Below are 72,089 nucleotides of genomic sequence, written 5' to 3'. Positions count from 1 at the left end.
GGTTTCCATGGAAAATAAATGGACATTTTTAAAACCTCAAAATTTAAATTAATTTTAAACTGCTTCCCTTTGGTCCTCTCCAAGATTCTCGGCAATGTTCCATCACCCCTGGTTGTTGAGCCCTCTTGTCTAATTATAAACTAAATTCTGGCTTGTTAGCAGAAAAGATTTTCTCAGGCTCTGTTCTATAAACAATACCAGAGAAATCACAGATGCTTTGAAAACTGGGAGAGCCCTCCCAGTCTGCACTTTTTTTCATCTTAAAGACCCCACAAATGACTCTGGCTTTAAAAGTTGTATATTTGCTATCAACAAGCACAGCACCTTATGCTTTCCTCATTGACGACATGAATCACATTGTCTTATAGTTTATTTCCATGTCTGCCTCACCCATAGGAAACTTCTTGAGGGCTGGCAGTATTTCTCATTCCCATTCATCCCACTTCCTAGCCCAGTGGCAGGCATATAGTAGGTGTTCAATAAATATTTGCTGAATCAATGAATGAACTAACCAATTAATGAAAAGCTACGTGAGGCCAAGGACCATATCTAATGTATTGTGTTTTCTTCCCATAGCACCTATCATAGTGAATGAATGAATGAATATTTAGCTGAGCTCACTTGAGCTACAAAGAATTTTTAAATAATAATAATTTAAATATAATTTTTTTAGCTTAAGCCACAAAATAATAACTTTTTTAAACCCCAGAGTCAATTTTTGGAGAACTTTCAAAGCCATGACCAGCATTTAAGTTTGGATTTCTTTGTGACTATTTCCATCAAAATTCTCAAACAAACCTTGTGAAGTTCTCACAGTGTTCTAATGTGGAGTCTTGGGTTGCACTATTTCTCTTAGTGATAGGGGAAGCTTGGACAGAGAGGGGTGAATGGACTCCCCCAAAATCAGACTGAGTTTAACAAGGCCTGCAGGTGGAGTCTGATTGTGTTCTTCCTAGACCTTCATGTCTAGAAGACATGAAAGAGGCCTGCCAAGGGTTCAATCACTATGAACACCCAGGAGACTCTTGAGAAATAACCTTTCCAAAATTGGGTTCAAGGACACCAAGCCCATGGAAAGGTGTGTGTGGGGGGTGGGTGATGCTAAGTACTTCCTTTCATGAACTGTTCACTGTCTCAAGTGGTCTCTTTGTCATGCACAATATCAACTTGCACATGAAACTCAGCCCCTTCCTGGATTCCCACTCACACAAAAAACCCAACCTCACAGAGCCTTTCTTTGAGTGGTGACCTAATAAAAGTTTGGGGAGTCTAGATTTCTTTGTCAAGTAACTTGGTACCCCTCCCTTTCGCTTCTTCCCAATATCTTCATTTACCCATGCAGAGAAATACCCAAACCCCTCTTATTCTACCTTCTCTTCCTAGTCTTTGCCCTGATGCTTATTTTCACACTCAAATGACTCACAAAGATACTTCCCTAAACAAGGCACTTCCCTCCATAAGAAGACTCTTGTACCAGCTGTTAAAGAATGATTTTCACCACTTGGGCAGAGTTGCCTAATTGTTTCCCAATATCTAATCTCCTTTTATATGCTTAAAATTAGAACTCCTGAATTTTAGCTGGGTACATGGACATCCAGAATAAAGACTTTCTCAGCCTCCCTTGCTGCCAGGTGTAGTCATGGAATAGGAGCAGAACTAACATGAGCAACCTCCTAGTACATCCTTACAAGGAAGGAGCATGTCCTCCACTTCCTTTGTACCTGCTTCCTATTGGCTGAAATGCGGACATGAGGGGGAACGCTGGAGCAGCCATCTTGGACCATGAGAAAAGACTGTGTGTTGAGAATGACGAAGCAACAGGATTGAAGGTTATCTGGGTCCCTGCCACCACACAGCAGCTATTTCAGTCCTGAACCACTTACACGCAGACTATTATGTGAGGAACAAATAGACTTTTCCCTTGTTTAAGCTACTTTTATTTTGGTTCTTTGTGACAGCCATTAAAACTATATCCTGCCCAATACACCTATTTACACAGATATTGGCAGACATAAGCGGCATCAGTAAATACTGTGACGGGCATTCTAATCAGATTATCCATTAGAGTAAGCCCTGTTCATTTCCTTTCTGTGGCTTTTTTTGTTTTCCTTTTTCATGTAGAATCATTCTGCCAACTCTTATCAAGTCGACAGATCTCTATTGTTTTGGGTTATAAATAAAAAGTTTAGCATTTTATATGCAATGGGATTTTTTTTCAAACATTTCCAATTAACATAGCATGCTTCTGAATTTAGCTTTAGTTTACATTTAAGTTAAATTTAAATTTTCTATTTAAATTTCTATTAAATTTTCTATTTAAATTTCAGTAAGCTTAAAATTTTTCTTTCAGATTTTTTTCTTCTATAAATGTTTTAGTATGAAACCTTCAACTATATAGAGAAATAACATATCTTTTTAAAAACCCCAAGAAATCACTAACAAATCTTAAGGTTTTTTCATACTTGGTCCATTTAAAGTTTATGGATAGTATTCTACAACTTGCTTTTTCATTCAACATTAGGCTCTAGTTCATTCATTTTCATTCTCTTTTATAATTATTCTGCAGTGTTTCCATTCTGCCATTGATGGACATTAAGGTTGTTTTCAATTTTTCACTATTCCAATCAATGCTGAAATGAACATTCTCACATCTAACTCTGGGGGCACAGGTTCAAATGTTTTCTAGGATATGTCCCTGGAACTGAAATGGTAGCATTGTAGTGTATGCACACTTTCAACTTTAATAGATTTTACTGAATTACTCTCCAAACTTGTTCTACCAATTATAATCAGAGAAAGACATGTATCATATGACCTCACTGATATGAGGAATTCTTAATCTCGAGAAACAAACTGAGGGTTGCTGGAGTGGTGGGGGGTGGGATGGATGGGGTGGCTGGGTGATAGACATTGGGGAGGGTATGTGCTATGGTGAGCGCTGTGAATTGTATAAGACTGTTGAATCACAGACCTGTACCTCTGAAACAAATAATACATTATATGTTAAAAAAAAAAAGAAGAAGAAGAAGAAGAAGATAACAGGAGGGGAAGAATGAAGGAGGGGAAATTGGAGGGGGAGATGAACCATGAGAGACTATGGACTCTGAAAAACAAACTGAGGGTTCTAGAGGGGAGGGGGGTGGGAGGATGGGTTAGCCTGGTGATGGGTATTAAAGAGGGCACGTACTGCATGGAGCACTGGGTGTTATATGCAAATAATGAATCATGGAACACTACATCAAAAACTATGATGTAATGTATGGCGATTAACATAACATAATAATAAAAAAAAAAGATGATGCTGAACCCACTAATTCTGAATAACGTAAACAATTCATTATAATTTGTGCTAAATAAAGTATTTTAAAATATAAAAAAAATTATAATCTCTTTTCTCTACATCTTCATTAACATATCTTGTCAGCTTTCTTACTTTTTGCCAATATCATGAGATTGAACTCGTATCTCATTTTAATTTGCATTTCCTTGATTACTGTTTAGGCTTATTTGCCATTCAGTTTTCCTATTCTGTGAGATGCCTCTTTATATTCTTTGCCCATTTTACTATTGGGTTGTTTGGATTTTTCATTGATTCATAGCTAAATCTTTACATATTTGGAATCTTAAATTTTTCTAGTTATATGCATTACAAATATGTTCTCTCTCTCTCTCTATGGGCTTTTTAACTTTCATGCACAAAATTTGAACACTGTAATGTCAGTTTTTTTCTCTACAAATTGTGCTTTTGTCTTAAGAAACCCTTTCCTACCTGAAACCATAAAAATATTCTTCAATTTTTTATTCCAATAATTTTAAAGTTTTTCTTTTCAAATAGAGGTCTTTAATCCATGGAGAAATAAATCTAAATTCAAACTTAAATTTTTTAAAATCTGGGAATACCAAATTATAGCTTTTATGACAATTGAAGGACCAGTGAAAGAAAAAAAAATTGTGAAAAAGTAGAAAATACACCCAAAAGAGTCCAGAAAAAAGATCAGAGATAGCTGAAAGAAGTCTGTTGTATGTATTTTTTTCTTTTTTATGTCACTTTTAAAGTATTCTTCAGATTCTTTCATCCATTTCTCATGCAACATATGATATTCAGCTTATGTATCAAGCTCAATTTATGCCCCACTCCAGATCTGCTCATCTTCACAGACCCTGCAGTGCTGGCCACTTGCCTTTCTTCCCAGGCTGGAGCAATCCCAGAGATGGCTCACATCCCAGCTGCTGCCACCATCACCTCATATCCTAACATCTCCAATTTTCTCAGCCTCCCCAGGGATGAGGGCTGGGCTTAGCCACGGATTCCTCTCTGCGCCAGCTGTGTGGGAACTGCAGCAGGTCCAGGGTGCAGCCCCAACCTGATTTTCCCAGCCAGTGGTTGCCCAAAAGGGCAACATTAGGCAAGTGAGGGAAACTCGGTGTCCTGTAGGGCAGGCTTTTCCCAATGAAGCAGAAGATGGAAATAGGCTTGCAGATAATGTCATGCCTTTATTCTTCTTCCACAGTCGACTGTTCTAAGAAGCAGTGAATCCATGTGGCCACCCAAGAGATGTTCCGCATTAGCTAGCAGCATTTTCTTGAGAAGGTGTGTCTAAGTGGGGCAACATACCAACTTGTATTGCTTTCCCTCCTTCTCTGTCTTATTCCCATTTTTCCCTCCCTCTTGCATTCTTAAGATTGCATCCTCTTCTCCAGTAAGCATTGCATGGAAAATTTGCTTCATACTCTCTTTTCCAGGGATCCTACAATAAGACAGTTTGCTTAAATTTTTCAAACATGTGTTATCCATCAGTTACTAAAATTTATTTTTTATCAAAACTGGTAAGCAGTTTTGAATTTGCATATATGACACATTTTTAAGGCCAGGGAAGTCTACTGGGGAACTTCTAGGAGGGATCTTTCTCCCTGATAAAACAGAGAGCAGCATGAGAAGAAAGCTGTCTTCTGCCTTCAAAACCCTCTTCCTTCCCACTCTAAATGTGTTATGTGGGAACCTGAGGTTTGGTACTTCAGCTGCCATCTTGAAACTCTGAGATGGCCTTGCAAATGGCAGAGCTGAAAGGTGGAAAGAGCCTTGGTACCCGATGACCCCTCTGAACCCCTGAACCAACCCTGGAACAGACTATCTCCAGACTTCTTGTTCCGTGAGATGACACTTAAAGATCATCCTTGTTAGGCCATTATTGGGTATTCTGATGTCTGCAGCCAAAGTCTCCCTAAATAATGCAGGTATCATCTGCACACCCGTGTTAATTGGAGCCATAGGACTGGATGAGACCAGCAGAGAAGGCCTTGGACAGGACTCTGAAAAATGCCAATGTTAAAAGGACAGACAGGAGGGAAAGGAATCTATCAAGGGGTGTTAGAAGGACCATCTCAGACATTAACACTCTCAAATAACAAAAGCAACAGTACTCATAATCTAGCAGCACCACAAGGAAGAAATGTAACTGAAAACTGTCAATTTAGCTCTTTAATTGCAAATCTGTTCAAATATTTGACCAAGATAAGGAGGAAAACAGGAGCCACAGGTTTTTATCTAAATAAACATTGTGGTGGTTGTTTTTTTTTTAATTCTGGTAACTGTATTCTTTTTGTTTCACCCCATTATCCCAATCAAGAATTAGTGTGGAGTAATTCATTGATAGATAAAGTGAGTATCTTCAAATTCCTTGCTTAAGAGTTTCCTATGGCGTTGGGTCATGAAATTCACTTGGCCCTGGAGAAATCATCATTGCTTGTCAGCATGAAGCCAAGCTGATGAACAATCCTGACAACATCACACACCAAATTAGCGAGCTGGCCAACTTCAGATTTCTCGACTAGCTACTGTTTTTGCCAAGTTTTTAATTGTGAATGGACATGATAAGGTTATCCCTCTCCCTTCACTTAGAATAAATATTTGTACACTCACTGACATTCCGTTGTCCATATAATGCATTTACTCAGTCACTGTGTGATTGGTGGTTTAAGGGGAATACTCTGCTAGACCATAGCATAAAAGATGAGGTCGGGGAATACTTTGTGGGAGATAATAGTGCAATTTTAGAAATGTTTAAGGTAAACTAATTTAGCTCTAGAAAGAAGAAAGGGCCTGGGAAAGAGCTCCGAAGTCAGAGTTGCTGTTAAATTTCAACCCGTCACTTAGAAACTGTGAGAAATGAAGCAAGTTGCTTAGACTCTCTGAATCTGTTTTTGCTCTGCCAGATAGAGATAATAATATCAACTCCCTAGGGTTGTTCTGAGGACTAAATCATGTCTGAAAGAGCTAGCACAGTGCCTGGCTTATAGTCCATTTTAATAACTAATAATCCTAAATCAAAACATTTACAGATTGTTTTTAGTATTGGAAAAGATTATTGAGGCTATCTATTAACTACATTGCAAAATCATTCTCCCATGCATCCTTAAGTTTCTTAACTTTGTATATAGTGTTTTTCTTTGGGCAAAAAATATCCACTTTTATGTAGTCCTGTCTGTCCACTTTTTTCTCTTCATGGCTTCTATGTTTAGGTCTTGCTTAGGAAAGCCATTCTCATTTTTAAGATTTAAATATGTTGCCCCTTATTTTGTCCTAATATTTTTTTAGTTACACATATGTAATAATCTGAGACTTTGTGTTAGATTATGATCTAACTTTATTTTTTTTCCAAATCAATATCCAGTAATCTCTCTTTTCTATTGAAATGACAACTTTACCACAGATTAAATTCTGTAAATGTATGCCTCTGTTTCTAAACTTTGTCTTCTGTTTCATTGATTAATTTATCTATTTCCACATAAGTACTGCATTGCTTTCATTAATATTACCTTATAGTATGTTTTAATATTGGTAAGGCAAGATCCTCATTATTCTTTTTCCTCAAAATATTTTTTATTCTAACCCATTTTTTTTCAATCAGATGAAATTTGGAATCAGTTTATTAGCTTTCTTTCAAAAAAAATCCAGCTGTAAACATTACTGAGATTGGATTGAATTGATATGTTTATGAAATTCAGTCTTCCCATCCAAATCTATTCAAAATGTCTTTTGTGTTCTCTAAAAGAACTTTCTGAACATTTCTTGTTAGGTTTATTCATATATGTATATATTATAGTTTTTAAATTATAAGTACAATTCTTGTTAGGATTTTGATGCCCATTTTATAGTTTTATCACTAAGATAAACAGGAGTTTTATTTGATACTTTTAACTGGTCCTCACTACTATCCATGGGAAGGCTATGGTTTCTAGCTTCTTGTGTGATCATGTGTGATCTTCTGAATCTTCATATTAGTCTGCCTAGTTTTTCCATTGGGTTTCTTGAATCTTTAAAAATAGAACATCAGATTTTTACAAAAAGTGACAATTTTATCTCTTCCAATCAATATTTATACTTTCTTCTTTTTCTCATTATATTGTATGTTTTAAGCCCTCCAGCATAATGTTGAATAGTAGCAGAGATAATGGGTTTCCTTGTCTTGTTTCTGACAGTAGCAGGAATTATTCTGATTTTCACCATTAGGTATAATGATTTTTCCAGTCCTCCTTTTGCTAAGTGATTTGATGAGGTACACGCACTGAGTTTCATCAAATGTCTTTTCAGTATCTACTTCCACCTGTTAGTGAGTAGCTTTTCAAATGTTAAGGCATCCTTGTATTCCTGGGATAAACCTTACTTTTTTTGTGAAATATTATTTCTTTCCACATTGCTGGATTTAATAGGCTGATGTTTTATTGAAGAATTTTTCCTCCATTTATCAATGGGTGGGCATAAATTTTCCTTTGTGTGTGTGCTCTCTGTGATAGTTGTTATTGTCGCTCAGGTCCAAGCCCACCCTTCTATACTTTGATTCGTGATGCTAGAACTCTGCAAACCACATGTCTGCTCTGCCAGTTGGCTTTTTATTAGGCTCTGACTAACAAAGAAGACTGCAAGGCTGGAAGAGGAAGAGGGGATTTACTCCTTCCTGACAGCGTGCTATGATCTTCCTGTTTGCCCCTCTTCCTGTTTGTGGTATTCGGGCAAAGCTTCTTCACCCAGGCAGCAGCAGCTCCTTCCCATAGCAACAGTTGACTCCAGTTGGCGGGTTTTTTGGGTGACATGCATATATATATATATATATACATATATATATATGTTCATTTCATCATTGTTTACAACTGCAAATATATGGAACAACCTAAATGCCCATATACAGGGGACTGGTTGGATAAACTATGATACACCCACACCACAGAGTATAATGCCACTATAAATAAGAATTAGAAGATTTCTATGAGCGATAGGGAGCAATCTCCAGGATATTGCCAACTGAAAAAAAAAAAATAAGCCAAGTACAAAGAGTATATATGGTTGGTATCCTTCCTGTAAGAAAGAAAAGTACATAAGAAAATATATGTTTCTGCTCATCTGTGCAAAAGAAATGCAAGAAGGATTAACCAGAAATTAATGAGATTATTACCTGTGAGGAGTGGGTGAGAATGATATGGAAAGAATGGGGGAAGGGGAACGGGGTGGTAGGGATAGCCTTGACTCTTAGAATCATGGTCATGTTTCATAGACCAAAAGAGAAAAAATCAGTTAACGTCAATCAAGATGAGTGTATGCAGAGTGTAGGGGACCAGGAGGACCCAAAATGGGATGCAAACAGTACAAGTGAAACCTAACTGTATTACACGTGAATAATAGAGCCACACTTGCTGCACCTCTGCAAAGTCAAATCAGAGTCCAAACCATACAGCAAGGACCCACTGAACAAGCCTGAGACTGCCTCATAGCCAGAGACCTAACTTTGTTATGCTTTTCCATGCCTGCACTTATGGAACCCTCTAACTGTTTCATTGGATTTCAGTTATTTGTCATCATCCTTAGCAACAACCGTAGCTAGCATCTGAAGAAGCCATAGGTTTAGGAAAATGTTCATTATTTTTAGATTCGGCTCTTAGTTTAAGAAATATCTGCTATTGGGATCAGGAGCATGCCCTGCCAAATAGGGGGCAGAGAATGAAAGAGATTGATTGGCATAGTGTTGATGGAAAAGGAAATTCTTCTTTTGTGAAATAAAGGGCATGATGTTGGATGAAAAGATTTCATAATCATCAGTTTCTATATGGCTTTAGAATGTTCTTCATGCTCATTAACAAAGATTAATTATAGTTAGCCTTTTCAGTTTAATCAAAATTGGAAGAGAAGTGGGCACAGGTTTTAAAAGCCTGGTGAGACACTGAGTAGGTGAGTGCTTAAATGAATCACGGTTGGGGATCTTAACTCTCAGGTTATCATGATGTGTTAGGTATAATGCTGAGAAATAATCAATAATCAAGAAGTCATTTTTTTTACCCTTAAAAATATTGACCTGCTGATTTCACACTCAACAATTTCTCACTAAGAAGTGATCAGAGACATGAACAAGTGTTTACATACAAAGATTGCAGCATTATTTTTCATAGCACAATAATGGAAGGTACCTAGATATCCAACAATAGAGAAATGGCTAAGGACATTATGTTATAGTTATACTGTGGTATATTACCCATGTACTTAAAATGTTTTCCAAAAAATAAAGTGTTTTCCAAAACCATCCAATGACATGGGGAAATACTCAGAATATTAGAAAATAACACTATAGGGAAGTTTGCCTGCATGATACTGCCTGAGAGCAGAAAAATGTTGGGTATCAATAGCTCAGAGGTATTTTCATTATTTTTTTTAAAGCAGATAAAATGTGTGTGTGTGTGTGTGTGTGTGTGTGTGTACTGGTTTATATATGTATTTATATATTTTTGTAAATATGTATGCATGCACACACAGGAAAAAGCCTAGAACAGTTAACAAGGAAGGAAAAAATGACTACATGGAAACACCAAAATGTTAACAATGTTTATCTTTAGGTAATAGGAACTTTGGGTAATTATTGTTTTCTTATTCATATTTTAGATGTTTTCCAGATATTCTGCATTAAACGTGAGTTACTTTTGATAATTTTGTTTTTCCTGTTGCTCATGCCAATAATCTTGGAGCTATTTCAAACTTTTTTTCTGTAAGATCCCATATCCAATGCATCAGCAAACCTGTCAACTCTACCTTCAAAAGAGTTCTGAATCTATTCGCTTACTTACTGCTTCCCCTTATGATGATCCAAATCACTGTCATCTGCCACCTGAATTTCTGCCATAGCCTTCTTTCCAGTCTTTTGGTTTCCACACTTGCTCTCCACTTCCACCCCCATCTCTAGAAGGACCAGAGGGAGGGTTTTCAGATAAAATTATGGGGAGTAAAATGGGGTCCCATTTACAGAACAACAAGCCAAAGTCTAAAGAGGAGCATTTCTAATGGGGGAATTGCAGGAAAGCTGATACATTTCAAGGAATACTAGACTCTAACATTGCATATGAAGTTATGTTCCTACACTGTGCTTAAATTACACACCCCATCTCCCATTATCCACTCAAAACACACAGTGAAAATCTCTTATCCATAGTAAACTTGAGTTAGTGATGCTTTGGGTTGCTTGTGATAAATCCATTCAGATCTAGCACAGAGAAAGTAGGAGACAAAATGACACACGAAGAGCAGGAAAGAGACTGGAGTAAGAAGTGACTGCCAAGAATCTTCAGAAAGCACTGAAGTAGGCACTGAATTTCCCACAGTGCATGTGATGGAGGTTTAAGCCATTTTATTCCCACATGAAGAGAAAAGGGACCTCAAAAGTCTGGAGAACATGGGGCACCTGGGTGATGTAGTTGGTTAAAGGTCTGACTCTTGGTTTGGACTCAGGTCGTGATCTCAGGGCTGTGAAATCAAGCCCCATGTCAGGCTCTGTGCTCAGTGAGGAGTCTGTCTGATATTCTCTCTCCCTCTCCCTTTGCCCCTCCCACTCTTGCTCTAACTAAGATAAATAAATCTTTTAAAAAAAAAAGTCTGGAGAACTTAAGTACATCTACTCAGGCAATTATGTTACATTAACACAATATCAGGGGGAAAAAGGTTGGACAGATGCCATTTCCACGTTGCTTTCTAATTGGCTTCATGCAAATATCTCATGAGCAGAGGCTGTGCCTCATTAATCTTCACATGTCTGACACCTGCCACAGGACCTGCCAAAAAACAGGTGTCAGAAAACTGTCGTAGAATGAGTGGATTAGTGAATTAGGAAGGAAGAAGGAAGGGAGGGAGGGAGGAAAGAAGGGAGGAAAGGAAGGAGAGAAAGAGGGTAGAGAGGGAGGGAAAGGAGGAAAGAAGAATGAATGAATGAATTTACAGATAACAATAAGAATGGCTAGTGCTTCTGGAGGATTTACTATACCAGGTGCTATTCTAAGCACTTTCACTTATTAACTCATTGACTCAAGATTAGAATTCAATTCCCCTTGGCTTTATGTACCTCGTATATTTTCATTATCAGCTTCACCAATGATCAGATCCATGGTGAAAAGAACTCTCTAATGAGACTGATTTTAAAAAGCAGATGTCCTTAATTAAAAAGAAGATGCTCATCAAATCTGTTCTTATGTAAGTTGTCCAGGTGCTGTTGGCTTATGAAAATGTGTATGAACACCAGAGGCTAGAAATGCTGAGGGGATGTCCTCATTATTCCATTATATGAGCAACTAGAATTGACAGGCTAAGTCAAAGCAAAGTAATTATACTGTTAATTCAGGCCTCCCCAAAAGCTGCTGGTCTCAGCAGTTGTCTTAGTTCACTAATAACAAACCTAACATAGATTTGTAAATTTTTCCCAAAGGTCTTTGAGCACATTCTCTTTCATTTAGTCACTCAACAAGTAGTTATTGAGCACCTACTATGCACAAGGCACCACTCTAAGTGCCTGGGCACAGTAGTAATCCAAACACTGTCACGGCTCCATGGAGTTCACATGACCTCACAACTGAGACAGCAGGACAGTAATCCCCACTTCACAGATAAAGAAGTTGAGGCTCAGATTGCTTAAAAGACTCCGATCATGATCAGAGATAATGGCACTAGATTCTAAGTCTTGGTACTTAGAATTTAAAACACGGTAACTTGTATAAAGAGATCTCCTTATATAGAGATGAAATAGTTTACAGTGTTTTGGTTTCCCCTCAGACTGTAGAATATTTTGCCACGTGTCACACACACAGTGTGCAGGTTGAACCCTCCATTCCCTTGTGGCAGTGTTGCTTAGAGGATTCAATAGGGAGACTCCTGGTGGGAAAGCTGTAGGCAACTTCGAGTCCACTCTTTCTCTCAATCATAAGATTTGCCCTCAGCAAATCTTACCCAGAACCCAGTTACCTCCCTCTACCTCCATTGCTACACTCTGGCCTAAGCCCTGTTCATCTCTTGTCTAGGTGTCCACCGTCTTTCTTCCTCTTCACTTCCCTCACCACAATGGCCAGAAGGATCCTTTTAACATGTAAGTTGGATCTTGTCACTTCTCTGTCCAAAACCCTACAAAGACTCCCCCATTTCACTGAGAGTAAAAGCCAGCCAGCATCCTTGTGGTGGCTGACAAGACCCTGCACAATCTGGCCCCCACTTCACCTGAAAACATTTCCTTCATTCTCCTCTTTGACTCACACTGACCTCACTCTTTCTCAAACCCACAGGGCATGTTTCTACCCCAGGGACTTTGAACCAGCTCTTCTCCCTGCCTCAAAGTTTCACCCCAGATATCTGCATCTTCATGTCTTCGCTCAAGTATTATCTTCTTAGAGGCTGCCCTGAGCACTCTATTTGAACTTGCCGCACTCTCAGATAATTCGGGTACCCCTTACCATGCTCTATTTATTTTCCATGTCACACTTACCACCTTCCAAAAAACTATATAAACTATTTCTATATTATCTTCATGGTCTTTCTTCTTCCACAAAGTCAGGAATCTCTCTTCCTTTTATTTTCTTATGTATTCCCAGAAACTAGAATAATACCTGGCATATTATAGGCACGCAGCATGCATAATCATTATAATAATAATTATTATTGCTATTATTGTGAATGTCAAGGGGCAGGAACTATGAGCCTTTTAGAAAAAGATTTTCTCACTTGGAGACACTAAACTTCAGAGAAGGAGATGAAAACTTTTCATAGTCAAAGATAATTAGATGTGAATCCTAGCTCTGCCATTTACTTTACTAATACTTACCTCACAAGGTTACAGTATGGATGAAGTGATGTGATATGTACCAAGTGTCTGGTGGAGCAATCCAAGCATAATTAATATTGACTCTCTCAAACTAATACTCAAGTAGCAGTTTTGTTTTACTTTGGCCAGATTCTTACTTAACAGCATGGCTTTGAACACATTTCTTCCCCTTTAGAGCCTTGGTCCACAGAGCTATGTTCTCTCAGTAGGAGCCCATGACCATGGCTTGGAGAGTTCCAAGGGGACTGGTGGGAACCTGGGGCCTCACAAGACATTGCTTCATCCTTTCCAGTGGATTAGCTAATCTGCCTCTTTTCGTTACCCAGCCCTTTAAAAGTCAACAGATAATAACAGGAGATAAATAAAACCTTTGTCACTTACTGCTGCCTCAGTTTTATGCAAGTGATGCAAAAGGAGTTGCAACAGGAACCTTTGAACAGGAGACCAGTCAAATGGCACAGGCTATTAAACTTGTTTAGAATGCAGCTTTTTTTCCCCACTGGAATTTCTCAAAATTAACCAACTGCACTAATCAAGACCCTTCCAGACAGCTGTTTAGAGTAGTTATTTCCAAACTTCTTACCACTAGACATCCCCCCTTTTCTTCCCACAACCTCCCCCACATAAACCCAGGTCTCCAAAGTTCTTTCTACCAAATAAATTGATGTATCAAGTGATAATTCCTGTATTTTACATTAGTCAAACTAGTGAGTATAGTCAAAGACTTACACTCATTGGAACTTCCAATCAGCATGAGGTAGACATACTTTCACACTGCATGGTTATCCTTTGAGCCACAAACAAAGAAATGTGAGGTTTTACACAGCCTGAGCGGCCTAACTGGAATTATATTCATTCATTCAACATAGACTTGATGAACACCTATTATCTGCCAGACACTATTCTAGGTGCTGCAATAAAGCAGTGAACAAAATGCACAAAAATTCCTATCCCCGTGGAGTTCACATTCTAATGAAGATACAATAAAGAAGAAAAATAAATAAAATATATAGATAGCATAAGTTCTAAGAGAAACTAAAGCAGGAAGGAAAACGGGATGTTCAAAACATGGTAGGGGTACAGGGTTGCTCTTTTTAATGGTGAGGTTAGAAAAGTTCTGAGTGAGAAAATGACAATTGAGCAAAGATCTGGAGGAGGTGACAGAGTGATCTCTTGAGACATCTGAGAGAAGAGGAATAGGCACTGAGGAGGAAGCATGCCCAGTATCTATGGGGAGCAACTAAGGCCAGGACAGCTAAGACAAGGACATAAGCAGGAGACACAGGAGAATAGATCAAAGAAAGTCTTGGAATTGGTGCTTAGGATCAGTTTTTACTATTAGTGAGAAAGGAACAATTGAAAGGTTTTGAGAAAAGCAATGACTTGATCTTCCATTTTAATGGCATCATTCTAACAGTTGTGTGAGGCAGTGGGATGTTTCCAGTAGTACCTTGAAATATTAAAAAAGGCACAGGAGGGATGCCTGGCTGGCTCAGTCAGTGGAGCATATGACTTTTCATCTCAGGGTTGTGAGTTCAAGCCCCACTTTGGGAGTAGAGGCTACTTAAATATAAAATCTTTAAATAAGAATTTCCAAAATTGCTTTGTTAAAAAAATTAAAATATAAAGGGCTCATGAAAGTAGTAAAGGCTATCTCAAAGATGCAGAGCTGAAGCATTACTAATAATAGCCAAAAAGTGGAAACAACCCAAATGTCCATAAATTGATGAACAGATAAACAAAATGTGGTATATCTATATAATGAAATATTATTCAGCCATAAAAAGGAATGAAGTACTGAAACATGCTACCACATGGTTGAACCTTGAAAGCATTATGCTAAATGAAAGAAGCCAGTCACGTAAGGCCATATATGATCCCATGTATATGAAATGTCCACAATAGGCAAATCTGCAGAGACAGAAAGTAGATTAATGGTTGCCAAGAGATGGGGAAAGGGGGAATGAGAAGCAACTGCTAATGGGTACAGGGTTCTTTTGGGGTGACAAAAGATGTTCTGGATTAGATAATGATGTTGGTTGCATAACTTTGTGAATATACTAAAAGTTACCGAATTTTACATTTTAAAAGAGTAAATTTTATGGTATGTGAATTAATCTCAATTTTTTTAATAAAAGATTTTGGCTTTTGGAAAGCACAGCCAAGAAAATTACTTCTCTCTGCTCTCTGCCCAGTCACCCTCCTCCCCTCAGGAAACACGCAGCACTAAATAAAGTCAATTCTGTGAAACTAGTCAGTGGTCAGCCAGAATAATTTAATCCAGGAGAGTGGATTGTGATTGTGACTTGTTTCTTTCTTCCAAATGCCTCTCACATCTACCCTTGACTATATGTCCCTATCACCATGACCCTTATCTACTTCACATGGATAAATGCATCAGCCTTGCTGGGGTACCTACCTCTTTTCCTTCCTTTCTTTAATATCCAATCTGTTCTAACAGAACAATCACAAGACACCACTTTCATCACTCCTGTGCCCCACTTAAGAATCTGAAGTTGCTTACTCAATGCATTTCCCATGTCAGAGAATGTATTTTCTAAAGAAAACAAAGAGAGATTTGTCATCTATGATTTTTGTATTGCTTCCACCTTAGAAGTGAGTTTGGATGCTAAAATGTTAAAAGAAGTTTTGTTGGTTTACATGGAAAATGGAATACAGTATTCAAATCAGAGCTAGCTTAGAAAATTTAGGAAGAAAGGTTGATGTACCAACTGTTTATTGAATCAAGTTTACCAGACTATTCCTGGCTTTTTTAATTCTACAACAGTCCTTTTCCTTTATTCCTTGCTCGTCTTATGTCTGCTCTGATAGGGAGGCCTTCTTCCTCCCTCCACTGTTCTAAATCTTGCCTTCTTTTTAAGACCCAGCCCTGGTTCCTGCTCCTCTGTGAAGTTTTCAGGCTAGCCCAGTAGTCTTTCACTTTGGCTGTTCTTCGGAATCTGCTGACATTACCAGTTATCCAGAGTGTAGTCTGGGCATTACTCCACACCCTTTGGGTAGATTTCAAGTGTCACCAAGGTTGAAACCCATTACGCTAGGCATATTTTTTATCCTGGTATATGTAGGAATAAACAAGACAGACAAAGCCTTAACTCCCATAGAACTCATTCTGCAGTGGGAAAATAAGCATATTTTTTCAGAGAGTGATTTTAAAAATAGATTAAAGCAAATAGGTAATGAAATAAAGAGGAGCTAAGAGAGTTGGAAGAGATAACTTTAGACAGAGTAACTTCAAGTATTATGAGAATTCTCACATGTGAAATCTAGAACCGTCAAACTCATAGAAGCAAAGAGTAGAATGGTGGTTATCAGGGGCTGAGAGTGGGGGCAGGGAAAATAAGCAGGTGTTGGTCGAAGGGTACAAAGTTCCAGTTATGCAACATGAATGAGTTCTGGAGATTACTATACAGCTTAGTGCCTATAGCTAGCAATACTATACTGTATACTTAAAATTTGCTAAGTGTAGATTTTATGTTAAGTGTTCCACACACTAATAATATAATAATAGGGGATATGAGGAAATTTTTGGAGATGGACATGTCTTTGGTCTTATGGAGGTGATGGTTTCATGGATGTATACCTATCCCCAAACTCATAGAGTTGTACATATTAAATATGTACAGCTTTTTACATACCTCAATAAAGTGGTTTTAAGAAGAAAAAAAGATTTTCAGTGACAGTGAAATCATTTTCAGTGATTAACTGAGACCTGAATGATGAGAGGAGTCAAGATATGAGGGAGGAGAAATTCAGGCAGAGAGAACAAGGTGAGTGACAGAAAAGAGGGCAATGAACAAAGGGAAACATGGAACAATACAAGATTGTTAAGGAAGGCAGATGATGTAGCAACTTGTAGGTCATGGCGAAATTTTGGTTTTTATTCTAAATGTGATGAGAAGCTGTGGTAGATTGTTTGCAAAGATGACCACTATAATCCTTGCATCTCTATGTGGATGCCCCTTTGCAAAATGATTTTGAGACTCCTTTCATCAAGAGGCAAAGTCTACTTTCCCTCTCCTTGAACTGAGGAGATTGGCCCTGGAACCACGGGAATGTGGCAGAAGTGACATTGTGGGACATCAGAGACTTGGCCTCAAGAGGCCCTGCAGCTTCCATACTCTCCTCCTTATAATACTGCCCTGAGTCCATGAAGAAGAAGCCACCAGCCAACTGGAAGATGAGAACATCCAAACACCATCAAACACAAGATGGCTGAAGTCACATGAATGACCCCAGGGGAGACCAGCAGAAGAACCACCTGCCTGAGCCCAACCCAAATTGCTGACCCATAGAAGTGTGGGCCATTACATAGTTTTGTTTCAAAAACATAAAAATTTAGTGGTGGCTTGTTCTGCAGTGATAGACAAGCACTACAGAAATCTTTGGAGTTTTAAATAAGGAGCAAAATCAAATTTTTATCATTTAAAAAACCAATTTCATCCCAAATACACTGATGAATCCATCTGTAAAAACCATGGTTTTTGGGGCACCTGGGTGGCCCAGTCGGTTAAGCATCCAACTCTTGATTTTGGCTCAGGTCATGATCTCAGGGTCGTGGGAGTGAGACCCACATCAAGCCCCACATGGGCTCCATGCTGGGCATGGAGCCTGCTTGAGATTCTCTCTCTCCCTCTCCCTCTGTCCCTACTCCCTTGCTTGCACATGCATATGCTCTCTCTCCCTCTCTCTCAAAAAGTAAATAAATAAAAATAAAAAAAATAAAACATGGTCTTCAATCTTTCTTAAAAAGATAAAAATATTATGGCCTTCATTAGAGAGAGTGCTGCTTACAGGTCTATGTTGGACCACAGGGGTCTTAAAGCCTTCTCTTCAAAATGAAATCTTATCCTCAAGCATATTAAAACCATGTGAAACCACAAATACTAGACAAAAAAAGGTGCCAAAACTCATTTGACTCTTTACCCCATTTCAGCTAAGAATAGTATGAGAAAAATTCTGATGAAAACCAGGATAGCGTTTTAGACCAGAATTCATTATGGAATATGTTTCTAAAGAAGACTAAAAAGGAAGTATCTGTGAACCCTAAACTGTGGAGTTTCAATTCCATGTTATGCTGAAATAATCAAGGAAGCATTACATACATCATTCTTAAAAATGTGAAAGATTAAAAGATGATCTTTGAACGCACAATCTCAGAAACAACTTTAAAACAACCAGCACTCTTAAAATACAAAAAGCTGTTTTGTGGAAAAATTCTGTAATTAGTAAAAGCCAAGATGTTTGCTCTTGCTGTGCATAATTATTTGATCTGCAGAGAAATAGGATTCACTTTTGTTATATAAATAGCATGATTTTGTAAATGGTTCTTTAAGTGATAATATTTAACCAAGCTTTATGGCTATTTATTCACAGTACCTCATAGTATTTTCCATTAATTTCTCAAGGATGTTAACATTATCTTCCTGGGGTGTTCATCATCATGTTTGATCACATATTATGGTCAAATGGTATATGGCTTGAAAGAAAACTATGCATAGTACTTTCAAAATGAGTTTACCTATTTAAGCCCAATGTCTTATAATCATATCTTATAAGAATATTCGGAAAGGATGGGAGAGAAATAAATTAGAGAAGTTCTCACCTACCTGATCGCCCCACCACTTGAAGCCAAGCTCCCCCACTCAGTCTATGACAGTAGAGAAAGAAGAAGAAAAGGAGTATAGAAACAGACAAAAATGAAGAAAGGAGAGTCCAAGTGAAGGAAGGAACTAGGGGGAAAATAATAGAGAATAAACAAAGGAAGTTAGATGAGGAAAAGAGAAAGGGAGATGAGGCCAGATGCTTGAGTGAGAGAATTAGGCTTTCACAAACGGCGTGTCAGTTACAGCCATCGTGTAACTATTAGGTTGCCTTCCACTGAGCACCTGGAGCTCATTCTGGGCAAACCTTAGCCTCTTTTGGATCATGGACAACTTTGAGAATATGATGGGAGCTATAAAATATAGATAGATCATCTTTCTGGGCAGAAGTGAACATAGATGCTTACCATTTCCTTCATATTTTCTGAGGGTGTTCTATGAAATTTGGTGTTCTATCCCAAATTGAGAACTTTCAAGGTCTCAAATCAAGGCACTTGCTTTGAGGTAGCTTCTCCCACACCAACATTATCCGAAACCACTGTGGCTTTACTTGGCTTCAGGATCTAACTATAATTGCTCCTCTTTCCCTTGTGATACTCCCTTCACATGAAATGTGTGGCTCACCTTGCGGGAAAAGCTCAGCCTCCTCCCTTAGTTTGGGTAAAGGCGGTTACATCTGTTCTGCCACAGGCCATGGCTGAAAGAGTTGAAAGACTCTTAAGTTGGTGGTATGTCTTAGTTATTTGACTGAACTCAAACTTTATTTCAGAATCCAGACATTATGAGTGGAAGTGTGTATGTGGAATAATAAAGTTAATTCATATATCAGGACCCACAAAATGAGGGCAGCCCTAGTGGCCTGGCCCACACCACAAATCTAAACCCAAGCCAGCCTGCACATACAGAAAAAACACTTGTCAGGGAAACCTAACACACACCAATCACAATCCTGCAACTCAGCATTAGCCAGCTTACCTGACCCTAGAAAACAGGACCTGCTCGCCTTGTAGGAAAATCCCCAACCTCCTAGCCAGTCATGCCCTATTTCCATGTTGCCTCTTCTAATGTACCCTAAAACTCATGCTTGTCCCAAACCCTCAGGAACAGTGTCCCAATTGTTGTGCGGCACTGTACTCCCCTAATCTCAGGGCTGCTTTCCCTGGGATAAAGGACACCAAACTCATTACCGAACTGTTTTAGTTTTTAGAAAATTTAAAATAAAAGTAAATAAATTGCTTAGTTTTATCATTTGACAGGAGAGAGACAAAGGGGGAAGAGAGAGTAGGGGCAGAGAGGGGAAGGGAAGGGAGAGATAAGAGAAAAACACTATTACTCCGTGCTATTCCTGTGTTTGAAGTACTTTCAGGCCCTGGAATTTTAGTTAGCTAGTCTCTTCAAATATAACTATTAAAGAAATAAAAATAAATAAATAATAAATAAAAAAGCAAAAATATAAATACCATAGAATTAAAATAATCTTTAGGCATGCCTTAAAAACAAATCTTATATGTGTGTGCATCCAAAACAAATAAATGTTCTTTAACAACTGTAAAAAAAAAAATGTATTTCAAAGCCACCTTGAAATTGTTTTTCAGACAGCCACATTTTTGAGTCATCTGTTCTGTTGTTGCTGCTAATAAGTTTAACTGGTTACTTATTGAATGATAAGTAGAAATGGAAAGTCAGGTTAATTTTCCCTGGAAAATATCTCTTACAGATGAAGTCAAGGATTTATAAGCAAGAACTATTATTTAAATAGTGAAAATTTAGAAATTGCCTAAAACGTCTAACTGGTCTAGGCACAGAAGATGAAATAATACTAATCAACCATTTTAAAAACTCGTGTTTTCAGGGTGCCTGGGTGGCTCAATCGCTTAAGCGTCTGCCTTCGGCTCAGGTCATGATCTCAGGGTCCTGGGATCAAATCCCATGTGGGGCTCCGTGCTCAGTGGAGAGCCTGCTTCTCCCTCTCCCTCTGCCTGCCACTCCCCCTTCTTGTGCTCTCTCTCCCTGTCAAATAAATAAAATCTTTAAAAAAATAAATAAATAAAAATAATTTAAAAATCGTGTTTTCATCTGCAAGGATATGGAGCAATGGGAACTTACATATAATGATGGGAAAGTAAAATGAAATAGCCACTGTGGAAAAGTATTTGGTAGCTTCTTACAAAGTTATACACCTACCGTATGACCCAGCAGTCCCACTTCTAGAGAAATAAAAACATGTGTCTACAAAAGGACAAGAATGTTTATAGCAGCTTTATTCACAGTAGCCCCCTCCCCCACAATTTGGAAAAAATCCAAATGGCCATCAATAGGAGAATGGATAAACAAATTTTGTTATATCCATACAATGTAGTATTATACACCGACTTAAAAAAAGGAACTACTGATAAACACAGTAACATATATTAATTCTTAAAATATTATACTAAGGGAAAGAAGTAGGATTCAAAAGCGTTGATTCTATATGATTCCATTTATACAAAGCTCAAAAACAGGTAAAATTAACCCACAATAATAGAAATCAGAATAGTGATTACCGGTAGGGGTAGTATGCAGGTATATGTATACATAAGTAAGAATCTGTTGATGTGCAAACCTAAGATTTGTGCATTTTACTCTATGTAAATTGTTTCTCAGTGATTATTTTAAAATCATGTTCTCAAAGAATATTTAAAGACACAGGAATTTATTGTATAAGGTTAAGTGCAAAAAGCGGGACATAAAACTGTGTATTGCAGTATGATCCCAGATTGTTCAAAAATACATACGTGTACAGGAAGACTGGGGGCACATGTGCTGAATGGTAAGAATAATTAAATCTGCTATAATATTAGGGTAACTTTATTCCCTTCAATATATTTTTCTATATTTTGAAATTTTTCTACAAGGAGCATATATTATATTTTTTAGGGAAAAGAAGTTGTTTAAGTGTCCTGTAACTACCCTCTCCTCCCCATCTCCATTGCTCCAATCCTGGCTCTGCTCTCATTTCTAAATTATTATAGTAGACTCCTAACTGATGTCCCAAACTCAAGAGTTTATCTAGCCCAATCTGCTTCTCTGGATATTTCTTTCTTTTTAAAAAATAGAATTCTATTTTTGTGTCATGCATGCAATATTTTTTCTTCCCCTTTAGATTAGGATTTATTCTAATCCCTGCATAGACAATAAAAAGCCCACCCTTTATTTAACCCATCCATCCAGGATTTTGTCATTACCACAACACTGAAACTGCTCTAGTCAAGGTCACCAACAATCTTCATGTTGCTAAATTCAATCATCCATTCTCAGTCCTCATCTTCCTTGACCCTCCTTTGACACAACTGATCATGTCCTTACCCCATGTCCCCGTCTGAGCCATGCTTTCTTTCTTCATTTGGCTGCAAGCTTCCTCAGCCCACCTCCAAACTCCCCTCTATCCCCCATTTTCCCATCTCTTCTGCTGATTCCTTTTCATCTTCCTGATCTCTCTATGTAGGAGCATTCCCTGGGCTCAGTCATGTTCAAATCTTGATGATCTCATCTGGTCTCATGGCTTTAACTACCACTGTGAGATGTTATGATGACTCACAAGTACACAGCTTCAGGTCTGACCTCTGCCCTTAACCCCAGACTGTTTCCACTGTCCACCTCATATTGCCACATAGATATCAATAGGCAAGTAAAATTCCAAAATCAAATATGTCCAACTTCCTGATCCCTTCCTCACCAATCCTGATCCTCTCCAGTCTTCTGCCTCCTAGTAAATGTCCCATCTTCCTTCAAAATGTGTCCAGAACTTCAAGGAACTGGTGTTCTTTGAATATGACAAGCGTGTCCCCCCTTGAGGGTCTTTGTACTTGCTTTTTCCTATTCCTGAAACTCTTTGCCCAAATATGCTTCTGTCTTACTCCCTCACTGCCTTCCTTTCTCTGCTCAAAGTTCATTTTATCCCTGAACACTCAAAATAACCCAACAGCCCCCACACTCCCTATCCCCCTTACCCTGTTTTATGTTTGTTTTTAGCATTTATCACCCTCTGATATACTATGTACTTGAGTTACTCATCAACCTGCTTATTTTTTGTGTCTGCCCCCTAGAATGCAAGCTCCATAAGAACAGATACTTATTTTGTTTACTTATTTTCTATCCCTAGTTTCTGGACCATTGTAGGCACTCAATTATTGAGGTGCTCATTATCAGTGCTAAATAATTGTAGGATGAATGAATGAATAATGGAATTTCTATTCCCATGGCAGGACTCAGTGGTTGGCCTCCACTGAGAGTGATTGGGCGGTTATTTTGATGCGGGAAACAAACTCCCAAATGTCAATGGCTGTAGCCTTTCTATTAGGGAGTTCCCACCCCTCACCCTGGGATTCCTCCAATCTCCTGCCTAGGGGATATAAACCTGACCACCAGCTTTATGGAAGTTCAGCTCACAAAGGCAGCTGAAAGCTTTCAGTGTTCAGTATGCAAACTGTTAATTTCCCTGTGTTTAGTAAGGTTCATTCATTCATTCCTTAGACAAATCTTTACCAAGTGACTATTAAAGCCAGGCCTGTGCCAGGTACTTGAGATATATCAGTGATCACAACAGACTAAAATCTCTACCTTTTGGAGCTTATATTGAGCTATGACAGGTGTTCTTGAGTCCAGAGATTCCCCGTCCAGAAGATAAACCCCCTGTTTCCCACTAGGTACAGGGAGAAGCAGTTCCTCGGTTGAGCTGGTCAGGGACTTTCAGCAGGGTTGGGAAATCTGGCAACTCTCACTTTCAACCAGTCCTTGTGTTTTCAGCCCCCTTCCTCTGATCTCACTCTATCCCCGCCCCTCCCCGTCCTCCAGAGGTACCTTGTGCTGGTGCCTTCCATTATTCAGCTTCCATGGGCGCAGTAACTCAAAACAGCTGCCTTCTTTTTTCCCTCGGCTCTGCTAAGGTCAGTTAAGGCTGATGTATCCCCATTCAACTTCCTAAATACAATTTTCACTATTTCTTTTGTGTTTGTGTTTCCATACCTGGGGTGCCTGGCCTGGGAAAAATTCAGTCCCCTGGAACCTGCCCCCACCCCACTCCCCAAGACACAGACGCCCAGTAAGCACTGGGTTCAAACTTTGCATGTTACTGTTTGTGTAGCCAGGGAAATAGGGAAAAGACAAGGGCCTCTAGTTCTTAATCTCACTTTAGTCGGCAGTTGGTGAGAAGAGGGATCTCACCTGTTCATCTGCTGTTTCACCTGTCCCTGTGCGTGGGTCTAGACTAAAGTACCAGGGCTCATTCCATCAGCTGGCTCATGCCTCGCTGAAATAACTGGGACACTCTCCTGACTTTGAGAATCACTGTTGTCTGGAATTACTGCAGCCAGGAGAAGCAGTGGAGAACAGATTAAAAATTAAGAATTAAGATTAAAATATGGCCACTAGAGTCTTGCATTTAAGTTCTGCTCTGAAACACCATTTATTAATAAATGTTTGGAAATAGTTGAACTTTCCTCATGGGGTTGCCATGAAAACAAAATGATCATGTATGGAAAGGCCTTAGCATAAGGTCTGGGACATAGTAATACATGAAATCTAAAGAAAGGCTTAGTTTTCCTTGTCCTTCAGATAGGTCCATGAGGCTATTAACTCAGGTTTGAGTCAGGCCAGAATCTATTCTGCTTTAATGAATTGGTATTTTTGTGGTCTCTCGTGGAGGGGGCTCCAAGTTCCCTCGCATACCAAATTTGCTCCCTACAACCTAGTTCAGATCTTCCAGAATGCCACATAGCAGAATCACATCATTTATGGCACTTGGAGTTAGGGGACTAATTCAACATGCCAAGTGAGAGTTCAAAAGACCCTGAACCTAGGCTGGAGCTGAGTAGAGATGCAATTAGTGTTCACTCTAGGGATCCACAGGCTCTCCTTTATTCCCCAGCCACCTCTGAAATTAGGTTGGGACTATATGGCTAGTGTAGGTCGATGGATTAGAAGCAGAAACGACAGTGTCATTTCCAAGTGAGGCAGTGAAATGCTAGTGTGCCTCCTTCCTCTTGGCATGGTGATATCAGGGGTCATAGGTTCCAAATGGTGAACTATAAGATGTGAGTGGAGAAAAAAACAAATCCTAGATAGATGAGTGACCGTCTGAAACAAGCTTCCACTCCACCCAACTCAACCCACACTCGATTAGTAACATAAGAGAGAAATCAACACTTGCTGTATTAAGCCACTGAGATTGGAGGTTTATTACCACACTGTCTCTAAGGAGATAAATCTGTTCAAGAGAACTTGTGAAAATAGAATTAAAAGGGACTTCAGCATCCATTAATGACAGGCTACATAATTCAGGTGAACCTTCACACTAGAAAAGCTGAACAAAAAAAAAAAAAAAATTTTTTTTTAATGTCTATTCAACAGCATTGGAGAGTCAGCATGGAAGTGAAAAGTTACCTGGCTACCATCTGGCCATCCGGGTGAAGATAAAAATCCAGAGAAGTGAGCCTGACATTTGAGGACTTTTCTCCTGGGAGCATCTGTTAATGATAACAAAGCCAGTGTTTGACAGCTGAGCAGTCTGATGGCTGGCTGTAGAGACAAAAGTTGGGTGCCCGTAAAGCACAGTAGTATGGGTTGGGACCCTGGAGTGCTGTACTCCAGGAATAAAGTTGAATTGAAAGTAAAAGAGCCTTCATGCTGCCTGTAGCCCAGCTTTGAGTCATCTGGGTGGCCCAGAAGATCTCAGACTTTGCAACTGGAAAGTGTTTGGGCTCTTGGAAAGAACGAACAAAAATCCTTTCTAGAGAGAGAGAAAAAAAAGGAATCATTTTAAACCTAAAATCATTTCGACAATTTTTCTTTTTTTTTAAGATTTATTTATTTATTTTAGAGAGAGAGAGCGAGAGAGCAAGAACAAGCGTGAGCAGGGAGAAGGGCAGAGGGAGAGGGAGAAGGAGAGGGAGAGAGAAAATCTCAAGCAGACTCCCCACTGAGTGTGGATCCCAACCACACAAGGCGATCCCATGACCCTGAGATCATGACCTGAGCCGAAACCAAGAGTCGGACGCTTAAACACACTGAGCCACCCCTCTACAAACAATTTTTCAAATATAATTTTGGATACAGAGAAAACCAAGTACAGACAGAGATAAGATAATGTGAAAAAGAATCAGCAAAACCCACAGAAAATAGAAACAAAATTACATGGTCTCCAGATATTGGCACTGATCAGACTTTAAAATAATTAGCTTACTGTGTTCCAGGAAATAAAATACAGGATTGAAAACGTCAGTAGAGAACTAGAAATATTTTTTAAAAGACATAGCAGAATTTTAAAAGAATCAATAAAAGTTCTCAAACTGAAAATACAATAACTGAAATTAACAACACAATGGATGGATTTTTTTTTCTCCAGATTAGACTTTGCTGAAGAGAGAAGTAAAGAACTTTAAAAAAATCAGAAATAAAGAACTGAAAAAAAAATCAGATATCAAGAATGACACAGAAAGAGGAAAAAGCCTGGAAAATATAGAAAATGTAGAAAAGATATGGAAGAGACTGTCCTACACCCTGTCTAGCATTCATGTAACTGGACTCTTAAAAATTGCTCAGAAGTGAAGCAAAAGCAGTATCAGAAGAGGTAATAGCTGAAATTTTTCCAAAACCAATGTAAACATTGATCCACAGACTGAAAATAAAATTCAATAGATCTGGCAGGGAAGAGAGAGAGAAAGGATTACATTTTTAAAAGTCACAGATGACTCCAAGATTTCTAGCTCCAGCAATAGAGTGATGTGATTCGCTTAGATAAGAAACAGAGAGGGAAGAACAGGTGTGTTGGGGTCAGGAGGAGGCAGTGTGAAAGAGAAACAGTACGTTCCAGTTTTTGCCTGTTGAACTTAACATCCACACAGGGATACCAATGTGCCATGATTTCTTGAATAAATTTTTTTTTTTTTTGGTCATATTTAGGAGTCTCCAAGACTTGCATTCTTTAAAAAGAGCCAGTCAAACCTTTCTTGTCTCAAGAATCCAACACGCTCAGGCTTTCCGTTCCCTTCTGCTGAATCTATGGTTTGCCTCCAAGGGTTGACCTCCAAATGGATATTTGCAGCAAAATATACATGGACTTGAAAACTGCATCTGCCTGGTGTTCAGATGTAATTATCTGTGCAATGCAACCTTTGCAAAACCCATCACAACAAAATAATGTGTTTTCATTTTCAACACCACGATCCAGGGCTCCATTCTTTTTTCTTTCTTTAATATTAGAAGGGCAAGTTATACAGGCACCTTAAATGCTTTGATTTCTCAAAATGTGGGATTTCTGCATATGACGTTGACTTTAAATGATGGAATAAATACAACTTTGTATTGCAGTCTATGATATTACCTTAAGGATTATCATGAGTTTTTTAAATGGTTATTTGACTTTATTAACAGAAGAAAAAATAAAACAATGGCTACCATAAATTTCTCTCTCTCTTTTTCTTTCTTTTTTACTTAGAAAACAGCACAACCTTCACAATAAATTCTGTGGCTAATGGATGAAAAGTATATAGCATGCTTTCTTATCAACTGAAAAGTTCCCAGAAAGGTTGCAAGATGATCATGATGATGATAGCTAATGTTTATTGAGCACTTTCTACATGCCGGGAACTGGTTCACAGGACTTACATGCATTCACTCATTAAAGAGATTTAGAGATACAGGATAACATAAATTATATACCAATGACATATAGAATATTATTTACTAGAGAGTCAGGCAATTTTTTTTCTCTCAAAATTATTCTTTTTTAAAAATACACTGCAACTCTACTGGTACAATTAGGGACAATAAATGTATATGGGAGAACTTACAAAAAACACTTTATAGTAAGCTACACAAGTAAATCTATAATTTTTCCTTGACATTGTATTTTTCTTCTGAAAGTAGAAATAAAATTTTCAAAACCAATGAACAGGAAAGTAATTTTATTTTCAAACAATCCTTTACATGCCAACTTTAAATTTTAAAATATCATTAGATTTTAAAATATATCCAGAGAGTATCCATGTTATTGCCTTATGCAATCAAAGATGAATTTTTCAACATTAGCTATGGGTCTAGTTGTCACAGGTGCTTTCATTCATGCTTTCATTTCATTTCCCATTTCATTTCAATTACTACTATGTTATTGTGATTTTCCCCAATACCATTCCAAATACAGTCATTAGGAATACTTCAACCATAGTTGTGCATAGTTTGATCAAACTTCCAAATATCACTAGCAGAAATGGCTAAAGACATACATTTTTTAAAACAGAAGACTCTTCCAAGAGAATTTTACCCAATAAAACACATGAACCAACTTCTTAAATTACTAAATGTCTTAAAGATGTATAAGTAATTTGGGGCATTATTTATTTAACTACATTCTTGATACCATGAAGGGTCAAAATTTAGCCAAGCCCTTGTTTACTTCTCAGCCATTCTGGACATCAGATTCCTAAAAATTTAGCTATCTTACTTAGCTTATTTTCCTTTTTTTCTTTTCTTTTCTTTCTTTCTTTTCTTTGTTATGTTTTAACCTCTCTCCGAACCCAGGATCTTTGAATCCAGCCCCTCATAAATACCAATGCTTTCATACCAACCCAGATGTTTCCCATCCCCCATGCCTGCCAAAATCAGGAATTATCCCCAAGACAACCCTCTCCAGTTTCAGTTTTCATTATTTAAAAAAAAAAAAAAGTCTTCTCTACTTTGACGTGAAAACTTCTTTCCCAAAACTTCCACCTATTTTGGACCCCACCAGTCTCAGCCCTGGCCCTTGGGCAAATCAATATGTTGTTGCTCTAGTGTCCTTGGCTGTAAAATAAAGACAAGAAAGGTATGTCATAGTGGTGTGGAAATTAAATGAGAATGTTTACAAAGCACCTGGCACAATGCAGGGCCTCCATGAGCAGTAGGCTTTATTGGGAATAGGAAACCCTTTTCTGCATGGCTGCCCTCAGAAATGAGGTGACAGCTACTGTTTTCTCTGCTCTAGGCCAAATATGCTCAGTTCCTTCGATTTTTCTTTGAACAGCATGGTACTGTCTCCCTTATTCTTCTAGTCATTCCTTTCTGAATAAGTTCAGTTCTTTGAGAAACTTTGAGAACACTTCTTTGAGAAGAGTCAACTGCCAATCCAAAAAAAATTATATATTTATCCCCATTTTGTCAACTGGGAGCAAGCTCCATACCCTAACATGTCATTGCAAGATAATATTTTTCCTTTCTTTCTCTATTGCTGATTAGCTTTCCTCTCCTCCCCTCTCCTACCTCCAGTGTCGCCATATTTGACCCTCTGGCAAGCCGGGCTATGGGAAAGGCAATAGGTATGGATACTTTCTGGCTCTAGGTTAAGAGAAGACGGAAGTGCCCTTCAGACATTAGGCTGTATCTGAGAAGTTTCCCTCTTCATTCTGGTAGGATGTCAGCTCTTCCTCATTGAGGGTCACTCCCCTCTGTCCTCTCCATTTCTTCTTCTGGACTTCACAATTCTGGGCGGTGGCACCATAAGACATCTTCTTTTGGGGACTTGCAAAACTCTCGTGGTTGAGTTCTGTCTCCTCCGCTAATTCATCTTGGTCAATGATTCCACACTTCTCCTCAGAAAGATTCTCAGGGTCAGCCCACTCCTGCTTCTCCCCCGAAGCAAAGACTCCATAGAAGATCACACCGCTGTAGTGCACTAGGGCAGCTATAAGGAACACATTCTGCCATTCCTCACGGGTCTAGACAAGGAAATACAGTACCAATTAGTGTTTTAACCAAAAATAGAGATTAGCAGTTTGTTCTAGAGGCTTCCACTGGGACAAAAATCTCCTGCCCACACCCAATGGCAGTGCTGTGTTTCTAGGGAAGGCATGTGTCAGATGAATGCCCAGGAACCAAACAGAATTTGAGTGTTTAAAAAATGAAAGTTAACACTACAGTGAATATAAAAAACACTACAGTGAATATAAAAACACTAATGAATGTGCATTTTTTTAATTTAGAAAACTATTTTTTAAAATAAACAATATGTAAAAATACATCTAGCAGCATTTCACAGGTCTTTTAAATATACAAATGGGGTTTCCATTCATATGATAGGTTACATTAAACTTGCTTTAGTAACCCACCATTTTAAATATCAGAGGCCTCCTTTTTTTTTTTTATGTTATGTTAATCACCATACATCACATCATTAGTTTTTGATGTAGTGTTCCATGATTCATTGTTTGCATATAACACCCAGTGCTCCATGCAGAACGTGCCCTCTTTAATACCCATCACCAGGCTAACCCATCCTCCCAACCCCCTCCCCTCTATAACCCTCAGTTTGTTTTTCAGGGTCCATCGTCTCTCATGGTTCATCTCCCCTTCTGATTTCCCCCCTTCATTCTTCTCCTGCTCTCTTCTTTTTTTTTTTTTAACATATAATGTATTATTTGTTTCAGAGGTACAGATCTGTGATTCAACAGTCTTGCACAATTCACAGCGCTCACCATAGCACATACCCTCTCCAATGTCTATCACCCAGCCACCCCATCCCTCCCACCCCCCACCACTTCGGCAACCCTCAGTTTGTTTCCTGAGATTAAGAATTCCTCATATCAGTGAGGTCATATGATACATGTCTTTCTCTGATTGACTTATTTCGCTCAGCATAACACCAGAGGTCTCCTTCTTGCTTGCTGTTGCATACATAACAATATTTGAACTATGAAAATGCTCACTCTTGACTGTCAATAGCTTATTTATAATCATATTATCTGTGAAAAATACAGTAAATCAAAAAATAATGGGAATTTGTGTTTAAAATTAGGTGAAGTCAGTATCTGAGATTTAGTGGTCATGTTACCCATCCCATCATCTCATGAACAGAGAGGGAAAACAGATCCTCTGCCTATAAAATCCCCAAAGCCCACCTTCCTTTTCTATTAAAAAAAAATAAGAAGAAGAAGAAGAAAAGTTAACCTACACTTTTTTCTCCAAGAAGCTGGAAGACTTTCTGAAATCATATTAATAATAGGCAATCCAACTAAGAAAATAGTCGGGTAGAAACTCCATAGAATCAAAAAATTCTTGTTTGTGGGAAGCAGCATCCTAAAACCTTTTCAATGACAGAGATTAAGAAAAACCATGTGGCCTGTGGTTGAACTCTGGGTAGATCTGGGATCCTCCTCTACTACCCACCCTCGTCTAAATACACAAAGGCTCAGTAATGACTGAGTGCCCCACCCTTGTAGGTTCTTAGGTTAGGCCATTAATGTATTGTTCATTTTCTTCATAATAAGGAAGTATAACAGCACTAATATCTTTACTCTGGAACATGCTAAGTAATAGATAGAAACGGGCTATAAAGTTTAATTATAAAACAATCTTGAGTAAATTATTTATCCGGAGTTGGTCACCTCAGTTTCTTCTTTGTGTCTCTAAATAGTCCCTATGGTGTTCATTTTCCTTCCCCCACCCCAACACACACCCCTTTTACTTCTCAGTTGAGGAAATGTGGAACCAAACATCAATCAGCCCTGTTGCCATCAATAAACAATAATTTTTAAAAAAAAGAAGAAGAAGGAAGAAGAAAGTTCAAACAACACAGCCAAGGTCGAAGACACACATTCACAGGCTGGGGCAGGGCCTTGAGATCTCAAGTTTACACAGTAGTTCAGTCTTCTGATACTGCAACCCAAAGCCCCAAAGGAGACCATTACCTTGTGCTTGGTCATTGCACCGACAATGAGGGGACAGACCATTCCAGAAAGGGTCCCCACTCCATTTGAGATCCCCATGAGAATGCTGGCATAGCGGGGGGCAATGTCCAGATGGTTGACGTTAAAACCTACAGTGAAGCCAAAACCTCAAAATCAGAGTTACGAACATCTGGGGAACGACACTGCTTTTCCCAGCTCTCATCAATCTATTTGGTTCCCCGTACCATATGACTAATGGACACCTCTCCGGAGACAGCTGGGTTGAGGATTGTCAGGCTGTGTTTGCACCTAGCAGAAAAACGTGCTGTGATTGATCAGCAGTGGCTCCCATGGGTTCTCTGTGGGGAGAATTATGACACCTGTGCTCCTAGGTGGAACTCCAAAATAACAGTGTTTTGGGCAATACTGAAAAAATCGAAAGGATCACATTTACTCAGAGTAAACTATCGCACTGATTGTTTACAGCGTGATTAGAACCAAACCTGGCCTCATAATACCCTCACTCCCGAAAGGCCACCAGAGGTAAGCCCGTCTTAGTGGCCACATGGCACAAGGGAAAGGTCCTTTTCTGATAACAAATATTTGCACAAACATTGGCAGAATCCTCTGTAACTTACCAAAGACTTTCACATGCATACTTGATTTGGAGTCTGTAAATCTGGATTCGAATCTTATTTCCACCATTTAAGTAAATTTTAGGCCTTTGTTTTCTTCTAATAGGGGGGTAAAATGACTACTTAACTCCTAAAGATGCTGTGAGATGAGCCTCGGGAAATACGTATGCAAGAGCCCTTGGCAAGCAGCTAAGCTCTGCTAACGGCGCGGCTACCACCACCAGGACACCGCCCACTGCGGCTGCTGGGCTAGGTCTCCCTCTCTTTGAGGTCTTCTATCGGAAGATAATGCTGCTGGGAGTGGTAAGATACTAAATTGCCAATACCTCACTATTTATCAAGAGAGAAGAATGAATGGGTGGCTCAGTTGGTTAAGCGGTCCTTCGGCTCAGGTCGTGATCCCAGGGTCCTGGGATCAAGCCCCACATCGGGCTCCTGCTCAGTGGGGAGCCTGCTTCTCCCTCTGCCTCTGCCATTCCCCCTGCTGGTGCTCTCTCTCTCAAATAAATAAATAAAATCTTAACCAAAAAAAAAAAAAAAAGAATGAAGAATGAAGGGGGAGGAGCAAATGCAGAGGAAGGGACTAGGCTCCAAAAGAGGAGGAGGCCACCGGCCCTGGGACCCAACTCTACTAGTGTTGCCCAGGGGAGCATTCTAGAGTCAGACAGACCTGCCTCTGGCAGCTTTTTTTTTTTTTTTAAGATTTTATTTGTTTATTTGAGAGAGAGAGACACAGCAAGAGAAGGAACACAAGCAGGGGGAGCGGGAGAGGGAGAAGCAGGCTCCCCACGGAGCAGGGAGCCGGATGCGGGGCTCGATTCCAGGATCCTGGGACCATGACCTGAGCTGAAGGTAGACGCCCAACAACTGAGTCCCCCAGGCGCCTCCAATTGAGATGCAAACATGGACAAAGGATTTAAACCTTCTGAACCTCTCTGCTTCTTCTTCTTCATCTATAAGCTGGCATAATCATTCTTATAAAATTATTGTGAGAATTAAGTTAAATAATGTATGTTAAGGACATGGTACATAGAAGTGAAAACCAACATGAATGTTCTTTATGGCTGGTTATCCATCTGTCTTGTTTACCACTATCTTCCCTGAACTGGCAAAGTGTCTGGTACATAGTACGCACTTGATAAATAATTGTTTAATTACACATTTGAGCCATTGAAATTACAGCAGGGGATTGTAGGTTTTGTTTATTCGTGTTTTTGTTTTCCTTTGCCTTGCTTTTTAATTCTCTATTCTGTGCAAAGAACCTGAAAATAGGATTTTAAAAAAAAATCTTTTTTTTTCCTAATCTGGCACATTGGTTGTTTTTCCCTACCTCCTATTCAGGGAGAATTTTGAGAAAACCTTTTTGTAATAAATATACCTTCTCTTTCAGAGCAAAGTGGCAGACAATCAGAATATAAAACAGCTGCAAGATTAATTAATCTTACTGTTGATTTGAAAGCGATAAACACTTTATTAGAAAAGAACCCAGAGATAAGAAGCAATTAGTATGATCGTTGAGCATTATATTCTGATACAAAGCCCAGGCATCTGCGTTCAGCTAAAGATAATGTGAGAAAAGCCATTTAGATTTCTAGCTGCACAATCCTGGTGTTTAGGAGAAAAAAATCATTGAGAAACTGAGATACTGATAGCTTTTTTTTTGTAGTGGATATAAAAAAAAATGCACACGAGGTAGGAGAGTCTGTCTTCTCTACATAGGACATTTCTCAAAGTAAGCATCACGCATCCCCAAATCTTCCTAATCTCACCTGTCTTGGCTCTCTTATTGATAATCAGTTCCTAAATGGTACCAGTCTTCCCTGGCATCCCTATGAACTTATAAAGTGGGTAGATAGCAGATCCTGAGCAATCATTGCCCCCAGGGCTCTTGTCCCTCCCACAGTGTCTCTGTTGGATCATGTAAACCTTTTTTCCAATCCCAGGAAATTTACATGGGCAAGTCACCTCACTAAACCCTAGTGTCCTCACTGGTAAAATGGATATAGCAATATCCTTCTCACTGGGTTGTCAGGAGGATTAAACGAGATTATGTCCAAAAGTTGCTAGCATTGAGTAAGTGCTAAAAAAAAAAAAAAAAGGCAGGTGCTGTGTTTTGGTATAGTGGGTTTCTCTCCTTCTGATCATGGTATAATTGGCAATCCAGGAACAATGTGAGCCTAAATATTTCATTATCTCTGGAGACAGATATGAATCCTTTTTGCCTCATGGAGCTATCAGAGGAAGGTGCTTCACATCTGGTGGAAACAAGTCATGATTGCTTTTTCTTTGCTACTCAAAGTATAGAACATAGATCAGCAGCATCAGCAGCACTGGGAAGCTTGTTGGAAATGCTGAATCTCGGGCTGAATCAGAATCTGTATTTGGCAAGATCCTGGGGTGATTTGTACATGCATCAAAGTTTGAGAAGCCCTAGGCTAAAAGTGAATAATAACTGAACAACACAATTCACAATAGTGAATACTTACTAATTTTGTTGTGCATCTGGCTCTGGGCTAAGGGTTTCAAATGCTTTATTTCTACTAGAATGTAACCTTTATGAGGACACCATCTGATTACTTTTTTCCGCTGTAACATCCCTCCTGCTGCAAACAGCACCTGGCTCATAGGAAATGTGAGTGAATGCATGATTTATCTCAAGTGCATGGCTATCTCCCAACAACCCTGTGAGGTTGCCATTATACCTCTCCAATTGCTAGGTGAGGAAACCAGGGCTTGAGAATTTAAATAGCTTAGCATTTTTTATTTTATAAATAGCAAATAGTAAAGAGAGGCCTCGAAATCACATCTATGCACCTCCAAACCCAAGTTCTTAGCTGCATGCTACTTTTAAAATAGACTTTCCCCCCACCCCAATTTCACTGTCCAACAGCTCTATTTATTTTGAGAAGATCAAGGCTTTATTTTAGGGTGGTTGAAAAAACTATCAGAGACTCCATATTTTTCTGTTCCGGGATATTCTTACTCTGATCTTTCAGGCAGCCTAGAACAGTAGAAAGAGCACAGGCTTGGAGCCAGCCAGAACTGCACTTTACTTCTTCCTTTGCCACTAACTGTATGACAGTAGAAAAATATCTGATTGTTCTGAGTTTTAGGTACCTCATCCGTGAACTAGTGATATTACCTACTTGCTTCACAGTGGTGAGACATACACACAGTCCATGTAAACTGTCCAGTGGGTGATCACTGTCAGGGTGTCAGTCTGGTTTAAAGGTAGGAGAACAACCAAATTTTACTTTCTCGTCCAGTTGTGCATAGGGAGCTTCGGAAGCCCAAAGACATGATGGGACAGCGCACTGGCCTTTCCCACACGGTAAGGAGACTGGTCTCTGCTCTCGTGAAACGGGGAGACTGATGGCGCCTTGGGTAGTGTGAGAATTCCACAGAGGGCTTTGAACAGTCCCAGGCAGAGTCTCTGCTTGGTCAAGGTTAGCTCTCACTGGCATCATTATTATTCTTACTCCCTGCTCTCGCCTGTTGGGAAAGTCACTTCCCCTCTCTGGACCTGCATTTCCTTCTTGAGAAAATGAAAGCCATGGAGAAGACAAAATCTAAAGAATCTTTCCACTCTAAAAAAAAACTTCCGATTTTATAACATGATGTCAAATGACTACATTACTGGACTTTTGAGCTAATATTAGCCATTCTCTAGTTGGAGGTGAGGATCGAAAACGTCACAAGAGCCTCTGTGAGGTGGGGTGACCTGGTCCTGAGTATGAAAGGGCCACTTCACCGGGACACATGTTTGTGCCTCTGCCCATAGCTCAGGGGGGTTATCTGTACTTTGTGTCTTTTTTCCAAGCAGGGAAGTAGGGACAATTCCAGCTTGACTGGGCTCCTAAGCCTAGTCCTCAAAGTCATTCCCACATGATGAAACTCTCTAGCCAGGAGCCTGTTCCTTAGGAATGGCCTAGCTACTAAAGGAAAGTGATACAATATTCCCTTTCCCTTCCTTCCTCCCAAGACTCGCTGAATCTGTAGAAAAGATTTGGAAAACCAAAGGACACCTCACCTGAAATAGCAAAGCCGCTAAATCCTACAGCAAGCACCAGAAAGGAGATGGCCACCCCTTTAGTATGGGAAAAGCCAACCACCAGGAGTAAGGTTGCCTCCATGCCAAAACCTGCAAATGGAAACAGCAGGAAAAAAATATATTGTTTTCAGGTCCGTCAGCTCAATTCATGTATTTATCAAATAAGAATCTATTCCTATTTCCACAGACCTAAGTTTTTAGTATCTACATTCTGGCCCATTGCTTACAATATTACCTGGGTGCTTCACGACTACCTGACTATGTTAACATTACCCAGGTGTTCTGTGAGCCTTCCATTGTACACCCTGGTGCACTCTGAATACTGAATGGTTCCAGCAGGTTCCAATGATGTCCCTAGGATGGGGAATGCTTATTATCAGTTGCTTCATGGGTAGTTGCCCCTGCCATTTCTAGATACTAAAACTCTCTTATATACTGTCAATGATCCCCCTTTGATTATATAAGTGATGGCCTCTCACAGAAAAAAAAAAAAATAACAACACTCTAATATATATTGCCAGAAATGACCAGAAAGCTATAGTGAATATCTGAAACAAAAAGCAGCACCTCACTTCTTGTAAAGCATCAGACAAAATTCTTCCCTTTCAGAAGTTCACCAAGCTCTCAGGCCTCCTCATAAAAGCCATGAGATATTTGCACAGAAGTACAGCAGGACAAAAGTACTTTCTGTTCCTTTCATTCTGAATAAGTGAATCCAGTACAATAAAAAAGGATGAGGAAATTATGAAGATGTTCCTTCTCACAAAACACACACACATACACACACACGAGTTCAATCAACAGTAGACAGAAAGACGATATAAGTGCCATTTCCAGGTATATGAAGTGCCCTGGGAGATGAAAGACAATGATGCTTCATTCTGGAGACTGTCTGCTGATTCCAGACATCACCCGACTGTTCTGTAGTTACCTCAAAAACTACATACTCAATCAAATCTCTGTTCCCCTATTTTTTACTTCTAAATAAAGAACACCACCACCATATCACCTCCACCATGCTCTCTCTTCCTCTCTAAATTAATCTCTCCACCTGTGTTTAGAACCAAGACTTTAGAGTCACACAAGCCGGGGCTCAGATTCCACAACAAATCACGAATTACGTGACCCTGGACAAGTCACTCCACCCCTTAGATGCCTCATACCCCAAAATGGGGCTAATAATACAATCTTGTAGGATGCTGGAAGATTAAATGAAATTGGGTATATAAGGCAACAAATCACATGAGCACAGCTCAAAGGTCAACCAAAAGTGGGGCACCTGGCAGGCTCAGTCAGTGGAGCATGCAACTCTTGATCTTGGGGTTGTGAGTTCGAGCCCCACACTGAGTGTAGAGATTACGTAAAAAAAATAATAAAATCTTAAAAAGAAAAAAGCCAACAAAAGTCAAACATGCAAATCTCAGAACCACCTTGGATAATTCTCACTCTTCCTCAGCTTTCACAGACAAATCTATGGGTGTCAAATCTCACCTCTGCTGTCTCCTCTGCCACTGTCTTGTCCTGGTCCCATTACCCCTCACCTGGACCAAACTCCTTTTGGTGTCCCCTTCTCTTCCTCCTCTGACCCATTCTCCACATCATTCTCTCTCTAAACCACAAACCTAGTCCATTGTCCCTTTGCTTAAAACTTTCATCAAGGGTTCCACATTATTGGTATAGCACACATAATGAGCCTTTCCTGCTGTTCTATCTGCCAGCCCTCACTTCCCTGCTCCTAGGCCATATAAAGCCCTCTGTTGTAGTCAGGCAGATCCAGGAGCCATTTCCTACTCCCAACACTTGTTACATGCCCCTAACGTATTTTCAAAGGCTCTTCCTTTGCTCAGGATACTCTTCTCCTGCCACTTATATCTCTTTTTCTGGAGAAACCTTACTATCCTTTAAAGTCCAATTCAAACATTGCCTCTTCTAGGAAGCGTCCCTGACAGTCCTGCCCTTCCCCCCACCAGTGAAGCTGACATCTCTTTCTTCTTACTCGTTTTACAGAACTTTTCAACATTGCTTTGCAATTTTTCATTTGTGTTTCTGTCTCCCCCACAAAGATACGAGTATATAGCACAGAGCCTGGCTAGCATGCAGTGGCATTCAATAAATAATATTTAATGAATTAATGCAAAGTAAAGAAAATGGGACTCAGAATCAAGATAGTTTGGTTGAAATACAAGCTAAAACACTTTTTGTAGACCGGTAAATTGCTTACCTTCTGAGCTCATTTTCTCAAAATTATCAAAGAAACAGGGCAAGCATCGGTAATTGTTTTAGATGTACATTAAAAGAGATGATGGGGCACCTGGGTGGCTCAGTGGGTTAAGCTTCCAGCTCTTGATTTCAGCCTAGGTCATGATCTCAGGCGTGGAGCCTGCTTAAGATTCTCTCTCTCCCTCTGCCTCAGGTCCTCCCCCTGCTTTCACACCCTCTAAATAAATAAATAAATAAATAAATAAATAAATAAATAAAATCTTTTTAAAAAAATCTTTAAAAGAGAATCACATGAAATGGAAAAAGCGGTTTTTCTCAGCTGTGGGCTTTATACCACTGCTACTTATTATCAATTTTGTTTCAACATTTTAAATTAAATATAAGGGAAAATCGCTAGTGTTTCATATACTAACTATATGTGCTTTAGAAATGCTCTGTCTTAAATAGCAAGGCATCTGGCTGTAAAACGAGTAAGAAGAAAGAGATGTCAGCTTCACTGGTGGGGGGAAGGGCAGGATTGTTGGGGACACTTCCTTAACACTCTAGACAAAAGTTGTACCAAAAAATTAATTCCTCCGAGCAATCAGAATGGAGACATTTTGTGAAGAATAAAACTTATGAATGATACATTGGTTCATCTGTAAGGGAAGAAAAATGATCTTTGCCAAATAGTAGATTTCCAAAGGGAGAAAAAAAAAACATTTAAGAGCTTAAATGGTTCCTAGTGAAAAAATGCTAGAGATAGGACTATATGTTTCAGGAGCTTGAGGATAAAACTTGAACTTCAGAAGTGATCAAGAGACCTTGAAAGTGAACCTATAAGGGCTGACAAGAGGAACAGAACTAGGACTTAAAGGTCAGAGAAAAATGTTCATTTCATATTAGGCAATCTAAAGTTCACACAGGCAACCGATTCAGCCAGACCAGAATTTTTTACTTCAGTCACGCTTTACATGTGCTATAGAGGGAAGTACAAGGATTTGACATCTGTTTTTGAGGATCTTGGAAACATGCCCTGATTGAGAAAGAACTAGAACAGAGCTTCATGTCTTAGGTAATCTGTTTGCTTTAAATGATTCTAGCAGCAAACATCCCTTGCCTATGGAAAGAAAAGAAGGTGACAGACTCTAGGAAATGTGTGCTCCTTCTCAGATGAGAAATGTCCTCTATATTTCCTCTTAGAGAACATGAAACCAACTAAATTCTCTAGAAGATCATGCAAGTGCTTCGTTATGTACAAATCAATCTGGATTCTTCAGTGATGGCACAAAACTCTCCATGTATTTATCTCTAGCATCTTTGTATATAAGCAAAATAGGACAACCATTTTTTAAAACATACAATGTAGAACTCACTGGTCCTGCTATTTCAACATATAAAATGACATGAAAAGACATGTGAACAGGTTTGGGTTGGTTTTTGTTGTTGCTGTTTTGTTTGTTTTTTAAAGATGGGAGAGAGGCTAGGGAGATTCTATGTTTTCATTCTAGTTTCTGGAACAAAAAAAAAAGATTTATTCTCAACAGTCACTTCGTTGCACTTTAAAATCTTTGAGAGTCCTCACCACCACCACCCAACACCGACACTATCGATTATGGAGGAACAATGGCTGAAGTAACTGCAGCAAAATTAAACATAAACAAGACAGTCCTATACAATATGTTCAGAGTCTTCAAGGCATGTGGCTTGAGAAGCGGTTGTGCAAGTGGGGTTGAAATCCAGAATTTTCTTTCAAGTTCCAGGTTAAGAGTTTGCATATTTTTGGCCATGGGAAATACATTTGAATAGCAGATAGTTATTGAATGCCTCCTTAGAAAAACTTCTGTTTTGTCAGTGTCTTAAACATAGGACAGGAAAAAGGCATTAACATATATTGAGAACCTTCTATAGGTTGGACCCATGCTAGGTGCATTTGTACCTTGTCCCATTTAACATTCATAACAATCATTGGAAGTAAATACTATTATTCAGATTTTAAAGAAGGAAGTTAAGCTCAGATAATTTAGAAACCATCCCACTCTCTGTACCTCCACTGATACCACTTTAGTTCAAGACACCATCTTCTCTTGACAGAGTAACTGAAATAGCCTCCTAGCTGGTCTCCCTTCTTTCACTCTTTTATGTTCTATGTTCTATTCTTCAGATTTGAAAGCATAAATCAAATCACATCACTTTCTCTGCTTTAAACCCTCTATTTGCTTCCCAGGGCATCTCAGATAAAATCCAAGCTCTATGCGTATCTACAAAGCCTCCTAATATCTGGCCCCAGTTGAGCATTCTGGTCCCATCTCCTATTACTCTCCATCTCACTCCTTAAGCTCCAGCCATTCTGACTTTCCTTCCTTCTGCTCTCTGACATGCCACATTCATGCCTGCCTCAGGGCCATTGCTCATGCTATTCCTTCTGCCTAAAACACTTTCCTGCAAGAGCTATAATAAGGTAGTATATGATGAGTTACCACCCAAGTGTGTGCATAGGAAGGAGCAGTCACTGGAGATTGATGTCGACTTCACAGGAGGGAAGATGAACCCATGTGAAAGGACATGTGGTGAGGACTAGGGTGAGAGGTGAAGGTGCACAGAGCTCACAGTAAAGAGCAAGGGAGTGAGCAAAGTCAGAGATGGAAAAAGATATCCAGGGCCTGGTATAGAGGCGGCTATTCAGCTGGGGCAGAATGTGATAATCAGAGGAGAGGAATTTGGCTCCTGTATTAGTTTCTGATTGCTTCTGTAACAAATTATCACAAATTTAGTGGCTTAAAACAATACAAACTTACTATCATACAGTGCTGGAGGTCAGAAGTCCAAAATGGGTCCTAGAGGGCGCCTGGGTGGCTCAGTTGGTTAAGCGACTGCCTTCGGCTCAGGTCATGATCCTGGAGTCCCTGGATCGAGTCCCGCATCAGGCTCCCTGCTCGGCAGGGAGTCTGCTTCGTCCTCTGACCCTATCCCCTCTCATGTGTTCTCTCTCTCTCAAATAAATAAATAAATAAAATCTTTAAAAAAAAAAAAATGGGTCCTAGAGAGCTAACATCAGGATGCTAGCAGAGCTGTGTTCCTTCCGGAGGCTCTAGGGAAACTCCATTCTTGCTTTTTCCAGCTCTAGAGCCTGTCTGCATTCCTTGGCTTGTGGCTGTATCACTCTGACATTTGCTTCTACCATCGTATCTCCTTCTCTGACTCTGACCCTCCTGCCCCCTCTTAGAAGGAACCTTGTGATTACATTGGGTCCACCCAGATAACCCAAGATAATCTCCCCATCCCAAGAGCCTTAATTTAATCACATCTATAAAATCCCTTTTGTCATGTAGAGAAACATAAGCACACATTCTGGGCATTAGAACTTGAACATTTTCAGGTAGGCATCAATCTGTCTACCTCAGCTACCATAAACCCAGTACCCCAGAGCTTCACCTCTCACCTACCAGAGAGCAGGTCCACACCTGCCAACCTCCTGTAAAAAAGTTCATGTCAATTAGAGCCAAACATCTCTGCCTGGGTCCAGTAGTCAAACGGCTGGGAGACCTGATGCCAACTCCCAAACTCCCTGGTCAGACTTTATACCTGAAATACTGTGGGATCAGATCATGTCTGCTCTTGTGCAACCTCCATATAATCTTCACTTCTAAGTGGACCTGACCTGTCTAATCTAGAGTGACAGTCCACCCCTTCCCTCCTTTCCAATGTAATATCTATTGCAACTTTTCACCCATACATGGCACTATTCTCTGCCTCCTGACTGCCCACCCTGACCCTTCCCCCCTGACCCAGTCCCCAGGAGGAGTTCGCAGCAGTGACTGGGACATTGGCAATGAGCTCAGACAGACCTGGGATCTTGCACAGCATCTGCCACTTGAGCAAGTCACTTCATTTTACCCCAGTTTCCTCACTGTAAACCACAGTGTGGTTATAAGGATTAAATAAGATAATGTGTATAAAAGATGTCGCTTAGTGTCTCACACAGAAAGCATCCAATAAATGCTAATTTAAAACACAAAAACAAAAAGAGACAAGGAAAAAGTGAAAGGTTTAAAAAAGGTGAGCAGTCATAAACATGGCAGGGTTCACGATTACTTTTACCTACCTCTTTTGGAAAATCACCCAGCTTCCTTGTCTTTGCAAAATCAAAACATAAACAGGAACTAAATACAGAAAAGAGGATGAGATGTGTGTGTGTGTGTGTGTGTGTGTGTACCCCATACACAAGCATAGGCTAAGAGGAAAGAAGACTATTCAGAGGAAATATTTTTCTTGTGTTTCTTACCAAAACCTGTATGTGTAGAAAGGGAAAGGGATTAGGGAATAAACTACAGAAGCAAAGGATTATGTGTGTGAAAGGATTATGTGTGTGGGAGAATGTATGGGAAGGATAAACGATAAAGATACGTCACAGGAATTCGGTTCACTTTGGCTTAAGAGTAGATGAAAGAAGCATTTCTGCAGTTGGGGGTGTGTACTGATTTACCAACTAAGTTGTCCTATCTCAGGCTGCACAAGTATGGGCTGGAGGACCATTGGCAGGGATGTGATGGACACTCAAGTATCTACCGGAGGATGGACTTAGGGGCCTTTAAGATCCTTTCTTTTTTTTTTTTTTTTAAGATTTATTTATTTATTTGAGAGAGAGAGTGCAAGTGAGGTTGGGGGGGGGGACAGAGGGAGAGAAAGAGGGAGAGAAGCAGACTCCCCACTGACGTGGAGCCTGACATGGGGCTTGATCCCAAGACCCTGAGATCATGACCTGAGCCAAAATCAACAGGCAGCCTCCCAACAGACTGAGCCACCTAGGTGCCCCAAGATCCTTTCTCATGGGTAGACATAACCTCCAAAATATGCTCTGCAGCTCAGTTTCATCTCATTCTGTAAAGGCTGCTTAAGCCACCTATGAAATCCATAGTACCTCCACAATTCATGATTTTTCTGACAGCCGTTGTGGTCAAAATTTTTCTGCTTCTTAAATAATCAGCCAATTGTCCTCCAATAGGCACAATGATGGTCATAACCATGTGTGGGACTGCTGACAGGAGACCCACCTGGAATGAAAAGAAACAATGAGCTATTTTTAGCTGCTTTGGAGAGATGCACTTCCCTAATCCCTTGCCTTCCCCCCCACCACCAAGTTTAATTATCTAATTACCTCAGACCCAGATGGGCCTGAATTTTGTAATAAATAATGAACAAGTGGATGATTTTAGGTATAGACCTGTCTCTGCCACCAGATTGGAAGCTCCTTGAGGGCAGACACGACTCGTGTTCATCATGGATGCCCCAGCACCTGCCATAGCGCCCGGCACATGCTAGTCAAACACTTGGTGCAGAGTGAGCATTCATTGATGGCAACCACTGTGACTCGAGTACACTAGCTTCTCCAAGGTCACTTCAGACAGTGCCTGGAGCTGTGCGGGCATCGACCTCTACTAGGCCGCTCTTCTTCCCCTAGTAGAAAGAAGGTTACATCTTTCATGATGATGGTTTATGTTTCACCATCTACATCTTTCCTCCCTGAAACACAGACAACCTAATGACAATGGCTGGGGATACTGAAAGAGGTTCTTTGTAAACCACACAAGGCAATGGTTGTTATTGCTATAACTACCATTACAGAGAGAGGGGTAGTCTGCAAAACGAGCTTTAAGGTTCTTACTGCTACTCACTGAGTAATTAATAGGGGGGAAAAAACCCACAAAAACCTCTTACCTTCAAATCTTTTTATCCTTGCTAATATGCAGTCCTTGAATTTAGCTTCAAAACCACTTTGAGATCGAATAGAACATAAATCTTTAAAAGCAGCTTAATACAGCTCTGATCCTTATGAAGAAGAAATTAAATAGCTATGTATACTGTGCCCAAAATGTAGAACTTGTCTGACCTCTAGGGTATTAGGTCTCATAAAACTGTTATGAATTCTGATCAGCAATTTAATTATTTTATCACACAAAGATTTTCTCAGTAGAAGTGAGAGATTTGAAGTTCAAGAACATCTGAAGCATCTCTGTGTTTACCTTACTTATTGCAAATCCAAAGACCTCTTCGAAGTAAGCAGGCTGACTTATTAACAGCAAATAAAAAGTCCAGCTTCTGCAAAAATTTGCCACAATGATTGCATAAACCGGCAATGATGTGAAAAACCTTTTCCACGGTGTGTTAAATTTCTAGAGAGTAAAAATACCATGAGACTTTTAGTGACTATATTGACATATTATTTTTCTTAAGAGGACAACACAATTACGAAGAGGAATAGAAAAGAGACAAGTCTTTGCATCTATACTTACACTGAGGCTAATCACGTTGGCTCCTTCTCCTATACTTGTCTCTATGTAGGTCCTCTCCTCACTGGATATTGTCGGGTGAGCAGCTGGGCACTCATAGGCCTGCAATAGCCAAAACGTGTACCAAATAATCCCAAACATGCCTGCAGTAAAAAACAAAAGGCTTAATGATATGGTTTCCTTGTCTTCCATCTCTAAATATTCCAATTCTCAAAATATTCCCAGATGGCACGATGTTCATCTAGGAGAAAGTATTTTGTTGCTTTTCCTGCTGTTGTTGTTGTTGTTGTTGTTGTTAACTGGTATTTAAGGAAAGATAATATTGTTCTCATTAAGAAACTCAACTTTAATATAAGCATTAAAAGAATCCTAAGCAGACAAGTATTCCATTTATATGATAAACTTGTTTTAATAATCTCTATTTTCATATAGTAAATTCTTAGCCAACCCCGTTATACAGTAAAATACCATCTCTGTGAGTCTTCCATGGGAACTCATGAAGTCAAATTACTCACCATAAATGTAAAAGACAGAGGCCCATCCAATGTACTGTACCAAGACCCCAGCCAGAGGCATGGCTATCACTGCCCCCGCATAGGAACCTGGAATAAGAAAACACGGAGGAAACTTGACTACTGCCCCACGGGCCTCTTCGGCCCTTCCAGAGTTCCTGTTGTGGAGATGCAGATGAATCCAACTGAGCGAGAGCCAGATGCCTCCGTGCAGAGGGACAAACTCCCTGTGTGCCTTAAAATAGGGCTTCCGGGAGAGAAACGGCACTGGACGCCCTTTAACTTTATCCAGGGACCATGGAGGGATGAGACAAAGAATACTCAGGCACAGCAATTTTGAATTACATGAAAGAATCGGACAAAAAGATGAGAAAAAAAAAAATCTAAGAGAAATTTGAAAAATTCAACCAGGTACAATATTAGGGACTCTAAATAAGATAGCAAGCAAAGGAACAAACGGATCTGCCTTTCAGAGCTCACAGTCCAGAAGAATTATCACCTCAGTCTTTAAATGAGGGACTTCAAACTATTAAGAAAATCATACTTTCTAGAGTCTTGATTTCTTTTAAAAAATCAGGAAACAGTTCTATTCCAGAATGGCAGAATGATTTTTTTTTAAAAATCAGGAAACAGTTCTATTCCAGGATGGCAGAATGAACAGGAAGGCTCCTCTCTCCACCTACCTCCAGAATGGGCCCATTTCTAAGTTTATTTCTTTGTAAAAACACTTAACCTTGTAAATACTCACCTATATGTTGCTATATCTTGTCTAGACAAGATCACGAAGGCTGGAGGCCGTGGGTCTCCACCATCCCCTACAGCTCCATGATAATCTGCTGTAGAAACACAGCCCTAAAAACTCCCAGTCAGTATTACCTGAATCAAAAACATTTCTCCCTGAAATTCCCTCTGGGCTGTGAACAGAGATGTTTTGAGAATTAAATAAACTGTGTGTGTGAAGATGTTTTGTAAGCTGTAATTAGTGCCGCACAAACCCCAATTTATCACTTGACTGTAATGTACAAAATGACAATGCATTTTTTTTTCAGCCCAGACTTCCTCAAACCAGTAAGACAAGCATTCCAAGGCATATTGTTTAGAAAGAGCTGCAGGCCTGACTCTGCTGTGGGTGTGGAGAGGGTGGACTTCCCTGGGCCAAATTTCCTAGAAGTGAGGGGTAGGGGTAGGGGAATGCCCAGGACAGGGAGGGTCCAGGGATAACTCCCCACCTAAGATGCATTGGGTGCTTTTTGTGTGCCCACTACTATGTTGAGGATTCCAGACTCATGATTTTAGTTAACCCTTCTTTCAACCTCTTGGTGTTGGTACCAATATCATCTCCATTTTATAGCGGAAACCAAGGCTGGGGGAGGGGAGATAAACTGCCTGAGGTCGCACAGCTGTGAGTGACAGGAACCAGGTCTATAGGAACCCAGAGCCTTTACCCATAACTATTTAGTAATTTGGTCCTACCTCCTCCACTCCAAAACTCCCATTAATTCTTCATTGTAGGAAGCATTCTCTCATTGAGGAAATTTTACACTTGAAACTGTCCTTCCCTGTCTAGTAGACAAACTCTTCCTCATCCTTCCAGACATGGCTGAGTGTAATCTCCTGTCACACCCACAGCCCCTGAGCATACCTCAGTGGGGCGTGCCACCCAGACTGCCCTGGGGGAGCTCACTGCACTTTGATCCCTCTGTGGGTAGACAGTGGAGGAGACAGGAGCCCTCCAAGGATTGTTGAATGGCGTGAGGAGGGGGAGTAGCCATTAGGAGTGGGCCGGTCCCCAGTTCTGTCCTCACTAGCTGGGAAAATTTATTTGACTAGGTATCTCCTAAAGTCCCTGCCAACTCCAGTATTTTTTGTGTAAGAGCGGATTAACGTCAAATTTGGGTTTCCTTCTAATGACATTTTTCCTTGGCTGTATTTCAAACCAAGGCCACACCTTAGCTGAAGTAATAAAGGCTATGACTTTGATCAGGTAACTTTCCTTGAGAGTCAACCATTTCTTAAACCAGCCCTTGAAGGGTTATAAAGACGCTAAGAATGGGGCGTGGCAGCTAGTCATTCTTGCTTTGCTGGCAAATCAAAATGAAAAGCCTTATAAATAAACCATCCAAAGAAAATAAGATCAAGGATCTAGAGTTGGCACAAGGTCAGTATTGGAAGTGGAGATGATCTTGAACTACAAACAAGAGGACAGAAATGGTTTCTAAGGACAAGAGAGGCTAAAGATGCAAAGACATCTCAACTGTGCATGCAGTTCCAAGCTAGGCATAAAATAGGCACATTGGTGAATACTTCACACCAAAGTCCCAGGGATTCTAAATAATAATAATAATTATTATTATTATTATTATATAGAATATTATTATTATTATTATTATTCAAGGAGGTAAAGAGAAAGAGCAAGGGAGAAATAAATTAAAATATTCACAGAAATTAAGAGGAAGCTTTATTTCTCCCTTTTGCTAAGAAATACAGGTTGGTTTTTCCTAGGAAAGACATACTAGCTTGAAAAACTAGGCAGAGCTAAATTCTGATCCTAATTTTGCTCAGTCCCCATTGTGACTTTAATGGCCTAAGGCACTTTTATCTTCCTGGGCCCCTTTCCCCATAAAAAAAAATATTGGAAAATATATTTTACAACTGTGTTGATGGTTTCAGCAGGCACTGTCCTTGTTAAATTATTGATTGGTATCTAGGTAGACCCTTCAAACACTGACTATTCTGGAGATACATAGAGGGCCAGCCCCAGAAACATGACTTGGAGTAAGACAACCTTAACAAGGTGAAGTGTGGTGACCTAGGAGTTAAAGTCACTTCACTGCTTAAGAACCACTAATGTACTTTCAGGTAAGATGGATGGCCTCCATTTTCATCTGGAATATAATGGCAAAAAATAATTAAAAGATCTCTATGACAATATGTACATAGTAGTGTGTAGTGAGGAAAGTTCTGAATTAAGAATCAGGTGGTCTAGGGGCCCTGGTGGCTCAGTCTGTTAAGTGTCTGCCTTCTGCTCAGTCATGATCCCAGGGTCCTGGGATGGAGCCCCGCATGGGGCTCCCTGCTCAGCAGGGCATCTCCCTCTCCCTCTGCCCCTGCTCTCTCTCTCTAATAAATAAAGAAAATAAAAAAGCATCAGGTGGTCTAGCTCCCGTTCCATGCCCAGTGTGATCTTGAACCTTGATTTTCATTCAATGAAACTAAACTTTAAACTTTAGTTTCAGTTTCCCTGTCTGTAAAAAGAAGAGAGAAAGGTTTGATGATTCTCTTTTTCTGCTTCTCACCTCGGCAAATATCATGTGTTGGCAAATTCAACAACCACTTCTAACCCCTTCTTTCTGACCTTTCTCTACTAACAGTGCTGGAAAAGCTAGCACTTGGATTCCTAGCTGCTTCTGCAGTTGGTAAAGCATCTGACACAATTAGGGCCAAGGAAATATGTGGAAGCCTGATAAGGGGTTTCTAGAAAGCTTTTGCTTTGCTGATAAAAGGAACAGATGTGGTTAGGACAACCATTTCCACTTCTTCCTGCCTAGAATGTGGGCTTGAGGCCTGGAGCTGTAACAGCCATCCTGTGAACCTGAGGAACAAGTGTGAGAGTAAAGAGCTATCACTTCTAGGACAGTGGAATAGAAAGTCAGAGCATGCTTAGGCCCTGATGGATCATTGAGCGGTAAAACCAACACCAGCAATCACTCACCTTTGGACTTCTGTTATGTGAAAAAAAATAAATCCTATGTAGTAGGGTCTTCACTTGAAGACAAAGCATTCCTAAATAAAACCGATGATTCTAATACACTTACCACAAAAAGAGGTTGTGGCCAGTCGGCTTCTCTCCAAAGGTGGTGCCCACTTACTCCACATCCCATGGCAGGCAGGGTAGGTCACACCCTGGCAAAACGGTTGAAAATAGATTATTTGATTTGACTTCAGTTTCTGTTTGTGTTTAAAATGTGGATCCTGCTTCTTTAAGAGAGGCTACAAGATAAAAACCCAATTCATAAATACCAAGTAGCCTGTGTCAGCTATTTTAACTCACAGCACATATGCTACAATTTGAATATCAGTTCCAATGTAAGAATGGTGGGGAATGGGGAAGGGGTCTTTAGATTTCATATTATTATAGAATATTGGTGTAGATAGGGATTTCTGCAATCACCTGGTCCATCCCCTCATTTCAAGATACAGAACCTGAGGCTAAGAGCCATTAAGTGACTACATTCTGGTCTTCATCGCTGTTAATAGTATGTTCTTTCCACCCATCAGTATTTTCCAAAATGCAGTGTATGTCCCTCTAGTAGAACTAGAGTTGGATTTGAGTTGCTACAACAAACCAAATTTTTTATCCTAATTGGTGCATATATACTCTAATAGGCTTTAGAAAACAATGTAACTGATGCATGAAACCCATGATTTCAAAGATATTGTTGCTTACAGTGAGATTCTTTTTTGTGTGTGGTTTTTTGTTTTTTGTTTTTTGTTTTAATGAATTGATCTAGGGAAAAACTGTAGGTAAATAATAGTACAAATTGTACATGGATATGACAGAAGCAACGGAGGTTAGAGGTGAATGACTGAGCTTGGGCAACAGCGCTCTACATCGAGGCTTGGTAAACTATGGCCTGATTTAGCTCACCATCTGTTTTTGTACTGCTCTTCAGGAAGGACTGGTTTTTACATTTTTTTCCAAGGCTCACATTTTTATTTTCTTATTAAGTCTTTTTTTAATTCCATATAGTTAATATAGAGTGTTATATTAATTTCAGGTGTACAATATAGTGATTCAACAATACCCTGAGTTAAATCTCTGTGTAACACTACACCCTGGAAATTTACAAATTTTTAATAAATGCATTTAAATTGTTTTAGTGGAAAGGGCCCCTGCTATGTGAACTATAGGATTTGGGCTTCAGTTTCATCATTCATTAAATGACAGGGGTTGGATTAGATTATCTCTAAGATCATTCCTGGCTCATGTGAAATTCTGCACTCTATGAAACGGTCCTTTATTGTGTATACATTTGTAATCACACAGGCATTCTAATTAAAGTATTCATAATTATAGTTAAAACTGGAGAGTAGAAATAGCAGGACGAGGTGGAAGACCAGAAAACTAAATAAAGCGAGTTTTCTTCAGAAGCTGAATTATCTACAGGACCATTCTGTATTTAGCAGTAGCAAAAACCATTAAGGAAAGAATCTCCCACCTCCACTAGACCTTGCAAGATTCTGACACACATGACACAGCCGTAATGCACTCTGGCCGCAGAAGGGATGAACATGTTCAAGGTTGATGTTAAGAAGATGGCGGCTCCAAAGACCCTGAGGGACCAAAACACTGTATTAGGGGGCAGGCCCACTTGTGGATGTGGCACTTCAGTTACACATCAGGAATGAACCTCTCCATTCATGGAAAATTACCATGGAAATTAATAAAAAGAGAAATAGATGATGTTGTTAGGGTCTGATGTGTCCCAAGCTAGACTGTTGGGTGGCTTTGAATCCTGAGCTCATCCTTGGACCCATTACGGACAGGTTGTTGGCCATACAGGAATATCCCTCCTGAATGAGGTCCTGAAGCTGGAGATTGACAAACGTGAGATGAGCTTGCTGGAGATGCACCATTCTGCTTGGTTCTACCCAACTGACTCATTCTGACTATTACCACATGACATCAGCGCATTGGGATTGTGTCTCATGCTTCACAATTCTGCTGTCACTTTACCAGGAGGTCATACTATCTGAAAGCAGGCTGTGTCCTGGGACTAGTCAAGCACAAAACAGGCTGTGTCCCTGTCTGAGCCCCCAGCTCGCTGCCCAGTCCCCCATGCCTTCTCCTCCCTGCCTGGACCAGAGTGTCCTGGGAAAAGAGAGCAGGCAGCATTTTCTTCTTTTCTCACACACTAATGATGCTTCAGCCCTTTTAACATGTTGGGAAATATGTGTGATTTTCTTTTATGGCAGAAGTGTAAGCAGTAAACCTTGAGACCCTGTGAGCCAGTATTTTATCACTTCTTGAAAAGAATACAATAGGTAAGTGATAATAAATGAAGAACACAAATTAGACCAAAACTTAAGTAAATAAAGTCATGCTTGTACATATTTAGATCTTATGGTATTGACTTTCAAACTTTTTGACCTTCACCCATAAAGCAAAATATATTTTATATTGCAACTCAATACATAATCACACACACAAATGTAACCAAAACAAGTTTCAAAAACCAATACTTAAGTGTGCAATGAATTAAGATATTTTCTACTCTATTTTATTCTATTTGATTATCCTCTTTTCCATTTTTCTCTCTTTTTCTTAGAAAATGCTCATTGGTAAATCACTATGTTGATTTCATTACCATTTAATTATTTGTGTTTTAGAGTTTGAGAAACACTGCTTTATAAAATGTATGGTTCATGAGATCTATACGGGTACAGTGACACAGGACATACAATTGGAAGGAAACTGGAGACATTTAGTACAACTTTTCTGCTACATATACGTCCTACGTTTCCTCCAAATGGCCATCTTCTTCTGCTTGAACACCTCTAGTGACAGAGAACTCCATTGCTCCTTGAGGCAGCTCATTCTGTCTTGGATAATTTTAATTGCTCAAACACCTACTATAAAATTTCAAGGGCATTAAAGACATCTTGCAATTTAGAGGCAAGCCCCTACTAGACACATGACAATATCTGTCTGGTACTGGACTATATTAACATAGTACATAGAATGTCACTTGTCAAAGGAAACTCAAACACAATCTAAATCATGCTTTATTTCACAGATGAGGAAACAGACCCAGGGAAGGAAAAAAAGTGACTCAGTAGAGGTCACCAAGTGAATTATTTAGGGTCCAGGAACTATTTCTTCTGACTCAGACTCAATTGCTCTTTTTACTACATAATCACTAAAAGAATTACAAGATAAATTAAGTTAGACAAAAAAGTAAATAACAAGAGACTCTTGAGAACAGAATCATATCAATATCTGTGAATCACATCTATTGGAATGGCTCCTGTCTTTCATTCTGCATTTCTAAATTGAGAGCAAACTATGCAAACTTTATAAAAACACAAAATCATGTTATGATCTGTACTGCATTCATGTTATTTCAGTTTGCCTTACCTGTTAGCAGCAAACTTATTTGAAATGAAACCACCTGGAATTTGTGTCACAATATAACCCCAGAAAAAAGATCCATGGATAAGGCCCACTGTCTCTGGATCCCAGTTAAACTGTGCTGTCTGAAATGAGAAATCAGATATAGTGGTGTTTATAAGAAAACACTTGCCTACCATTTTTCACTGATGACCCTACATAACAACGCACAAGGTCCTTCTTTCCTTCTTTTATTCAACAAATATTTGTGGAGGGCTTCTTGTATGCTTGGGATATAGTAACAAATACGACAAAGTCCCTGCTGTCATTGAATTTGCGTTCTAGTGAGAGCAGGAGAGATTATGTACAAACTTAAATACATACATATGTATGTATTAAATATATAAATATGTATTTAATAATGATACAACTCTTAAGCCATTGAAAATTCCAGGGCTAGACCCCCTTTCCTCCCTTTCTTCCCAAAGTAACTCATTCTTTTCAGACTCCTTGCAAATGTTCCTTCCTCTGAGGACATGGGGTACCTGGCTGGCTCAGTCCCTAGAACATGCAACTCTTGATCTCAGGGTTGTTAGCTCGAGCCCCACATTGGGTGTAGAGATTCTGCTTGAATACCTCTAATGACAGAGAACTCTACTGCTCCTTGAGGCAGCTCATTCTGTCTTGGATACTTTTAATTGCTCAAACATCTACTATAGAATTTCAAGGGCATTAAAGACATCTTGCAATCTAGAGGCAAGCCCCTTCTACTCACACGGCAAAACGTATATGGTACTGGACTATATTAACATAGTCCATTAAAAATAAAATCTTTAAAAAAAAAAAAAAGCAATGATATCAAAATGGAAGGTGTTCCTGTTATGGAGGAAGGGTTCTTAATTATCAACATATTATGCCTTATCAACTTTTGTCAGTTTATTTTCCCATCACAAGTTGTTATATATTTATTTGCTCATTTATTCAACATTCACCTAGTGCCTCCTGTGTCCCAGATTAGGTGCTAGACAGTGTAAATACTAATTCAAACAAGAACTGCCTTTGTGTTCTAGGAGATCACAGTCCATGGAACATTGGCCTGTCTTCTATACCGTATTTCCCATTTTACCAATTAGGAAATTGAAGTTTAAGAGTAAAATGAAACTGGGGCACCTGGCTGGCTCAGTCAGTAGAGCATGCGACTCTTGATCTCAGGGTCATGAGTTCAAGCCCCACGTTGGGTAGGGATTACTCAAAAAAAATAAATAAATAAAATGAAACTAACAATCATGCATTCAAATCAGCTCACCAAATTTTTATTTTGTGCTACTATGTGCCACACATTGTTCTAGGCACTGGGGATACAACAGTGAACAGAACAACAGTAATTGCTCTCTTCACAAAGATGCCAGTGGGTACAGCAGATAGTAAACAAGTAAACAAGTACAGACTGTGTTAGATGGTGATCAGGGGTGAGGAATAAAAATAAAGCAGGGAAGGCGACAGGAAGTGCCGGACAGGAGTGAGGTAGAGTGCAATTTAAGATAGAGAGGGAAGGCTTCATTGAGGAGGTGATTTTTGAGTAAAGCCCTATAGGAAAGAAGGGAGTAAATCATGCTGTTCATTATCTGAGAGAACTTTCAAGGCAGAGAAATAGCAAGTGTAAAGACCCTAAGGTTAGAGGAACAGCAAGATGTCAGGATAGGTGGAAGGTAATGAGTGAAGGACATGAGAATCGGAGTTAAAGTAAGAGAGGTTCAAATGATGATAGGCCCTTTAAGTCACCAAAAGGACCTTGGCTTTTACTCAAAGAGGGATGGAAACCATTGGAAGCTTGGAGCAAAATAGGGACATAATTTTGTTTAGGCACTGTCCATGTATTTCCTCCCTTAATTCTTAGAACACCTAGAGGTAATTCTTGGCTCTTCTTTTGTAGATAAGGAAAATAAGGCTTAGAGAGATTAACTTACTTGCCCAAGGTCATGCAACTAGTTACAAGGAGAGCCAAGATCAAGGAACCAAAGATCGAAGGCAGAGGGATCCACTTCATCCAGAGGCTAATTACCAATCACAATGTCTCTTGCTCATAATTTTCTCTCTTAAAGGGATGGTTCTTTCAGGTATTCTCTGAAGGAGATGATACATGACAAACAGGACTTGGGCCTGCTGAGAACTGAATTTCATCGTCACTTGAGCCCCGTTAGAATCATAATGGCCCCATGCATGCGCCATTACTATAAGCCAACCACTGTGTCAGGTACTGTGTTGGGTGAAGAAAGACCCCCAAAAGATTTATACACAAAATCTCTGGAATCTCTGAATACTGCTTTATTTGGGAAAAGGGTTTTGTTGATGTGATAAAATCAAGGATCTTGAGATGAGTTATCCTGGATTATCTAGCTGGGCCCTAAATCCAATGACAAGTGTTCTTAAAAGAGAAAGGAAGAGAGAGATTTGAGACAGAAGAGGAGAAGACACACAGAGAGGAGAAGCCATGTGAAGACAGAGCTAGGGATTGGAGTTATGCTGCCACAAGCCAAGGATCACCCAGAGCCCCCAAAGCTGGAAAAGGCAAGGAAGGATTCTTCAGTAGAGCCGTCAGAGTGAGTGTGGCCCTGGTGAAATTATCTCAAATTTCTGGTCTCCACAACTGTGCGAGAATAAATTTCAGTTGTTTTAAGCCACCATGCTTGAGGTAATTAGTTACTGCAGCCTTAGGAAGGAAACTAATATAGGTACTTAAGATATTAGCACCAAATTATCTCGTTTGATCTATAAAACAGGCCTTTTATTCCCATTTTACAATAAGGGCAGTGAGGGTCAGCAAAAAACTGCTAGAAATGACAGTTCCTGCCTCCCTGCTCATTTCCTTCAGAAAGCATTCCCCATCCTCACCCTGGGTCTCTCCTCTGCTGACTGGACATCTGGCCAATCAGGCTCTCTCTGTCTCTGTCTCTCTCTGTCTTTCTCTGTCTGTCTGTCTCGCTCTCCAATCTGAACCCAGAAATTATACTTAGACAAGACTGAATACTTGAACTGAAACTAGTCCCCTTTTAGTCAGGGCCGAAGTAAGTCAGCTCCCAGGCAAGACACTTCAGCTTTGGAGGACAGTGAGAAGCCATGGAAAAGGAAAGAGAACAGTCCATGGAGAGACCTGGGACAGTGGAGCATACTCAGAGAGAAGCAGACCGTGTGGAGCAAGCAAGCAAGCTGGAGACCTTAGTTAAGGATTTCTTCATTCCTCATTTCCTCATTCCTAGGAGGGCCAGCTCCACTCTGCCCTTCCTGGCAGAGCCTCTGTTTATGCCTTGGAAAGAATTAGGTAGACTCCTTTTCCACCCCTCATGGAGTACAGCCAGGATTTCAGTCCCACTGCAGGCTGGACTCCCCGCTGTCCAGGGCACGGACTGCACAAATATACACATCAGACCTGCTTTTTTACCCTCACTCTCATGAGATCCCCTACAGCCCTACCATAATTTCCTTTTTAACTTGACCTGGTTCCACTGCATTTCTATTCCTTGCAACCAGCAATCCCTGACCAGGACATAAGGACAACTTGCTCAAGGTCCCAGAGCTAATAAACAAAAGAAGTCAAGTGTGAAACCGGGTCTGGCCAATTCGAAAGCCCATCCTCTCAACTCTACAGGACTCATGATTCATGGGAAGGAGTTTGGACTTCTCCTGAAGGTAAAAAGAGATAATCGCAAAGTTTCTCAAATGTCAGTCCTTTATTGCTTGCCATATGCCAGACGCTATTCTAAGTGATTCACGTGTTTTAAAATTCATAATTATTAAACTAAAAATGAGTATTCACACATCAGCTAAAACTACCCTGTATACAATAGTGAGTATATGCCAAATATTTCTAAGACCTATATATTCATACTGCTTACTTCTCTCCCTCTTTTGAAAATGAGGATTTCAAAATATCTCAGTGAAAAATATCTAGTTCACCCCATAAAATGAAAAACCAAATAAACAAAATACCAGTCATTCAGAGCCTTTCCTAATACAATTAGTAAAATCTTTGTCATCAGGTTGAACATGTTCAGTTGACATGTAAGCTTTGTTCTATTTGAGTAAGAGAGAAATGGCCTGCTATAAATTGGAGTTGTCCTAGAGCTTCTGAAATGCTCCCAAACTCCTATTTTTGAGACCAGAAGAAATGATGCAAAGCGTATTTTAGATCTCGATCAGTTTCTCTAAGACTCCAAAGGGAAAACCATAGAAACTAGAGAGCACACACTAGCATTGTTCCTTAGGTTTGTCAAAATGTCTTTTCCATATGCCTCCAAACAGACTCTGTTGACCTAGGCCTATCTTTCCAGGCAACAAAGAAATGTACACCAGCATCTCATTTTGATCTGGGCCTCGGCAGACAAGTTTTAATTAGCTGGCCTTGCTCACAAAAGGCTGGGAGAATACATGTGATACACATCTGAAACCTCACTAATATATATCATTATATAAAAAATGCATGGCTTGCCCCATCACACCTCTCCTGTCCTCCCTCCCCACCAAAAAATAAACAACGAGCATATCCTTTTAGAACAAATTCAGCTGCGGCATCAAAAAGAGGCTAGAAGACTCTCCATTGTGCTCTTTACTTCTGGCGGAATAATCTCTTAGCTAAAAGAAAAAAAAAAGCCTGCAGGGCCAACTAAAGACCTTTTTTTTAATGGATTAGAATCAAATTTTCCCAAACCAGTGCTTGGCAGGAACTGTTCCAGGTAATGCTAATAGATGTGGCATGAAAGAAAGTGTTCTACAATAAAGTTCGGGAAATAATGCATACACAGCCCCCTCTTGGAGACTCTCACAGGACACAGCACAATAAAAGCTCCCATTTCATACAACACCTTCTTCCTAGCACAGCCTACAGAACAGTGATATGCCAAACACCAGTTTGGGGAACTCTGATGTAAATGTTTCTCCACATATGGGCAGGGACCAGAGAACTACTAGATGCCTCTCTGCAATGTGCATGTACCTCCACACGAGTCATTCCCGTGCGTGTGTTCAGTACAATGAAACATGTATCCATTGGGCATACACTTTTGGTTTTTTCCCCATAGCCTCAATACTTCTCTAGGCATACCATGGAAGAAATAAGCCTGATTTTATCTTTCCAGTGATTCATAAAAACAGTGCTTTTTTTAAATTTTAAATTCAATTAGCCAACATGTAGTACATCATTAGTTTTTGATGTAATGCTCAATGATTCATCAGTTTTGTGTAACACCCAGTGCTCATCACATCATATGCCCTCTTTAATGCTTTTAAGTCACATCAGACTTGCTTATGACTACAACAGCCTTTGAACCGGGCCTCGTGCTTCCACTCACTTCAATCCCAGTCTACTGGGAGACCACTGGCTGGATAGCGATCTTCCTGGAACAGATTTGATCATACCACCACTCTGTGCAGAGCCCACCCAGGACTCCCTACGTGTCTTATCAGGCTTTACCTGGCCTAACTCTTATTTACCCTGGTGTCTCCCTCTCTTGAGGCTCAGTCATGCTCTACTCTCTTACAGGGGTTCTCAGCCTGGAGTCCAAGGATGGAATGCTGTGGATCCGTGAACTTTGATGGGAAAAATCAGCATTTTTAGTTTCACTAACTGCTAGCTGAAATTTAGCATTTCCTGTGGTTATGAATGTAGGCAACAAACCACAGTAGTATTATCAGTACCTGTGACTCCATCACGTGGAAATTATAAACCTGTTCATATGACAGTTGTCACCACTATCTTAAACTATGGTTTATACTTCAAACTTCAAAGTTACAGTAATTTTATTTTATTTTTTAAAGATTTTATTTGTTTATTTGTCAGAGAGACAGAGGGGCGGAGAGCATAAGCAGGGGGAGGGGCAGGCAGAGGGAGAAGCAGACTCTCTGCCGAGCAGGGAGCCTGATGTAGGACTTGATCCCAGGACCCTGAGCCGAAGGCAGACACTTAACTGACTGAGCCACCCAGGTGCCCCAAAGTTACAGTAATTTTAGACCCATTGTTAAATTTTGTCATCGATGTGTTTATAAAGAAACTCATACGTTTCCATATCGTTAATTTTATACTTAAATACTTTGATATCTGTATTCCAATATAATTGGTTTCCTTTATAATCCTATGCATTTTATTTTAAGAATTTAAAACATTATTTTGACAAAAGGTTCATAAGTCTACAGCAGGTTGCCAAAGGGGTCCATGGCTCAGAAAAGATGAACTCCTATCTCAGTTCCTAAACACATCATTTTCTCTCTCTCCCCCCTCTCTCCCTCCTTCTCTCTCTCTCTCTCTTTCCTTCTCTCTCCCTCCTCCCCTTCTCTCCTACAGTCTTTCACATACGATGTTCCTTTTTCTTCACTCTTCCTTGCACTTCATTAAAACACCCTTTGTCGGTCGATTCCTCCTTATCTTTCGGAACCAGCCATCACTTTCTCTGGGAATTCTTTCTTGATATCTGGGTCAGCACTCTCTTATTTGGCCCCCAGCATTCTGAACACCTCTAACATAGCACCTGCAACCATGAATTATGCTTACTTACTGGTACAGCTCTATGACGACAAGGGCCCAACCTGTGCTTTTCATCATTCTCTTCCCTTCACCTTGCACAGTGCCTGGCACATGGTAGCCATTCTACCTTTTTGTCACATCAATGGAAGAGGTGAGGTGCTTTCTTTCCCATAACAAAGTATTAGCACAGCTGTGGCCAAAAGAGCTCCCACCAAACACAGACACTGACCTGAATTTCTGGTTTTCCATCAACGTATACAGTGCTGTTGTTGACCATTTCCACGATGGCTACTCCAAGATTGCACCGAATCCCAAAGGAAATGCAGAAGCCCAGCCCACTCATAATGGCAATGAGGTAGCGCTTGGGAAGGCCACAGCAGTGGCAGCTGCAGAGGGGGGGCCTCTGCCTGGAAGTCTGCACTGGCCTTCCTTCTTCATTCAGCTCAGTGTTATCTTCTTCCTCATTCGTCCCATCAATTTTTCTATAGTGGAAGAAAAATGGTCAGAGAAGAAAGGCTGGGATTTCAGAGAGAAAAGGAACTATACTAGGCAAAAAGAAAAGGTCTACCAAAGAAGAAAAGGGGAAACCCAAAGTAGGATGCAGCCTGCCTTTTTAAAAGTTGTTATTGTCATGAAAATAAATAATAGTGGCTAAAATTACTGATATTCTGGGTATTGTATTGCACTTTAATAGGCATTAGGTCATTTAGAGTTCACAACAACTCCATGACATAGATGGTGTTATCTTGCCATTATACAGGTCAGGAAACTAAGTCACTTGAGGTGGGATGTAAATCCAAGTCCAAGTCTGTGTCCTCAACAATATGCTTTACTGAATTTCCTGCCAGAAGAGTATTGACAGATTTCATCCACGTTGCATGACCTAGCTATCTATTGCACTTGACCTTGGTTTTAGTGTCACCTGAAGCATGCTAAAAAGATATACAGTAGAAAATCAATCCATTTGCAGATTCTTTTCTTCCTCTTTATCTAAATCTTAATAAAATATTAGGTAGAGGTAGGGAGGCACAATCTATCAATTTCTACCACTTTCTCCTCCAGCTACCTCCACTCTCATCGTCTTTTTTTAGAAAACTCAGAAGTCACTTTCTTCAGTTCCCTACCTCCCATTCTTTCTTGGACCCATTCCAACCAGGCATCCCCAAAACTGTCCACCAAAACAGCTCTTCTTAAGGTCATCAATACCTTCCATTGACCTTTGACTCAATGCAATGGTCATCTTAGGTCCTCATGTAATCAGCCTATCAGTACTTAACACAAGTTCTTCCTTTATTTTCTCCCAAGAAACCACACTCATGTGCTCTTCCTCTTAATTCTCTGACCATTCTTTCTGTTTTGTCTCGTAAGATGATTCCCTACTTCCTTGACTTGTAAACACTGGGATGTCCAGGACTCAGCTCACAGATCTCTTTTATTTTCTATCTACACTCTGTAGGTGATCTTATCCCATCTGTGGGTTTTAGATACAGATCCCAATTTTCATAAATAGATTTATTTGACATCTCCTTGGACACACAATCAGCATCTCAAACTTAACATATCCAAACTGAGTTTCCCGAAAAAAAATTAGTTCCCGAAATCTTTCCCATCCCAAGTAATGATAATTTTGTTCCTCCAGTTGCTCAGGCAAAAATCGTGAAGTCATCCTGAATGCTTCATTTCTTCTCCAACCTATACCCAAACTAGGAGCCAGTGTGACTTAGTTTGAATGTGTATTCTTCCACTTGCTTAGCTGTGTGACTTTGGCCTAGTTAACCTCTCTGGGCTTCTTCTGTTTCTTCATCTGTAACCTAGGAATTATATAAGTAGTTTCTTCTTCGTGGGGTTCTTCTCAGGATTATCATAAGTGGATTATTATATTTAGACCATTTAGAACAGAACTTAATACATGTAAAAACTCAATATAGACCAGCTACTTTTTTTACATTAATCCCCACAATCATTTAATGAGTCCATTCTGTTAGACTGAGCATTGACGCCATGTATTGCCGCTTATACTGATGTCCAAGAATCATTTGGATCACAGGACTATTTATAATGCATAGCCCCGATGGTCTCCATGAATTTCTGGCATCAGAACATCATTTATAATTTGTATAGCATGAAAAACTGTTTCTCCAATGTTGACACACCATTACAATAGTACTAGCAGTATTAGCTAAAACAGGGATAATATATAACAGCTACACTAATATTTATATAAAACAAATTCAGTTCTCTCTCCCCATTTCATATAATGACCTCAATATGGTTAAAACAGCTCAGTGAGGTATAGGAAACTTAATACTTCCATTTGACACAAATGTAACTGTAGTCCAGAAAGCAAGAGTGGATTGGCCAAGACCCCAGAGCCAGAAGAGGGTAGAGGGAGGGTGGGAAGGCTTTCCCCTGACTATCAGGTCCACTGATTCCCTCTCACGTGTGCTTCCCGGCTCACCAGGCTGTGTTTTGTCTCAGTGAGCTTCCCATCACCTTGTCATCTGCATTCTGGACTTTGCCCCAGCCACCGTGGACAACCCAGTAGAGGAAAGTATTTAAGAGAATGGACTCTGGAATGAGAGAAGCTGAGTGCTATTTCTCCCATGTGCTAGCTCTATGACTTTGGCCAAGCCACTTGACCATTTGAAGCTACAATATGCTGGTATTAGCTTGCCAGGGCTGCCATAACGAAGTACCACACACTGAGTGGCTCAAACAACAGAACTTTACTTTTTCACAGTTCTGGAGGCCAGAAGTCCAAGATCAAGGTGTTGGCAGGATTGGTTCTTTCTGAGGCCTCTCTCCTTGACCTGTAAATCGCCAAAACCATGAGAGACTCTTAACTATAGGAAACAAACTGAGGGTTGCTGGAGGGGTGGGGGGTGGGGAGATGGGGTAACTGGGTGATGGACATTAAGGAGGGTACGTGATGTAATGAGCACTGGGTGTTATATAAGACTGATGAATCACTGAACTCTACCTCTGAAAGTAATAATACGCTATATGTTAATTAATTGAATTTAAATAAAAGATTAAAGAATTTTAAAAAAAGATGGCTGTCTTCACATCACCTTCCCTCTGCATATCTCTGTGTCCAAATTTCCTCTTTTTATAATAACACCAGTCACTTGGATTAGGACCCACCCTAAAGACTACATTTTAATTTAATTAACTCTTTCATTTGTTTATTTGATTAATTTCTACATTCTTTTATTTTTCATTTAATCTCTACTTTCTTTTATTTCCTTTATTATATTTTTAATTTTAATTCCAGTATAGTTAACATATGGTGTTATAGTAGTTTCAGGTGTACAATACAGTGATTCAACAACTCTATACATCACCCAGTGCTCATCATGATAAGTGTACTCTTTAATCCCCATCACCTATTTCACCCATTCCACTACCCACCTCCCCTCTGGTAACCATCAGTTTGTTCTCTATAGTTAAGAGTCTGTCTCTTGGTCTCTCTGTCTTTTAATTACTTCTTTAAAGAACATATCTCCAAATACAGTCATATTCTGAGGCACTGGGGGTTAGGACTTCAACATATGAATTTGGGGGGAACACAACTCAGTATATAACAACCCCCATCTCTAAAATGGGCTAATGATCATAGCTATCTCATCGATTGTTTTAATGATTAAATGATATGACGCACGTAAATTATTTAGTGCAGTGCCTGGTACATGAAAGAGCTTTTTATTGCCAGATGGTAAATACTACTATTATTGCTATTAATAAAATTGTTACAAGTCATAAGCTCAGCTTCTCTCTATAATCATGCAGATGTTTGGATGAAGAGTAAGACAGACTAACATTTTCAGGCACCATGGAGACTTGAGGAGCTTAATTAAAGACAGCCCCAGCTGCTATGCTCTGAATGCACCAGGGCTTTGGCTGGAGGACTACCTTCCCACAGACTGCTCCCCACCAAGCACGGAGCGCAGCAGGGATAGAGGGCAAGCCCTTTCCTGCAAGAGGCAAGACTCATCTGACAGGCATCTGGCTCCAGGGCTCCCCATTGGCCTTGCAAAACTTCCTAGTACTGGGGTATAGTCTGAGACTCTTCCTACAAAATCTTCCTTCCCTTTCTCCTACATCACAGTCCAAATGTTCCCCCAGCCCCCCTCGTCTCTTTCCCCATTTTCCCGCAATAAATCTCTTATGTATCTCTCCCTGTCTTTGTAGAGGGCCTGAACCAACACAAGCACCATCTGTGTGCCTGATGCCATCTGGGATATCCTGAGAGTTTCCAGAGGAAGGACACAATAGTAGAGGGGCAGAGAGAAAAGTAGTGTGATAAAGGGGAAGATAAGCTCCACGGAAGGAGGTATGGGCTCCCCAAGTAGCAGAACTTACAGCTGCCTGACCTTGAGCCGCCTCTCCCAAGTTGGAGACAGGATGTGGGGAGCTGTGGAGAGAAGACTTGAGCGCTGGGTCCCAATTTCCCTTGCCCCAAGCGCTCACGGAGTCACCAGGCTTCAAGCCACTGTGCCACCAGGCACAAACATGGATCAACCACTAGAAGGCACCCCGAGCTGTTTGTGTGTCCCTTGTACAACCTAGTTGTGGCAGGAAGGGCCCACCCACATCAGCAGAAAGTTCATTTCCACCAAGGGGGGCTAAGAGTCAGATTTGATTTGTTTTAAAAACAGTAAAATAGTGGAACATTTCTTGTATAGGCAAGCTCAGAGAGGAAGATTCTCAGCCCCCTCCCCTGTATGATGGGACAAGCCAGGCTTCATTGCCATCAGTCAACCCAGGTTTGATAGCCAGCTCGCCAAATTGTGTACTAGTTGTGGGACTCTGGGCAAGGCAAGTTGGCCTCTCTAAATCTCACATTTCCTCATCTGTAAAATGAATGCGGTATTTATCTCACAGAGCTGTTGTTGAGATTAAATGAGCCTACACAACAGTGAGTAAAACATTACCGGCACGAATGAGTAGACACCGATTCAGTGTTAGGGCCTACACCATCCCCCATGTGTCCTAAGTATTTCACACATTCCCCAGTCGGAACATTTATCACATTGAGTTAGTTATTTGCTTTCATCAGCATAGTAGGTGTTGAGTAAATATTTGTTGATCTGAGAAAGTGAATGAGTGAATGAATGCCTCCCCAGGAGAAGTGAGCATGTTGAAGGCAGGAGTCATTTCTGACTCTTCTTTATTCCCAGGGCTCAGCATATGGCCTGGACATGATTAATCCCTATGAACTGAAGGGAACTGGTGGACCCCTTCCAGACTTCACTCCTGACTTGAAGCACTTACACGCAGAGGTAAAGATCTGTTCACCCCTGCCCAGAAACAAGTTTGTTCATTTTTCTAAAGAGGGTTGGGGTCATAAGAAGTGGAGGGCTTTAATTATCCAAAAGAGCTGTTTATCGTATTAGGTATTTTGGTGTTTGCCTGCACTCGGTCTGTAAGATCGGAGAATCTTCATTCTTGCCAGGGTAACATGTGTCTGGTTGTTTCTCCAAATGCAGAGAGCTACATTCTGTGGGTTGCTGGCCCTTTACACACTAGGAAAGTATAAGCCCACTGTTCACAAACACAATTGTCCAGTAAACATGTCAGCCCCAGGAGTCTAATTGCTTAAGATATGCTCCATAGCCTTCAGGCACTTATAGAACTACTTACTTACAATTCAAATGTACCCAGTAATTATGGAGCAGGTTTGGTTTGGTTTTGTAGGCAATAAGGTCAACATTTAATGGAACACAAAACGAGCAGACTTACAGATCATTTTATGGCTTTTTAAAATCCATTCACTTGCTCACTTATGGTAAATGTTGATTATGGGCTGAATTGTGCCACCACTGCCCGACCCTAAATTCTTACTTTGAAGCCTTAACCCTCAGGACCTCAGAATGTATTGGGACAAAGGGCCTTAAAGAGTAATTAAATGTCAGGGCGCCTGGGTGGCTCAGATGGTTAGGCGTCTGCCTTCGGCTCAGGTCATGATCTCCAGGTCCTGGATCAAGCCCCACATTGGGCTCCCTGCTCAGCAGGGAGTCTGTTTCTCCCTCTTCCTCTGCCTCTCCCCACTACTCCTGCGCTCGCTCTCTCTCACTCTGTATCTCTCTGTCTCAAATGAATAAATAATAAAAAAAAAATTCTTTAAAAAAAAAAGAGAATTAAATGAGATTATATGGATTGGCCCTAATGCAATAAGACCTGCATCCTTATAGGAAGAAATTTGGACACACAGACATCAGAACTGCATGTCCACAGAGGAAAGACCATGTGAAGACACAGCGAGTAGGTGGCCTTGAGGAGAAACCAAACTGTCGACACCTTGATGTTGGGCTTCGAGTCTCTAGAACTGTGAGAAAATAAAATTCTCCTAAGTTACCCAGTCTCTGGTACTTTGTGATGGCAGCTTAAGCAAACTAATACAGTATTAGGGGGCTGAAGGATACTGACTACCTTCTCCAGCGGTACTGTGTGAGGTACATATTTATATATACATCTATATACATAATCTCCCTTAATCCCCAGAACGATCTTGAGAGGTAGAATTTATCCCTCCCTTACAGCTTGGGAGACTCAGAATACTTCAAAAACTTGCCCAAGAGGCACCCAGCTGCAGTGGGGAAAGTGAAAACACAACCCAGATTTGATATCAAGCCCCTCCTACCAGTACGCCACAGGACCGAACTAGAAAGCACCTTACACATATCAAGTGCTTCACCTAAGTAGACATTTTTAAAGGTTTTGGAGAAAGAATATTGAAGAAGGATTGAGGAAACATGCCCTCGAGTCACAATCCTGTGTCAAATGCTGAGTCCGGTATTTATTAGTTGTGTGAACTTCAGGTACTTAACCTCTCTGAACCTCGATTCCCTGAAAGGGGACAGGACTAATGTGAGCACGAGAGGAGAGAACGTTTATAAAGCACTTAGTATCATTCTATAAATAATCAATAAATGGTAACTTTTAAAGAAGGGAGGGGGTACTTAAAAGCTGACTCCCAGAGCTAGTCTGGGATTTGCAATAGGATCTCAACAGTGTGGCTCTCAGGACATCAAATTCTAAAAGATCTCAATAAAATTCAACTCCTACCCAGTCAGTACTGTCATACTACCTGTATTTTTTTAATTTTTAAAACTAATATTTCCCTCTTCCAGTAGACCATAATAAGTCCAAAGTCAGGAACCAAAGATCCCTAGCACCTGTCACAGTCACACAGATTCTGAAGTGTTAACCTGTTTTGATTTTCCTCCTGGTAATTTCATCCTTTCCTCTCCCCTCATTCAAGCAGAGAGTCGGTGATTATTACCTAATCAGGGAATGATAAGATGGACAATAAGAAAAAAAATAAAAATAAAAAGACTTGGTCTCTATGGCTTTTTCATTCCGAAAGCCTAAGCTTTCAGGTGACAGGCAGCTCAAAGTCCAGTCTAGCCCATAGACATGTTTTGTTTGTATGGTTTGGGGGGGGGGGGGGGGCGGGTGTGGTTTTTCAGAATTTGGATTCATTTCCAGAGTTTAAAAATCAGGAGAGTGCTCCCAAATAAAAACAAAAAGATATGTTCAAGTCTTAACCTCTGATATCTGTAAATATGACTTAATTTAGAAATAGGGTCTTTGCAGTTATAATCAAGTGAAGATGAGGTTATATTGGATTAGGATGGGTCCTTATCCAATGACTGGTGTCCCTATAAAGAGAGGGGAATCTGAACACAGATGCAGAAGCTCAGGGAAGTAGGCCAGGTGACAACAGACGCAGAGACTAGAGTGATGTACGTGTCTACAGGCCAAGGAATGCCCAGGGTTACCCGCAGCCACCAGAAGCGAGGAAGAGGCAAAGATAAACCCTCCTTCAGAGGCTTCACAGAGAGCGTGGTCCTGCTGACACCTTGATTTTGGACTTCTGGCCTCCAGAACGATGAGTGGCACGTCGGGTAGCCATGGCAGCAGAGACGGAAGGTATGTCTAGGATCCACTCACCAAGACTGATGCAGCTACCACTGCTGTCAGCAACGAAACTAGTGCTGAGCCCTGATAGAGCACAATCCCTGAGGAGACAAACCAGCCTGTTGGTGGCAAATTGTTTATATCAGACCCCTTCCATCTTGGAAAGGGTAGCAGTTCATCCTGACTGGGACTGACCTATATTCCATGTATGAGCCTGCAAGGCTTGGCCTGCATCACTACCTGAGGATTCACAGAATGCTGATTAGCCAACATGGGATCCCACATAACATCACCTAAGACCAAGACACACAATTTATGGCAAAGGACGTACAGCAGGTGGCACAGGACAATGGGATCCACTGGTCCTACCACAAGCCGCACCGGGCAGAAGCTGATGCGAAGGAAGCCTCTTAGAGATGCAGCTGAGGCATCAGCTCGGAGAGGAATCCCTGCGAAGATAGGGTGCTGTCCTTCAGGATGCAGTATGTTCCATAAACCAACAGTTATTATAATGATGCTGGGTCCCCAACAGGCAGAATATATTGGTCTGAGAAACACAGGGTGGAAGTGGGAGTAGCCCACTTACCATCATGCCCAGTAACTCACTTACGGAATATCTCATCTCTTCAACTTTAGACTCTGTGGGTCTAGGAGTCCTGATGCCCAAGGAAGAATTCTTCCACGTGGGAATACAATGAAAATCCCATTAAATATAGCTATCACTGCCGCCCAGTCAGGTTGGGGTCCTCATGCCAAGACCAAAAGGCAAGGCCAGGGGTCACCATAGTGGCAAGGCTGATTGGTCCTGAATTGGTCCTGATCTTCAGCAGGGGCAGCCCACAGCCCATGACTGACTGATGCAGAGACACAAAAGACTGGCCCCTTTGCCTAAAGGGACAGCTCAGTGCCAATTATGTGATCTGGCCCCTGTGTATTACCTGAGATCACATCCTTGCTTGGTTTTCTCCTTTCCTATCCTGCTTTACTCCCTGCCTCCCAATTTCCACCTCCGTAAATCACAGCATAGGCTCTCCAAGTCCCTGTCTCAGGGTCCACTTTTAGGAAACCCTAGCTAAGATAGAAGTGGAGTAAAATGAAGCAGGGAAGAGAGATAGGGAGTAGGTAAGAGGAGGAGGGAAGGAGGGCTTTCTCCTTAAATAGGATGGTCAGGAAAGTCCTCCCTGGGAAGGTAACCTTTGAGAAGAGACTTGAAAATGGGAGAATAAGCCATCAGGCAATTAGAGAGAAAAAATTTCAGGGTGAAAAACAGGATGCAAAAGCTGGCATGGGAGTGGGTATGGGGAGTTTCCGTAAGAGTGCAGTGTGGCTGGAGTCGGGTGAGGCAGGAAAAGAAGGCCAGAGATGAAGTCAGAGTTCTCAAGTTCCCACAGATCAGGTAGGGCCTTAAAGGCCATTGAAAGGATGCTGGCTTTAATTCTGAGAGAGGTGGGAAAGCACGGGGAGGTTTTGAGCAAGGGAGAGATGCGACCTGACTTTGCTTTACTAGAATTACCCTGGCCAGTCGGAAGCCAAGTTGCCTGAAGTTGTGCGGGGAGAAAGTAAATGATGGCACAGCCATTAGAACCCGGGCTCACCTGACCTCAGAGCCCACTCTCACACGCTGACATTTGGCAATGGAGTAGACAGTGCATGTCTGGTACATAAGTTGAATACACGGTCAGTGCATGCTGAGGATGGACACAACACAAAAGGATTGGCTCCATCTCTTTAAAGGGAAGATATAAACACTTATAAGGAGACCAGGCACCCCTTCCGTTTCCCTAGGGAAGTCTTCAATACTACAACTGATTAGGAGAAAAGCCCATACTTGCCATAAGATCCAGAGGTTGCTGGCTACACTGCAGCCCAAGTAACTCCCTAAACCTAAATGAGTCATTAAGTTTCAACACAGTAAGCGGGAAGAGCAAAGACAGAGAGGTCACAGAGTGTAATGACTAAGAATGATGGGCAGAGAACATCTGGTCTGAAACCCAGCTCTGCCACTTATAAGCTATGTGACCTTGGGTAACTTACTTAACCTCTCTGTGCCTCAGCTTTCTCATCTAAAATGGTTAACTGCAATAATCCCCACCTCATAGGGTTTAATGGAATTAAATGTGTTTACAGGGCCTGGAACAGATAATGTCTGCCATTATTATTTTATTATACATAAGCAATTAGAATACACCCATATTGTCATGTAAATTGAATAAATCTACATGTCAATTTCTGGATATCAACTTCCAAATTTAATGCCTTCTACGTCATCTGTTCTAATACTGGACTGTAAGTGAACATATTCTTTCTTCCACACTTCTGAAATACTATTGTACTTTTAGCTGATGAAATTGTTCAGCTGCTTTTTATCAATGACTCTTCTCCAGAAAGGCTAACAATGCCTGACTGTAATCAGCCCCATGTGTGAACTTCAAATGCTTCCCTATGCATTTGCCATTCCCCTGGTCATGAGGAACTCTCAGTAATTAAAAAGCACCCCAAGAGGGGAGCCTGGGTGGCTCAGTCAGTTAAGCATCCAACTGTTGATTTCCGCTCAGGTCATGATCTCAGGGTGGTGAGATCGAGTATCGAGCGGTCAGTGTGGAGTCTGATTGAGATTCTCTCTCCCTCTCTCTCCCTCTGCTCCTTTCCCCCCAATGCATGTGTGTGCTCTCTCTCTCTCAAATAAATAAATAAAATCTTTTTTTAAAAAAGCACCCCAAGAATTCCATTTAGATTATGGTTTCAGTTTTCTTCTGATTTTTTTTTTTTCCATTGGACTCTGCTAACTGGTTTTAGGTGAAAAAATCAGCAAGGGGAGGGAATGTTCATCATATACCAGGCTCTGGGCAAGGCACTTTATATATAAATATCTTACAGACAAGGTGAACACCAAGTGTGTGTCAGAGTTGGTCTCCCTGGAGGAACCCTAATTCTGGAGCTCTGCTCAAAGACTGTCAGAGCTTAGGGTCAACTTGGATTGCTAGTCAATTAATGCCCTTTTTTTGCCTTCCTCTGCCAATAATTTCCTTCTAGGATCACGGAAAGAAGGGGTTCGAGTTTGGCTCTATTTTTTCTCAAGTCATCCTACTATTAAGCCAACAGTGATAACGTCTAGCATGCATTTAGTGCATTCTGCATCTCAAGCCCTGTTAGCCATTTGTCTATTGTGCTGTGATTCACTTCCAAGGAAACCATCCAGAGTCCTAAACACATAGCTCCATTTCGGGTTGAGGTCGTACAACTTGGAAATTATGAATTTTGTTATATTCCTAAGCAAACCAGTGTGGCAAACAAAAGAATCTTCAAGTAGATCATCTAATCAAACACTGTAAAACCAGCTCTTAGAATAAGTCTCTTACCAAAGAAGGTGATTTAATTTCAAAAAAAGCAATTCAACTTAATGTTGGAAAGAAAATTCCTAAGTGCTTCCTTGTCATATATTGTATAACTAAGGTAGAGAGTTTGATGATTATAATGGGGACTGTAATTGACTATAGTCCAAAGTCATGGTTTTTGTTCCTGGCTTTGTCAGATTGCTTTGTCCTCATACTTGAATATGACAACCAAGCCATTGTACCTTCCTTTTTCGTTTTTAATCAAATGAACACCACCACAGTAAGATGGACTTTACCTGGGGAGTACGCAACACAAGGCTAAAACATTCTTCAAAGAAAAGGTCATTATAATCACTTCCTATGTTTGGCTGGTTTATCCTGCTGTCAGCTAGGTTTTTATCTATACAGATAATTCAGTGTGGGTCTAATTGAAACCTTTTTGTTTTTAACTTTTAAATTAAAGGGAGGGCTGAACCCAGTTCTCTTACTATGAAAGTTCATCAAGAGTGATACAGTGGAAATTTAACACTGACAGGAGCCCCTGTGTTATAGAACCCAAGGAATGGAGTGAATCTCTGTGTGCCTACAAATAGTCCTTTGCATGCTAAAGTTTTTTTTAATTTAAGGGATACCATATAAAAGTTAAAAGGAGATGCCAGATGGCATTTTCACTCATGAGGATTAGAAATAGTCATTCAAACATATAAAAATCTTATCAGGAGTATTTTTCACATTTATTTATATCTGAGGGTTTAAAGAAGTCATCTTACCTTGTACATAAGGACTGCTTATTAATTCATCTATAAAACCTAGAAAGGCTATGTCTATTTAAAAAATCACAAATTAAAATGTCACATCAATTCATTCATTTGTGGCAAACTCTCCTTCCAATAATAATGTATTTTACTTTAAAAAATATTTATTTTTTGGTTTGGACAAAAACATTCACTTTAATGATAGTACATAATATTTTCCCACTGTAACCATGTAAGTTTTTTTTTTACCTAAATACTAGTTTTTAAAGATACTTTCTTCAAACTATTGTGTAACTCTTCTTTTCTTTCAAAACCATACAATCAGCAACCACCCTATATAGTTTATATAACAAGCTAAATGCATATCTAATTTTCATTTATAGTGAAAATTTCTTAAAAATTACTTCAGCTGAAAGCATAACCATGTAATGGGGTTCCTGATTTTGTCATTATTATTGAATTAACAGGAAATATTATCTCCCTAGATCTTTTCTAATTCAATGCCAAACACACAATATGCAACACCACCATCTCTGCCATATAAGCAGAATGTCTGTCTTGTTATTTTCCTAATTCAATCTTACACTTTTGAGGCATCTTTTTTTTTTTTTCTCCTCCAGACACAGTGTATTGGAGCTGGAAGGGGCTCTAGAAGCCGTCTAATCGGACCTACCCATTCCTTTTTAAAAATGTGACTTTTAAAATATGAAGCAAAGTCTTTCAAACACTGGCAATGTGAAACTACTCAGAAATAGACCTAAAGTTTGCGTTCAGACTTTACCTTCGTAAAATCCCCAATGAATCTCCCACGGCGTTCTTCACTCCTTCCTTTCCAGGTTTCAGAATTTTTTCTTTGAAGGTATCAAATGCTTTAAAAGGCATTTTGAATGGGTGAGGGGGACCTCCAAGCACTAACAGTTAAGTCTCAGGAACTGTCATCCTTCATCATTTCCAGCGTGGGGACCACTCTGCTCTCCTCCTCGATGAGTACCCTGAAGTCAGTTCTCATGGAGGTAACTACTTAACATCAAAAAGGAGATGAAACCCAGCCCAGAGCTTCCAAGATGAAATACCCCCAAGGTCCCCCCCCCCCAAAAAAAAGAGGCCAAGCAGTGTCTGGCTGGGAGTGCAGTCCCTTGAAAGCTAGAGCTCAGCAGCAGCCCGTGGCACTGTCTCAGGCAGCCACTCTCAGGCGGAACGCAGCCTCGCTCCCTCCCCGGGGCTGCAGCTGGAGAAGCTGAAGTGGGCTCCAGCCCACGAGGTGTCCTGAGACCAGCAACAGCATCTGCAGCCTCTCTCCAGCCCCTCCTGCTTCTTCTGACCACATCCCTCTCCTGCCTCGCTCAGCCCAGCC

General features: G+C 40.3%; 1 protein-coding gene across 1 annotated transcript; it reads right to left on the bottom strand.

Annotated features, from left to right (window-relative positions):
• Positions 1-28,902: 28,902 nt before the first annotated feature.
• On the bottom strand, positions 28,903-71,821 carry SLC17A8 (solute carrier family 17 member 8). Its single transcript, XM_032416681.1, has 12 exons — positions 71,517-71,821; positions 58,952-59,204; positions 52,236-52,354; positions 50,317-50,431; positions 48,913-49,000; positions 45,101-45,187; positions 44,589-44,728; positions 44,319-44,468; positions 43,217-43,349; positions 36,076-36,186; positions 31,432-31,559; positions 28,903-29,463 (listed from the first exon to the last, which is right to left on the bottom strand). The coding sequence occupies exons 1-12, from the start codon at positions 71,615-71,617 to the stop codon at positions 29,119-29,121; spliced, it is 1,770 nt and encodes a 589-aa protein (XP_032272572.1). The 5' UTR covers positions 71,618-71,821; the 3' UTR covers positions 28,903-29,118.
• Between the last annotated feature and the right edge of the window lie 268 nt (positions 71,822-72,089).

This window comes from Phoca vitulina, unplaced genomic scaffold (assembly GCF_004348235.1).
Source record: "Phoca vitulina isolate PV1807 unplaced genomic scaffold, GSC_HSeal_1.0 scaffold19, whole genome shotgun sequence".
In the NCBI taxonomy this organism is placed as follows: domain Eukaryota; kingdom Metazoa; phylum Chordata; class Mammalia; order Carnivora; family Phocidae; genus Phoca; species Phoca vitulina.
The sequence above is the reverse complement of the archived record's forward strand: the minus strand, read 5'-3'. Positions and strand labels throughout refer to the sequence as shown.

Bases quoted from the DNA above. Each gene is read 5' to 3' on its own strand.
- SLC17A8 (XM_032416681.1), bottom strand. From the start codon at position 71,617: ATGCCTTTTAAAGCATTTGATACCTTCAAAGAAAAAATTCTGAAACCT. The intron at 44,729-45,100 runs GTGAGTAATTTG...TTTTTACTGCAG, and splicing joins CTCTGTCTTTTACATTTATG to GCATGTTTGGGATTATTTGG. The intron at 36,187-43,216 runs GTACTATGGATT...TTCCATTTGCAG, and splicing joins AAAAATCATGAATTGTGGAG to GTTTTGGCATGGAGGCAACC.